This window comes from Heterodontus francisci, chromosome 1 (assembly GCF_036365525.1).
Source record: "Heterodontus francisci isolate sHetFra1 chromosome 1, sHetFra1.hap1, whole genome shotgun sequence".
In the NCBI taxonomy this organism is placed as follows: domain Eukaryota; kingdom Metazoa; phylum Chordata; class Chondrichthyes; order Heterodontiformes; family Heterodontidae; genus Heterodontus; species Heterodontus francisci.
In genome coordinates, this window is record NC_090371.1 from 247,324,599 (window position 1) to 247,396,687 (window position 72,089).

The following is a 72,089-nucleotide window of genomic DNA, read 5'->3' on the forward strand; positions in this document are numbered from 1 at the left end:
TTATGGAGGGAGTGCCAGGATTTTGAACTAGATACAATGAAGGAAGAGCAATATATTTCCAAGTCAAGATGGTGCGTTGAAGGGGAACTTGCAGATAGTCGTGTTCCCATACACCTCCTGCCATTGCCCTTCTAGGTGGTAGAGGTTTGAAAGATTCTGTTGAAAAAGCCTTGGTAAATTGCTGCATTGTATCTAGTTCAAAATCCTGGAACTCCCTCCATAACAGCACTGTGGGAGTAACTACACCATCTGAACTGCAGCAGTTCAAGAAGGTGGTTCACCACTACCTTCTCAAAAACAATTAGGGATGAGCAATAAATGTTGGCCCTGCCAGTGACGCCCACATCCAATGAACAAATAAAACAAAGAGGATAGTAAATCTATAGAACAAGTTGCCAGCTTATACATTGAGTGCTGATTCACTATTTACCTTCAACAGAGGCTGAACCTGTTGCTGGCTGGGTGGAGATACAAGAGTTGGGTTCCAAACAATATAAGTCATGATCAATGCGGTCTCCTGGACTTATAGATGTGTGACGCTACCGCCATGCTAAATGGAATAGATGCAGAACTGATCTAGCAGCTCAAAACTTGACATCAATGAGGCACTGTGGGCCATCAGCAGCAGCAATAGAACTGCATTCAACTACAATCTATAACCTAAAATAAAAGCAAAATACTGCGGATGCTGGAAATCTGAAATAAAAACAAGAAATGCTGGAACCACTCAGCAGGTCTGGCAGCATCTGTGGAAAGAGAAGCAGAGTTAACGTTTCGGGTCAGTGACCCTTCTTCAGAACCCAATCTATAACCTCATGGCCCGGCATATCCCTCACTCAACCATTACCATCAAACAAGGGGATCAACCCTGGTTCAATAAGGCCTGTAGGAGAGCACGCCAGGAGCAGCATCAGGCATACCAAAAAATGAGTTGCCAACCTGGTGAAGCTACAACATAGGATTACAAACGTGCTATACAGTGGAAGCAGCATGCGATAGACAGAGCAAAGCAATCCCATAAACAATGGATCAGATCAAAGCTCTGCAGTCCTGCCACATCCAGTTGTGAATGGTGGTTGACAATTAAATAACTAACCGCAAGAGGAGGCTCCACAAACATTCCCATCCTCATTGATGGCAGAGCGTAACACATCAGTGCAAAAGACAAGGCTGAAGCATTTGCAAACACCTTCAACCAGAAGTGCCAAGTGGATGATACATCTCGGCCTCCTATGAGGTCCCCAGCATCACATTTTCCAATTTTCAGTCAGTTCAATTCACTCCACATGGTATCAGGAAATGGCTGAAGGCACTAGATACAGCAAAGGCTATGGGCCCTAACAACATCCCAGCAGAGTACTGAAGACTTGTGCTTCAGAACTAGCCGCACCCCTAGCCGAGCTGTTCCAGTACAGCTACAACACTTGTATCTACCCGACATTGTGGAAAATTGTTCAGGTATTTCCTGTCCACGAAAAGCAGGACAAATCCGATCCGGCCAATTACCACCCATCAGTCTACTCACAATTTTTCGCAAAGTGATGGAAGGTGTCATTGATAGTGCTGCCAAGCGACACTTACACAGCAACAACCTGCTCACTGATGGTCAGTTTCAGTTCTGCCAGGGTTACTCAGCTCCAGACCTCATTACAGCCTTGGTCCAAACATGGACAAAAGAGCTGAATTCCAGTGGTAAGGTGAGAGTGACATAAAGGCAGCATTTGACCAAGTGTGGCATCAAGGAGCCCTAGTAAAATCGAAGTCAATGAGAATAAGGGGGAAATCTCTCCACAGGTTGGAGTCATACCTAACACAAAGGAAGATGTTTGTGGTTGTTGGAGGCCAATCATCTCAGCCCCAGGACATTGCTGCAGGAGTTCCTCAGGGTAGTGTCTAGGCCCAACCATCTTCAGCTGCTTTATCAAAGACCTTACTTCCATCATAAGGTCAGAAGGGGAATGTTTGCTGATGATTGTACAGTTTTCAGTCCCATTAGTAACTCCTCAGATACTGAAGCAAAATCTGGACAATATTCAAGCTTGGCTGATGAATGGCACAAATGTTACTTGCCACTCAAATGCCAGGTAATGCCCATCTCCAATAAGAGAAAATCTAACCATCTTCCCTTGATGTTCAACAGCATTAACATTGCTAAATTCCCCAACATGAACGTTGTGGAGGTTACCATTAACCAGAAACTTAAATGGACCTGTCATAGAAATACCGTGGCTACAAGAGCAGGTCAGAGGCTAGGAATTCTGTGGGGAGTAACTCACACCCCCAAATCCTGTCCACCATCTACAAGGCACAAGTCAAGAGTGAGATGGAATACTCTCCACTTGCCTAGATGAATGCAGCTCTAACAACACTCAAGAAGCTTGACACCATCCAAGACAAAGCTGACTGCTTGATTGGCACTCCTTGGACACTACCCTGAGGAACTCCTGCAGCAATGTCCTGGGGCTGAGATGTTTGGCCTCAATCAAGCACAACCATCTTCCTTTGGGCTAGGTATGACTCCAACCAGTGGAGAGTTTTCCCCTGATTCCCATTTACTTCAATTTTACTAGGGCTTCTTGATGTCACACTCGTCAAATGCTGCCTAGATGTCAAGAGCAGTCACTCTCACCTCACATCTGGAATTTAACACTTTTGTCCATGTTTGCACCAATGCTGTAATAAGGTCTGATCCTGGTGGAACCCATATTTAGCATCAGTGAGCGGGTTATTCATGAATAAGTGCCACTTGATAAATAGCACTGCCAATGACACCTTCCATCATTAAGCTGATTGGAAGAAGACTGATGGAGTGGTAATTGGCCAGATTGGATTTGTCCTCCTTTTTGTGGACAGGGCATACCCGGACAATTTTCCACATTGTTGGGTAGATGCCAGGGTTGTAACTGCACTGGAACAGCTTGACTGGACGCGCTACTAGTTCTGGAGCACAAGTCTGTAACGTCACAGCCAGAATGTTGTCAGGGCCCAAAGCCTTTGTTGTATGCATTGCGCTTAGCTGTTTCTTGATATCACATGGTGTAAATCCAATCTGTGAACTGAAGAACTGCATAACATCTAACCTATTTCTTCCCTTGTGTAATTTATATGCCCCTAGTCCTCCCCAATGAATTTAATTTGAAGTAATTTGTCAGTGTTCATGCAGTCTAATCCTTTCAATATTTTATAGACCTCAATCAAATCATCCTTGAGTCTATACTTCTCTAATGTATATAGGCCCAGCTCTTTAAACCTATGTGGGTAGCTAAGGTGTTTTAAAACTGGGAATCATTCTTGTGATTTACCACAGACTGTAGATAAACCTGGAATCTTTCAACTCTGTTTAGTTCAGCTACTCATTGCTATGACCAGATGAACAAATGGGGAAAGGCTAGCCAACCCCGTTTCTAGTTGTTGATCTCTGTGTGTGTGCTTTTTATATTGTAGACCATAAAAACTGAAATGAACAATTGCACTCTGAAAGTGGCTGGACTGGGAACAGAGAGTAGATATAGGCCCCAATCCAGAATGAATTCACTGAAATATGCTGTTTGGTGCCCAATTTACTGGATATGTTCAAAGGAGGTCAAGGTAATATCAAATGGTTACATATTCTCAAAAATGATTGATTGCAGGACTTCCACTGATGATATTAATACATTCTCCCAAATGGTTACTCATTGGAAAGAAATGCACCCATTTTACCTTACTGGCCAACTTAAAGGACAGATAGATAAAAGAAAGCTAACTCAGAGCCAACCAAAATTCCTATCCTTGGCAGGCAAAAGGTTCCAATTATTGTACATCTGGGAGTTATCATTATGCATGTCTGTTATAAGATGAATATTAGCAAAATGCTTTGGCCCTATGCTTTCTAGTGTTGTAATGATAATTAATAAAAAGTTAGCAAGTGCAATAGAGAGAGAGTTCTGTACAATGTATAGCCGTTCTTATATTTTTACGAGTAAAATTCCTGGGTACAGCGAAGGTAGAGGTTAGGATTTTCAGGTCCAGGATTTCCTGACAGCACTAATTTATGTTGGAATCCTCCTGGAGAAACACCTTGGCAGAAATTATATTCAGTTTCACAGACGTGAAAGAAGCACCTACCCTTCCATTGGCCGCCATGTGCAAAATACAGAGTACGGCAGGGTCATGTCACCAGTCCTAAATTCCAAGACATCTGCCTTCCCATCTGCCTTTAAGAATGTGCACCACAGTTTGAAAGGTGCAGCAGGAGGCAATAAAGGAAGTTAGACTAATCAAGCAAGACCAGAGGTGAGCTAGACTAACCCAACACTACCAATACATGTATAGACCCAAGCACACTTTCTGAAAATTTTCCCAGGAGCTCTGTTTGAGGAGACTATGCTTCATTTGTGAAGCTTTGAAGGATCTCTGCTCATTGCTGCAGCCAGATCTGCAACCAAAGCCAACCTGACTGTGGTAGAGAAAGTGACCACATGCTCAACATTTATGCCACAGGCACATTCCTGGGAGCCACAGGGAACTTGTTCCAGTTCAGTTAATTTGCTATGCAACTCACTATAAGGCAAGGCGTCAGTGCTCTCTTCACCAGGGCAGCTCAATTTATACAAACAGTACTCCTATATAGATGACTGAGAGGGCCATCAAATTTGTCAGAACTGCCAGGCTCCCCAGGGTTATGGGGACTGTTATTTATAGCTATGTGCCCCAAATACAAACCCCAATATTTATATCAAATACAAAGGCTTCAATTCCATAATTACATGGCTCATTTGTAATAATAGGCCCAACCTCCTGCATGTGAATTCATAATATGCTAGGAGCAATCATGATCGGAATGTAGGAACAGGGGTAGGCCATTCATCTCCTCGAGCCTGTCCTGTTATTGGCTGACCTGTATCTTAACTCCATCTACCCACCTTGGTTCTGTAACCCTAAATACTCTTGCCTAACATAATGGCAGCTGGGTGACAAGGGATACCTGCTCTTCTCATGGCTCATGACACCTCTTTGTAGGAGCACTAGTAGTATAGAAGAGCATCATATTCAAACACACATGAAGACAATGATGAGAACTAAGCAAGCTATTTGGGTGCTCAAAGAAGAGTCTTTTATCTGGATAGACTCGAAAGTGCCTTGCAGTATGCATCCAGCACTATCTCACAAATTGTAATAGAATGTTGTGTGCTTCAGAAATTTGCAATCAGAAAAGTATTGATGGTAGATGTTCCAGCAGATGCCAGAGAGCTGGATGATAATACTGCTGATACTGCAGACACAGCCCTGAGGAACAGAATGCAGAAGCAGTGGCATTGGCTGCTAGACAGCTGAGAGACCAACTCATTCGGCTCACCTTCACTGATGAGAGCGTTATTTTTTGGCGGCCTCTGCCTCCTCTTCAAATGCCATGGTCTCTCTAAAATCAATGTTCCACACAGCTAGGCATCACATTACAATCCTGAGTCCCAATGTTAGCACATTACCTCTTTTCAATTATCATGCAAGAGAGCCAAACACCAAATAGATCTAATATCAGATATTCCACTGATTTATTATAACCATTAACAAAAGCATCATTTGGTTTTGTCACCTTACAAACCTCTTGTGACCACAAATTTTTCACTGCCCTTTTCTAACATTTTTATCTGCTGTCTGAGCTCTGAGATGTAGAGGGCTTCTGTAAATTATTATGACACCCTTGGGTTGGAGGTAGCCCTCTGTTCAGATCACCAAATTCTGAGATGAATGCAGGATAGGTTGATCTAGATTAAGTTAGATGTAAGTTAACTTAAATGTTTTACTTAACTCTTTCTTCTTCTTCTTCTTTGGCCTCCTTATCTCGAGAGACAATGGGTAAGCGCCTGGAGGTGGTCAGTGGTGTGTGGAGCAGCGCCTGGAGTGGCTATAAAGGCCAATTCTAGAGTGACAGGCTCTTCTTTACTTCTCTTTACTTAACTCTTATTATCTATATATCTCACATTTTAATTGAATTAATAATTGGAACCCTTTAATGTTACTATCCCTTTTTAGTCATCTTAAATTTATCCCCCAGATCTGATTAATTAGTTAACATTTATCACAATTAAATGATAAATTATAAAATGTATAAAATAATATATCAAAGTTTATGCATTTAATAAAATTTGCTTAATTTGTTTTTAAACTAATTAATTGATCTAGTTTACATTATAGATAATTTAAATTAAATATATACCTATAGACCTAACCCCATGCGCCTCCTTGTGCTGTGCTGTAACTATATGATTTTTTTTTTCCTGCGCCATTCACTGACTCGCCATTCTGGTCGCCACACTATCAGAAGGACATGGAGGCTTTGGAGAGGGTACAGAAGAGGTTTACCAGGATGTTGCCTGGTCTGGAGGGCATTAGCTATGAGGAGAGGTTGGATAAACTCGGATTGTTTTCACTGGAACGACGGAGGTGGAGGGGCGACATGATAGAGGTTTACAAAGTTATAAGCGGCATGGACAGAGTTATAAGCGGCATGGACAGAGTGGATAGTCAGAAGCTTTTTCCCAGGGTGGAAGAGTCAGTTACTAGGGAACATAGGTTTAAGGTGAGAGGGGCAAAGTTTAGAGGGGATGTGCGAGGCAAGTTCTTTATACAGAGAGTGATGAGTGCCTGGAACTTGTTGCCGGGGGAGGTGGTGGAAGCAGGTACCATAGAGACGTTTAAGAGGCATCTTGACAAATACATGAATAGGATGGGAATAGAGGGATACGGAACCCGGAAGTGCAGAAGGTTTCAGTTTCGGCAGGCATCAAGATCGGTGCAGCCTTGGAGGGCTGAATGGCCTGTTCCTGTGCTGTACTGTTCTTTGTTCTTTGACTCACAGAAACCACACTTCACTCTTGGCCTCACCCTAGTTGACCCCTCTCCACAGATGCTGCATGACCTGCTGAATATTTCCAGCATTTCCTGTTTTTTGTTTCAGATTTCCAGCATCCATGGTTTTTTGTTCTCTAATGTTGAAAGACTCATTTTGAAGCATACTCAGAGCCTCTCCTGATCTATGAAAGCACAAAAAAACTACCCGTCAGAACCCAGATAATCCTCTCAATAACCACTCTATTTGAAGGATGTGCCTCAGTGTACCCATTTCTCCTGGAGAGGAAGGCACTTGAAAGGCATTTGTCCTTGGAAGCAAGGGTATGCTTTGTTACTGAAAAGTCATCCTGACACTTGACTATCTGCCCTGAATAGAGCTGGGAGGTTGGACTGCCTCATGACAAAAGTGATGTGGTAACTGTCTGCAAATTTGACATTGATATGGAGAATTCATTGCTGCTGGTCACAAGCAGTTTGAACATTCAGAGAGTGGAATCTTTTTCTCTTCAGGAAATTTAATGGGTGCCTGCAGTGCAGTGTGGGCTCGATCAATTGTCCCTAAACCTGGGGGGAATAAAGCAACATGGTAAAACTGATGCTGTTGCATTGGAGCCATGCCAATGTGAACAAAATCTACAGTTCTCCTAAAATTTGTATCACTAACCAGACAAATACAGGACGAGAAAACACCCTAATAAAAAATTACAGAAGTCCACCATTGCATCCTGGAATGAGCCAGTGGTATTAAAGTTGAGAACTGCACTCAGTTTGACAGCAACAGACAGACCTTTTCCAGTGCTTGAAATGGGCACAGCTCATCATTCCTCCCTCATGTGATAGTCTGGGGCTACAGATTCGTTGTGAGTTGACGTTATCCTTCTTTGATGCTGCTACACATTCCTTTGCTTCCCTTTTAGGTCTTCACATCTACCAAGATTGCATTTGGAGAATTTCCTCATACGGAATTCCAAGCTACTCTTTAGATCCCTTTACTGTGGGTGATAGCCATATATTGTGAGTGAATAGAGAGGCCATTGGTTTAAAATTTAACTCAGTAGTTTTAGTAGATAAAAATTAAAATTCCTCAAATATTTAGACAAACCTGAGGTGTGTACATCATGGAAATGGCAGCATAACCTAATACCTCTGAGTTCCCATTATCACTGCCCCCATTGGAAGTGTAATAACAGATAAATGAGATGCAATGGATTGCCAGGACCAGCTGATATTGACTGACATGGTGCATTTAAAGGTGCTCGCTGACTGAACATCCTTTGTCCAGGTCGAGACATTCCTCTGCTGCAGGAAGCCTGGATTCAATAGCCGTCTATAGAAGGAAACTCATTAATGAGCCAAAGCACTTCAAACAATCTTTTCAGATGTTTATAGCATCCTGCATGGTGTGGTGTAGACTGCCACTGACATCCTTGCACCACTGTATGAGCAATTTGGAAACCTACAGTCCATCATGGAGCAAATGGCAATTCACCACACTTATGCAGAGGGAGACCCCAGAGACAGTGATCTTAAGCTAGATGTCCCTCCTGCTACCAGTGGAGGGTGTCACACTCACATAAGGAGAAAATATGAGCTATAAAATGAACTGATGAATTGAACTCAAAACGGATACCTTTTGCTGCAAAACAAGATGCAGTAAGAGGTTAGGTGACCTCCCCTGTACTACCAATACACCTGGGAATGGTTGGAACCCTGAACAAATTGTTATGTCTGGTCAATTGTTGAAGAAAGCATTAGAAATGCAAATTGCCCAATCATGGTTAATGGCTAACAATGACTTTGTAGACAGAGACTCCAGACTCAAACTCAGGAAAATGGTGTGAAAAACACCACTTTATCAAGAATGCATAGAAATGAGCAACATCCAAAACCCCATTGTTTAACAATGGCCACATCAGCAAACACCATTTATGAAAACACAATGGAAGAGAAACTTTTGCCATCTGACAGAAGCCAAGTCTCTGATAAGGAATTTTAATCAGAAACATTTTGCGGTGCAGAAAGCCAGAAACCAGAAAGAAGAGAGAGCCATCCCAGCAAGAAGAAGAACCCTGCCAAAATACCATCTTTAAACCTAGAGACAGAGTCAAAAGATGACCTTGAAACTCCCTAACAGCAATTGTAACAGGATTTCTGTCATTGAATTGTGACTGAGATTTAACCAAAGAAGTCTGCAGCAAAGCATTTGCCTACCTGAAACTTTCCAAGGTTTGATGTCAGTGAACAAGGACTAAGGAAAAACAGGTCTTCATAGAGTCATAGAGTGATACAGCACAGAAACAGGCCCTTTGGCCCACTGTGTCCATGCGGCCATCAAGCCTATCTATTCTAATCCCATTTTCCAGCAGTTGGCCCGTAGCCTTGTATGCTGTGGCGTTTCAAGTGCTCATCTAAATACTTCCTAAATGTTGTGAGGGTTCCTGCCTCTACCACCTTCAGGCAGTGTGTTCCAGATTCCAACCAACCTGTGGGTGAAAATTTTTTTCCTCAAATCCCCTCTAAACCTCCTGCCCCTTACCTTAAATCTATGCCCCCTGGTTATTGACACCTCTGCTAAGGGAAAAAGTTGCTTCCTATCTACCCATCTATGCCCCTCATAATTTTGCATACCTCAATCATGTCCCCCCTCAGCCTTCTCTGCTCTAAGGAAAACAACCCTAGCCTTTTCAGTCTCTCTTCATTGCTGAAATGCACCAGCCCAGGCAACATCCTGGTGAATCTCCTCTGCACCCTCTCCAGTGCAATCATATCCTTCCTATAGTGTCGACCAGACTGTACACAGTACTCCAGCTATGGCCTAATTAGCGTTTTATACAGCTCCATCATAACCTCCCTGCTCTTATATTCTATGCCTCGGCTAATGAAGGCAGGTATCCCATATGCCTTCCTAACCATCCCTACCTGTGCTGCTGCCTTCAGTGATCTATGGACAAGTACACCAAGGTCCCTCTGACCCTCTGTACTTCCTAGGGTCCTACCATCCATTGTATATTCCCTTGCCTTGTTAGTCCTCCCAAAATGCATCACCTCGCACTTCTCAGGATTAAATTCCACGAGCCACTGCTCCGCCCATCTTACCAGCCCATCTATATCGTCCTGTAATCGAAGGCTTTCCTCCTCACTATTTACGACACCACCGATTTTTGTGTCATCTGCGAACTTACTGATCATACCTCCTATATTCATGTCTAAATTATTATTGTACACTACAAATAGCAAGGGTCCCAGCACTGATCCCTGCGATACACCACTGATCACAGGCTTCTAATCGTAAAAACAACCCTTGACCATCACCCTCTGTCTCCTGCCACTAAGCCAATTTTGGATCTAATTTGCCAAATTGCCCTCGATCCCATGGGCTCTTACCTTCTTGACCAATCTCCCATGCGGGACCTTATCAAAAGCCTCACTGAAATCCATGTAGACTACATCAACTGCTCTACCCTCATCCACACACCTAGTCACCTCCTTGAAAAATTTAATCAAATTTGTTGGACATGATCTCCCCCTGACAAAGCCATGCTGACTATCATTTTGATTAATCCCTTCCTCTCCAAGTGGAGATTAATCCTGTCCCTCAGAATTTTTTCCAATAGTTTGCCTACCACTGATGTTAGACTCACTGGCCTAGAATTACCTGGTTTATCCCTGCTACCCTTCTTGAATAATGGTACCACATTCGCTGTCCTCCAGCCCTCCTGTCCTCTGGCACCTCTCCTGTGGCCAGAGAGGATTTGGAAATTTGTGTCAGAGCTCCTGCAATCTCATCCCTTGTCTCACATAGCAGCCTGGGATACATCTCATCTGGCCTGGGGATTTATCCACTTTTAAGCCCACTAAAACTGCAAATACCTCTTCCCTTTCAATGCTAGTATATCACAATTCCCCTCCCTGATCTCTACACTTACATCATCCTTCTCCATAGTGAACACAGATGAAAAGTAATCATTTAAAACCTCACCTACGTCCTCTGGCTCCACACACAGATTGCCACTTTGGTCCCCAATGGGCCCTACTCTTTCCCTGGTTATCCTCTTGCCCTTAATATACTGATAAAACGCCTTGGGATTTTCCTTTATCTTGCCCACCAGTGTTTTTTTATGCTCCCTCTTAGTTCTCCTAATTACTTTTTTAAGTACCCCCCCTAAACTTTCTGTACTCCTCTAGGGCCTCCGCTGTTTTCAGTCCTCTGAATCTGCCATAAGCCTCCTTTTTTTTCCTTATCCAATCAAAGAACAAAACAGTACAGCACAGGAACAGGCCATTCAGCCCTAAGCCTGCGCCGATCATGATGCCTGTCTAAACTAAAACCTTCTGCACTTCCGGGGTCCGTATCCCTCTATTCCCATCCTATTCATGTATTTGTCAAGATGCCGCTTAAATGTCGCTATCATAACTGCTTCCACCACCTCCCCCGGCAGCAAGTTCCAGGCACTCACCACCCTCTGTGTAAGTTTTGCACCTTAAACCTATGTCCCCTGAACTTATTGGTCCTACCCTTCACCTTTACGGGAACATGTTGGCCCTGAACTTTCACTATTTTTAAATGCACCATTTTTAAATCTTCCTCCCAGGGAAACAAACAAGATTTCACAACAAAATCTTTGTTCTCACCATCAGACATAAATGCATTCTATCTTCTAAGTTCTATCTTTAGTGTGTGTGTGAGAGTGGATGATGTTGCAAATATTTTCTGGTATTATTTAATAAACATTTATCTTTCTTAAATCTATGAGAAAACCTGTCATTTGTCTGTTTATTGACCATTAAACGCTCAAGGGTTAAAATGCATTTCTAATAAAACACAATGGGCTGGATTTTAACAAGCCCTTGACATTGTGATCCATGGTGGGGGAAGGGGGTGGGGGTGGGGGTTGGTGGTAAGGCCTGAAGATGGCTCCGGATAAGGCCCACCACGGACCTCTATGTCGGCAGGGCCTGGCCCAATCCTCCCAGCGGCGGCGAAGCGTTGTGGCGGGTCCCCCACAATTTAAATATGCAAATCAATAAAATTAATAAATTTAAATATACTTAACTCCAATCTTGAGGGCTCGCTGCAATCTTTGGCGCAGCAGCCAGCATTCCCGCACCGTCAGATCACTGTCTGGGGAAACACGGCGCCACACCGGTGGGGAGGAGGAGGAAGTAAGTTTTTCTGTGAGGGGATGGGGGAACAGGACCAAATACAAGTAATGGGTGTAGGGGATGGTGGGAAGGGTTGAACTTTAAACTTTGTGCAGTTTTGTGGGGGAGGAAGGTCAGATGTAAAAGCTAAGTGTTTTGTAGGGGAGGGTAAATAGTTATTGTAATTGATTTTGGTGGGGGGGGGGATCATTACACTTGAGATCACGGCGGTTCTTTGGCGTGCAGTCCGTGTGGCAGGCCACCAATTTTTGAGCTCACTGCCGAGGTCGGTGGCAGGCTCTTAAAATCCAGCCCACTGTCTTCGGTCAGTTGAGAAGTGAAAAGTGGAAAGCATCCCTATCATTTCCCACCTGTCAGTAACAAGGGTCAGGACAGGACTTTCACCTATCATCCCAATCTCACCATTACACTGATCTAATTTATTAAGTCGAGAATAATTTCCTCTGTAGGATGGACTCTGGTAGGGTCTCCATCACATGGGTGGAGACATTTCAATATTTTACATTTAAGCCCTTGGACTGAAACAAGGACTTTATAGAGTGAGTGTTTAAGGCCAGAAGAGAGAGGGGGAGGTGTTCCCTGCTAGGACTTCTTTCCCCCTCCAACTTTGGCTACAGTAGGCTGACCATCGTTAACTCAGGGTTTACCGACACCCGTTCCTTGGCAGCCTCTAGGGTCAGCAATAGCACAGGCAGGAGGCAGGGACCCCAGCTGTTATTTTAATGTGGTGAGCTGAACAAGGGCTGTGCAGCAGAGATCCTGCAGTGGGGAGCAGATAGAAATTTACCACACTGTTGGCAAGGGCAGGAATGTGGGATGCAATGATAGCCATTGCGCCCCACCCCCAATGCCTGATATCCCTTCCTTTGCTATAATTTTTCTGGTTGCACTTTATTTTAATATAGTTCTGAATGCTCTTTGAAGAAGGGCTATATTGAGATAGCAGATGAAGGGTTGCACCAAAAACGCCTGAAGTACCAAACCCTATCCAAAATTGGAGTTAATGAAAAAATCGTCCATTAGTTGTAGTCATACCTGACTCACAGGAAGATAGTTGTCAGAGATTACTGCTGCAGTTCCTCAATGTTATGTCCTTGGCTGCTTCATGAATAGCTTTCTCCCAGTCAAAAAGTCAGGAGTTGGGTGCTTGCTGAGGATTCCATAATGTTCAGTTCCACTCAGAGCTCCTCCAATAATAAAGCAACCCATGCCATCCTACAGCTGAACCCAGATAACATCCAGGGTTGGGTTGATAAGTGGAAAGCAACATTTGTGCCATTATATGTCAGACAATGAGTTTTCTCCAACAAGAACGGGTCCAAGCACCTCCTTCTGACCTTCAATAGTACCATCATTGCATAATCCTCTACCATCAACATCCAGGTGTTGACCATTGATTGGAAGCTAAACTGGGTAACCGTGGTTGCAAAAACAGGACAGAGACAGGATATTCTGCAATAAATGTCTCACTTCTTGACCCCTAAAAGTTTCTCCATCATATGCACAGCTCAAGTCATGAGCACATTGGAATATTCATCTCACCTGGATTTGTGCAACCACAAAACACACAAGAGGCTCAACATTATCCAGGACAGAGCACAGCACTTGATCAATACATTTGCAGCTGAATTCAATCTCCGTCTCCTCCACCAAGCTCCTTCATTGTCACCGGATTAAAATCCTGGAATTCCTTATTTAACGTGATCAGAGGAGCATTGTGCTCACAACAACAAAATTATGTATTTTTTTTAGAACTTTTAATATGGCAAAACTTTCCAAGGGTCCTCACAGGTGTGAGAGTGAAGTGTAGAGGCTGAGAGAAAGGTTAAGACAAGTAATTCCAGAACTTAGAGCTTGGACTGCTGAAAGCACAGCCTGTAATGGTGGAGTGATGGAAATTGGGAATGCACAAGAGGACAGAATTAGAGGAGCACAGAGTTCTCAGGAGGGATGTAGGACTGGAGGAGGCTACAGAGATATGGATGGGGAGGCAATGGACGGATTTAAATACAAAGTTAAGATATGTAAGGTTTTGCCGGACCAGGAGCCAAAGTAGGTCAGTGAATCCAGGGGTGATGAGTAATGGGTGAACTGGACTTGGTGCGAATTTTTTTTTTAATTCATTCATGGGTTATGGGCATCGCTAGCTAGGCCAGCATTTATTGCCCATCCCTAATTGCCCTTGAGAAGGTGGTGGTGAGCTGCCTTCTTGAACCGCTGCAGTCCATGTGAGGTAGGGACACCCACTGTGCTGTTAGGGAGTTCCAGTATTTTGACCCAGCGACAGTGAAGGAACGGTGATATAGTTCCAAGTCAGGATGGTGTGTGACTTGGAGGGGAACTTGCAGGTGGTGGTGTTCCCATGCATCTGCTGCCCTTGTCCTTCTAGTTGGTAGAGGTCGCAGGTTTGGAAGGTGCTGTCTAAGTGCATGGCTGCAGTGCATCTTGTAGATGGTACACACTGCTGTCACTGTGCGTCGGTGGTGGAGGGAGTGAATGTTTGTGAATGGGGTGTCAATCAAGTGGGCTGCTTTGTCCTGGATGGTGTCGAGTTTCTTGAGTGTTGTTGGAGCTGCACCCATCCAAGCAAGTGGAGAGTATTCCATCACACTCCTGACTTGTGCCTTGTAGATAGTGGACAGGCTTTGGGGAGTCAGGAGGTGAGTTACTCGCCGCAGGATTCCTAGCCTCTGACCTGCTCTTGTAGCCACAGTATTTATTTGGCTATTCCAGCTCAGTTTCTGGTTAAGGGTACCCCCTAGGATGTTGATAGTGGAGGATTCAGCGATCGTAATGCCATTGAATGTCATGGGGAGATGGTTAGATTCTCTCTTGTTGGAGTTAGTTATTGCCTGGCACTTGTGTGGTGCGAATGTTATTTGCCACTTATCATCCCAAGCCTGGATATTGTCTAGCTCTTGCTGCATTTCTACACGGACTGCTTCAGTATCTGAGTCGTCGCAAATGGTGCTGAACATTATGCAATCATCAGCGAACATGCCCACTTCTGACCTTATGATTGAAGGAAGGTCATTGATGAAACAGCTGATTTTGGTTGGGCCTAGGACACTACCCTGAGGAACTCTGCAGTGATATCCTAGAGCTCAGATGATTGACCTCCAACAACCACAATCATCTTCCTTTGCACTAGGTATGACTCCGAACAGCAGAGAGATTTCCCCCGATTTCCATTGACTTCAGTCTTGTTAGGGCTCCTTGATGCCATCGTCGGTCAAATGCTGCCTTGATATCAAGGGCAGTAACTCTCACCGCACCTCTTGAGTTCAGCTCTTTTGTCCATGTTTGATCCAAGGCTGTAATGAGGTCAGGAGCTGAGTGGCCCTGGTGGAACCCAAACTGAGTGCCACTGAGCAGGTTATTGCTTTGCAAGTGCTGCTTGACAGCACTGTCGACGACACCTTCCATCACTTTACTGATGATTGGGAGTAGACTGATGGGGTGATAATTGGCCAGGTTGGACTTGTCCTACTTTTTGGGTACAGGACATACCTGGGCAATTTTCCACATTGCCAGGTAGATGCCAGTGTTGTAGCTGTACTGGAACAGCTTGGCCAGAGGTGCGGCAAGTTCTGGAGCACAGGTCTTCAGTACTATTGCCGGAATATTGTCAGGGCCCATAGCCTTTGCAGTATCCAGTGCCTTCAGTCGTTTCTTGATATCATGCGGAGTGAATCGAATTGGCTGAAGTCTGGCATCTGTTATGCTGGGGATTTCAGGAGGAGGCCGAGATGGATTATCAACACGGCACTTCTGGCTGAAGATTGTTGCAAATGCTTCAGCCTGATCTTTCATTCTGATACGCTGGGCTCCCCCATCATTGAGGATGGGGTGATTTGTGTAGCCACCTCCTCCATTTGGTTATTTAATTATCCACCACCATTCACGGCTGGATGTGGCAGGATGGCAGTATACATGTAGCTGAGTTTTGAATGAATTTAAGTTTATGCACACAACTGTAGTTGTTCCAGGAGGAAGTCCATCACCAACTTCTTAGGGAAACTAAGAATGAGCAACAAGTATGTCCATGCCAGTGTTGTGCAAAATCCAAAAAAAAGAAACAAAGCTATCCAAACAAACTGAAATATAGCTGCCTTAGGTGTAATTGCAGTCAAGTACACTTTTCAGAAAGAAATTCCAAAAGGCTAGAGCAGAAAAATCACAAAAGAGAGTGGCAGTGAGGGGAGGAGAGAGTAAGACCGAAACAGTTAGAGAGGAGCTGGAGAGATGAATTAGTAGAAGACAGAAATGGTGAGGGTGGTGTGACAACAGTGAGGGGAAGGAGAAGAGAGGGAAAGAATGAGGGAAGGAGAAGAAATGGTGAATATCAAAGCGGTAAAGGGATAAAGAAGTTTATGGCGAGGGAAAAAAGCCAGGAAAGGGAATGGGACAAGAAGTAAAGAGAAAGGAGGGGTTATGAGAAGTAAGAGGTGGCAGGTATTGAGAACACTGATGGTAAAATATGCATCAAGGAATTAACGCAAAAGGGAGAGAAAACAGCATGGCCCAGACAGACCAGTGAGGGGATAGGAATGGGACAGTGTGACCAGTGAGGGTGTCGGGATGGAATGGAGTGATCAATGGGAAGGTGGGAATGGGATAGAGTGACCAGTTAGGGATGTAGGCAAATCAAGAATGACAGGTGAGAGGATAGTACACAACAATGGTGATGGGCTGCCATTAGTTTATAAAGGAGCAGATGAAATAACAAAATGAGAAGCGAAGGGAAAGTCAAAGCCAGTAACAAGCCAATGTCCTGGATGGGCAAGGCAAGAAATATAACCAATCACTGACCATAAAGAGAGATCAAATCGGCTTAAAATTCCTGGAACTGGAGACAGTGGAAATCCTGATCGGCATTCCAATCCAGCGCATTTGCACAGGTGCAGTAGTCCTCAGCAATTTGGGGTCCATAGTGTTAAAGAAATATTTAGCACTTAGACTTTCTGCTGGTTTGGGAATCTTACCTAATTTGGGGGAGATGAAGGAAAACTTGGTCGAATTTTGTCAGAGACAAGTTCAGACAAAGGGAGAGAGAGACAATTTCAGACATGGGGGAGGAAGAGAGACAAGTTCAGACAGAAGGGAGGAAGAGAGAGAGAGACAAGCTCAGAGATGAAAGTCAGAGAGAGTCAAGTTCAGACATGAAAGGGAGAGAGAGACAGGTTCAGACCTGGGGGGGAAGAGAAAGACAAGTTCAGACATGGCAGGGAGAGAGAGACAATTTCAGACATGGGAGGGAGAGAGAGAGAAGTTCTGACATGGAAGGGAGAGAGAGACAAGTTCACACAGTGGGGAGGGAGTGAAACAATTTCAGACATGGGGAGGGAGTGAAACAAGTTCAGACATGGGGAGGAAGAGAGACAAGTTCAGACCATTGGGAGGGAGAGAGAGACAAGTGCAGACATGGGGAGGGAGTGAAACAAGTTCAGACATGGGGGAGAGAGAGAGAGACAAGCTCAGACATGGGGGAGAGAGAGAGAGACAAGTTCAGACATGGGGGAGAGAGAGAGAGACAAGTTCAGACATGGCAGGGAGAGAGAGAGAAGTTCTGACATGGAAGGGAGAGAGAGACAAGTTCACACAGTGGGGAGGGAGTGAAACAAGTTCAGACATGGGGAGGAAGAGAGACAATTTCAGACAATTGGGAGGGAGAGATGCTGCCAGACCTGCTGAGTGATTCCAGCATTTCTTGTTTTTGTTTCAGATTTCCAGCATCCGCAGTATTTTGCTTTTATGCAGACATGAAAGGGAGTTGATAAGTTCAGACATGGGGAGGGAGAGAGAGACAAGTTCAGACATGAAAGGGAGAGAGAGACAAGTTCAGACATGAAAGGGAGAGAGAGACAAGTTCAGACATGAAAGGGAGAGAGAAACAAGTTCAGACATGAAAGGGAGAGAGTGACAAGTTCAGACATGGGGAGGGAGAGCGAGAGAGAGACAAGTTCAGACACGGAAGGGATATAGAGACATGTTCAGACATGGGGAACAAAGAGAGACAAGTTCAGACATGGGGAGGAAGAGAGGGACAAGTTCAGACATGGGGAGGAAGAGAGACAAGTTCAGACATGGGGAGGAAGAGAGGGACAATTTCAGTCATGGGGAGGGAGACAGAGACAATTTCAGATGGGTGGGGGGAGAAAGAGAGAGATGTTCAGACATGGGGGAGAGAGAGAGACAAGTTCAGACCATTGGGAGGGAGAGAGAGACAATTTCAGACATGGGAGGGAGAGAGAGAGAAGTTCTGACATGGAAGGGAGAGAGAGACAAGTTCACACAGTGGGGAGGGAGTGAAACAATTTCAGACATGGGGAGGGAGTGAAACAAGTTCAGACATGGGGAGGAAGAGAGACAAGTTCAGACCATTGGGAGGGAGTGAAACAAGTTCAGACATGGGGGAGAGAGAGACAAGTTCAGATATGGGGGAGGGAGAGAGAGACAAGTTCAGACGGGGGGGGGGAGGTGAGGAAGAGAGAGACAATTTCAGATGGGGGCAGGAAGAGAGTCAAGTTCAGACATGGAGAGGAAGAGGGAGACAAGTTCAGACATTGGGAGGAAGAGAGAGACAAGTTCAGACATGGAAGGGAGAGAGAGACAAGGTCAGACATGGGAGAGGAAGAGAGAGACAATTTCAGACATGGGGAGGGAGAGAGACAAGTTCAGACATGGGGAGGGCGGGAGACAAGTTCAGACATGGGGAGGAAGAGAGACAATTTCAGATGGTGGGGAGGAAGAGAGACAAGTTCAGACATGGGGAGGAAGAGAGACAATTTCAGATGGTGGGGAGGAAGAGAGACAAGTTCAGACATGGGGAGGAAGAGAGACAAGTTCAGACATGGGGAGGGAGAGAGAAACAAGTTCAGATATGGGGAGGAAGAGAGACAGGTTCAGACATGGGGAGATGGAGAGACAATTTCAGATGGTGGGGAGGAAGAGAGACAAGTTCAGACATGGGGAGGAAGAGAGAGACAATTTCAGACATGGGGAGGGAGAGTGGGACAATTTCAGACATGGGGAGGGAGAGAGAGACAATTTCAGATGGGCGGGGGGAGAAAGAGAGACAAATTCAGACATGGGGAGCGAGCGAGACAATTTCAGACATGGGGAGGAAGAGAGAGACAATTTCAGACAGGGGGGGAGGAAGAGAGAGACAATTTCAGATGGGGGCAGGAAGAGAGTCAAGTTCAGACATGGAGAGGAGGAGAGAGACATGTTTAGACATGGGGGAGAGAGAGAGAGAGAAGTTCAGACATGGGGGAGAGAGAGAGAGACAAGTTCAGACCTGGGAGGGAAGAGAAAGACAAGTTCAGACATGGCAGGGAGAGAGAGACAAGTTCACACAGTGGGGAGGGAGTGAAACAAGTTCAGACATGGGGAGGAAGAGAGACAAGTTCAGACCATTGGGAGGGAGAGAGAGACAATTTCAGACATGGGAGGGAGAGAGAGAGAAGTTCTGACATGGAAGGGAGAGAGAGACAAGTTCACACAGTGGGGAGGGAGTGAAACAATTTCAGACATGGGGAGGGAGTGAAACAAGTTCAGACATGGGGAGGAAGAGAGACAAGTTCAGACCATTGGGAGGGAGAGAGAGACAAGTGCAGACATGGGGAGGGAGTGAAACAAGTTCAGACATGGGGGGGAGAGAGAGAGACAAGTTCAGACATGGGGGAGAGAGAGAGAGACAAGTTCAGATATGGGGGAGAGAGAGAGAGACAAGTTCACACAATGGGGAGGGAGTGAAACAAGTTCAGACATGGGGAGGAAGAGAGACAAGTTCAGACCATTGGGAGGGAGAGAGAGACAATTTCAGACATGGGGAGGGAGAGAGAGACAAGTTCAGACATGAAAGGGAGATTGAGACAAGTTCAGACATGGGGAGGAAGAGAGACAAGTTCAGACATGGGAAGGGAGAGAGACAATTTCAGATGGTGGGCAGGAAGAGAGACAAGTTCAGACATGGGGAGGAAGAGAGAGACAATTTCAGACATGGGGAGGGAGAGAGAGATAATTTCAGACATGGGGAGGGAGAGAGACACAATTTCAGATGGGTGGGGGGGAGAAAGAGAGACAAGTTCAGACATGGGGAGCGAGAGAGACAATTTCCGACATGGGGAGGGAGGGAGAGACAATTTCAGATGTGGGCAGGAAGAAAGTCAAGTTCAGACATGGAGAGGAGGAGAGAGACAAGTTCAGACATGGAAGGGATAGAGAGACATGTTCAGACATGGGGAACGAAGAGAGAGACAAGTTCAGACATGGGGGAGAGAGAGAGAGACAAGTTCAGACCTGGGGGGGAAGAAAAAGACAAGTTCAGACATGGAAGGGAGAGAGAGACAAGTTCACACAGTGGGGAGGGAGTGAAACAATTTCAGACATGGGGAGGGAGTGAAACAAGTTCAGACATGGGGAGGAAGAGAGACAAGTTCAGACATGGGGAGGGAGTGAAACAAGTTCAGACAAGGGGAAGAGAGAGAGAGAGAGACAAGTTCAGATATGGGGGAGAGAGAGAGAGACAAGTTCAGACATGGGGGGGGAGAGAGAGAGACAAGTTCAGACATGGGGGAGAGAGAGAGAGACAAGTTCAGACATGGGGGAGAGAGAGAGAGACAAGTTCCGACCTGGGGGGGGGGGGGGCGGGAAGAGAAAGACAAGTTCAGACATGGCAGGGAGAGAGAGAGAAGTTCTGACATGGAAGGGAGAGAGAGACAAGTTCACACAGTGGGGAGGGAGTGAAACAAGTTTAGACATGGGGAGGAAGAGAGACAAGTTCAGACCATTGGGAGGGAGAGAGAGACAATTTCAGACATGGGGAGGAAGAGAGAGACAAGTTCAAACATGAAAGGGAGATTGAGACAAGTTCAGACATGGGGAGGAAGAGAGAGACAAGTTCAGACATGAAAGGGAGATTGAGACAAGTTCAGACATGGGGAGGAACAGAGAGACAAGTTCAGACATGAAAGGGAGAGAGAAACAAGTTCAGACATGGGGAGGGAGAGAGAGACAAGTTCAGTCATGAAAGGGAGAGAGCGACAAGATCAGGCATGGGGAGGGAGAGAGAGAGAGAGAGACAAGTTCAGACACGGAAGGGATATAGAGACATGTTCAGACATGGGGGACGAAGAAAGTCAAGTTCAGACATGGAGAGGAGGAGAGAGACAAGTTCAGACATGGAAGGGATAGAGAGACATGTTCAGACATGGGGAACGAAGAGAGAGACAAGTTCAGACATGGGGGAGAGAGAGAGAGACAAGTTCAGACCTGGGGGGGAAGAAAAAGACAAGTTCAGACATGGAAGGGAGAGAGAGACAAGTTCACACAGTGGGGAGGGAGTGAAACAATTTCAGACATGGGGAGGGAGTGAAACAAGTTCAGACATGGGGAGGAAGAGAGACAAGTTCAGACATGGGGAGGGAGTGAAACAAGTTCAGACAAGGGGAAGAGAGAGAGAGAGAGACAAGTTCAGATATGGGGGAGAGAGAGAGAGACAAGTTCAGACATGGGGGGGGAGAGAGAGAGACAAGTTCAGACATGGGGGAGAGAGAGAGAGACAAGTTCAGACATGGGGGAGAGAGAGAGAGACAAGTTCCGACCTGGGGGGGGGGGGGGAGCGGGAAGAGAAAGACAAGTTCAGACATGGCAGGGAGAGAGAGAGAAGTTCTGACATGGAAGGGAGAGAGAGACAAGTTCACACAGTGGGGAGGGAGTGAAACAAGTTTAGACATGGGGAGGAAGAGAGACAAGTTCAGACCATTGGGAGGGAGAGAGAGACAATTTCAGACATGGGGAGGAAGAGAGAGACAAGTTCAAACATGAAAGGGAGATTGAGACAAGTTCAGACATGGGGAGGAAGAGAGAGACAAGTTCAGACATGAAAGGGAGATTGAGACAAGTTCAGACATGGGGAGGAACAGAGAGACAAGTTCAGACATGAAAGGGAGAGAGAAACAAGTTCAGACATGGGGAGGGAGAGAGAGACAAGTTCAGTCATGAAAGGGAGAGAGCGACAAGATCAGGCATGGGGAGGGAGAGAGAGAGAGAGAGACAAGTTCAGACACGGAAGGGATATAGAGACATGTTCAGACATGGGGGACGAAGAGAGACAAGTTCAGACATGGGGAGGAAGAGAGACAAGTTCAGACATGAAAGGGAGTGACAGACAAGTTCAGACATGGGGAGGAAGAGAAACAAGTTCAGACATGGGGAGGAAGAGAGAGAGAGAGACAAGTTCAGAGATGAAAGGGAGAGAGAAACAATTTCAGACATGGGGAGGGAGAGAGAGACAATTTCAGATTGGGGGGCGGAAGAGAGACAAGTTCAGACATGGGGAGGAAGAGATACAAGTTCAGACATGGGGAGGGAGAGAGAGACAATTTCAGACATGGGAAGGGAGAGAGAGACAATTTCAGACATGGGGAGGGAGAGAGAGACAATTTCAGATGGGGGCAGGAAGAGAGTCAAGTTCAGACATGGAGAGGAGGAGAGAGACAAGTTCAGACATGGGGAGGAAGAGGGAGACAAGTTCAGCCTTTGGGAGGAAGAGAGAGACAAGTTCAGAAATGGGGAAGAAGAGAGAGACAATTTCAGACATGGGAAGGGAGAGAGAGACAATTTCAGACATGGGGAGGAAGAGGGAGACAAGTTCAGACATTGGGAGGAAGAGAGAGACAAGTTCAGAAATGAAAGGGAGAGAGAGAGAAGTTCAGACATGGAAGGGAGAGAGAGACAAGGTCAGACATGGAAGGGAGAGAGAGACAAGGTCAGACATGGGAGAGGAAGAGAGAGACAAGTTCAGACATGGGGAGGGAGAGAGAGACAATTTCAGACATGGGGAGGGAGAGAGAGACAAGTTCAGACATGGGGAGAGAGAGAGAGACAAGTTCAGACATGGAGAGGGAGAGGGAGACAATTTCAGACATGGGGAGGGAGAGAGAGTCAAGTTCAGACATGAAAGGGATAGAGAGACATGTTTAGACATGGGGGACGAAGAGAGACAAGTTCAGACATGGGGAGGAAGAGAGAGAGAGACAAGTTCAGACATGAAAGGGAGTGAGAGACAAGTTCAGACATGGGGAGGAAGAGAGACAAGTTCAGACATGGGGAGGAAGAGAGAGAGAGACAAGTTCAGACATGGGGAGGAAGAGAGAGAGCGACAAGTTCAGACATGAAAGGGAGAGAGAGACAAGTTCAGACAGTGGTGAGGAAGAGAGACAAGTTCAGACATGGGGAGGGAGGGAGAGACAATTTCAGATGGAGGGGAGGAAGAGAGACAAGTTCAGACATGGGGAGGAAGAGAGACAAGTTCAGACATGGGGAGGGAGAGAGAAACAAGTTCAGACATGGGGAGGGAGAGAGACAATTTCAGATGGTGGGGCGGAAGAGAGACAAGTTCAGACATGGGGAAGAAGAGAGAGACAATTTCAGACATGGGGAGGGAGAGAGAGACAATTTCAGACATGGGGAGTGAGGGAGAGACAATTTCAGACATGGGGAGGAAGAGAGAGACAATTTCAGATGGGGGCAGGAAGAGAGTCAAGTTCAGACATGGAGAGGAGGAGAGAGACAAGTTCAGACATGGTGAGGAAGAGAGAGACAAGTTCAGACGTGAAAGGGAGAGAGAGACAAGGTCAGACATGGGAGAGGAAGAGAGAGACAATTTCAGACATGGGGAGGAAGAGAAAGACAATTTCAGACATAGGGAGGGAGAGAGAGACAAGTTCAGACATGGGGAGGGAGAGAGAGACAATTTCAGACATGGGGAGGGAGAGAGAGTCAATTTCAGACATGAAAGGGAGAGAGAGATAAGTTTAGACATGGGGAGGAAGAGAGACAAGTTCAAACATGGAGAGGAGGAGAGAGACAAGTTCAGACATGGGGAGGAAGAGGGAGACAAGTTCAGACATTGGGAGGAAGAGAGAGACAAGTTCAGAAATGAAAGGGAGAGAGAGAGAAGTTCAGAAATGGAAGGGAGAGAGAGACAAGGTCAGACATGGGAGAGGGAGAGAGAGACAAGGTCAGACATGGGAGAGGAAGAGAGAGACAAGTTCAGACATGGGGAGGGAGAGAGAGACAATTTCAGACATGGGGAGGGAGAGAGAGACAAGTTCAGACATGGGGAGAGAGAGAGAGACAAGTTCAGACATGGAGAGGGAGAGAGAGACAATTTCAGACATGGGGAGGGAGAGAGAGTCAAGTTCAGACATGAAAGGGATAGAGAGACATGTTTAGACATGGGGGACGAAGAGAGACAAGTTCAGACATGGGGAGGAAGAGAGAGAGAGACAAGTTCAGACATGAAAGGGAGTGAGAGACAAGTTCAGACATGGGGAGGAAGAGAGACAAGTTCAGACATGGGGAGGAAGAGAGAGAGCGACAGGTTCAGACATGAAAGGGAGAGAGAGACAAGTTCAGACAGTGGTGAGGAAGAGAGACAAGTTCAGACATGGGGAGGGAGGGAGAGACAATTTCAGATGGAGGGGAGGAAGAGAGACAAGTTCAGACATGGGGAGGAAGAGAGACAAGTTCAGACATGGGGAGGGAGAGAGAAACAAGTTCAGACATGGGGAGGGAGAGAGACAATTTCAGATGGTGGGGCGGAAGAGAGACAAGTTCAGACATGGGGAAGAAGAGAGAGACAATTTCAGACATGGGGAGGGAGAGAGAGACAATTTCAGACATGGGGAGGGAGGGAGAGACAATTTCAGACATGGGGAGGAAGAGAGAGACAATTTCAGACGTGAAAGGGAGAGAGAGACAAGTTCAGACATGGGGAGGGAATGAAACATGTTCAGACATGGGGAGGGAGAGAGAGACAAGTTCAGACATGAAAGGGAGAGAGAGACAAGTTCAGACATGGAAGGGATATGGAGACATGTTCAGACATGGAGAACAAAGAGAGACAAGTTCAGACATGGGGAGGAAGAGAGACAATTTCAGACATGGGGAGGAAGAGAGAGAAGTTCAGACATGAGAGGGAGAGAGAGACAAGTTCAGACCTGGGGGAGGATGAGAGAGAAGTTCAGACATGAGAGGGAGAGAGAGTGAATTTCAGACATGGAAGTGATAGAGAGACATGTTCAGACATGGGGACGAAGAGAGACACGTTCAGACAGTGGGGAGAAAGAGAGACAAGTTCAGACATGGGGAGGAAGAGAGAAAGAGACAAGTTCAGACATGAAAGGGAGAGAGAGACAAGTTCAGACATGGGGAGCAAGAGAGACAATTTCAGACATGGGGAGGAAGAGAGAGAAGTTTAGACATGAGAGGGAGAGAGAGTGACAAGTTCAGACATGGAAGGGATAGAGAGACATGTTCAGACATGGGGGACGAAAAGAGACAAGTTCAGACATGGGGAGGAAGTGAGAGAGAGACAAGTTTAGACATGAAAGGGAGAGACAGACAAGTTCAGACATGAAAGGTAGAGAGAGAGAAGTTCAGACATGGAAGGGAGAGAGAAACATGTTCAGACATGGGGGACGAAGAGAGACAAGTTCAGACATGGGGAGGAAATGAGTCAAGGTCAGACATGTGGAGGAAGGGAGAGAGAGACAAGTTCAGACATGGGGAGGGAGAAAGAGATAGTTTCAAACATGGGGAGGGAGTGAAACAAGTTCAGACATGGGGAGGAAGAGAGACAATTCAGACATGGGGCGGAAGAGAAACAAGTTCAGACATGGGGAGGAAGAGAGAGAGAGACAAGTTCAGACATGGGGGAGAGTGAGAGAGTCAATTTCAGACATGAAAGGGAGAGAGAGATAAGTTTAGACATGGGGAGGAAGAGAGACAAGTTCAAACATGGAGAGGAGGAGAGAGACAAGTTCAGACATGGGGAGGAAGAGGGAGACAAGTTCAGACATTGGGAGGAAGAGAGAGACAAGTTCAGAAATGAAAGGGAGAGAGAGAGAAGTTCAGAAATGGAAGGGAGAGAGAGACAAGGTCAGACATGGGAGAGGGAGAGAGAGACAAGGTCAGACATGGGAGAGGAAGAGAGAGACAAGTTCAGACATGGGGAGGGAGAGAGAGACAATTTCAGACATGGGGAGGGAGAGAGAGACAAGTTCAGACATGGGGAGAGAGAGAGAGACAAGTTCAGACATGGAGAGGGAGAGAGAGACAATTTCAGACATGGGGAGGGAGAGAGAGTCAAGTTCAGACATGAAAGGGATAGAGAGACATGTTTAGACATGGGGGACGAAGAGAGACAAGTTCAGACATGGGGAGGAAGAGAGAGAGAGACAAGTTCAGACATGAAAGGGAGTGAGAGACAAGTTCAGACATGGGGAGGAAGAGAGACAAGTTCAGACATGGGGAGGAAGAGAGAGAGCGACAGGTTCAGACATGAAAGGGAGAGAGAGACAAGTTCAGACAGTGGTGAGGAAGAGAGACAAGTTCAGACATGGGGAGGGAGGGAGAGACAATTTCAGATGGAGGGGAGGAAGAGAGACAAGTTCAGACATGGGGAGGAAGAGAGACAAGTTCAGACATGGGGAGGGAGAGAGAAACAAGTTCAGACATGGGGAGGGAGAGAGACAATTTCAGATGGTGGGGCGGAAGAGAGACAAGTTCAGACATGGGGAAGAAGAGAGAGACAATTTCAGACATGGGGAGGGAGAGAGAGACAATTTCAGACATGGGGAGGGAGGGAGAGACAATTTCAGACATGGGGAGGAAGAGAGAGACAATTTCAGACGTGAAAGGGAGAGAGAGACAAGTTCAGACATGGGGAGGGAATGAAACATGTTCAGACATGGGGAGGGAGAGAGAGACAAGTTCAGACATGAAAGGGAGAGAGAGACAAGTTCAGACATGGAAGGGATATGGAGACATGTTCAGACATGGAGAACAAAGAGAGACAAGTTCAGACATGGGGAGGAAGAGAGACAATTTCAGACATGGGGAGGAAGAGAGAGAAGTTCAGACATGAGAGGGAGAGAGAGACAAGTTCAGACCTGGGGGAGGATGAGAGAGAAGTTCAGACATGAGAGGGAGAGAGAGTGAATTTCAGACATGGAAGTGATAGAGAGACATGTTCAGACATGGGGACGAAGAGAGACACGTTCAGACAGTGGGGAGAAAGAGAGACAAGTTCAGACATGGGGAGGAAGAGAGAAAGAGACAAGTTCAGACATGAAAGGGAGAGAGAGACAAGTTCAGACATGGGGAGCAAGAGAGACAATTTCAGACATGGGGAGGAAGAGAGAGAAGTTTAGACATGAGAGGGAGAGAGAGTGACAAGTTCAGACATGGAAGGGATAGAGAGACATGTTCAGACATGGGGGACGAAAAGAGACAAGTTCAGACATGGGGAGGAAGTGAGAGAGAGACAAGTTTAGACATGAAAGGGAGAGACAGACAAGTTCAGACATGAAAGGTAGAGAGAGAGAAGTTCAGACATGGAAGGGAGAGAGAAACATGTTCAGACATGGGGGACGAAGAGAGACAAGTTCAGACATGGGGAGGAAATGAGTCAAGGTCAGACATGTGGAGGAAGGGAGAGAGAGACAAGTTCAGACATGGGGAGGGAGAAAGAGATAGTTTCAAACATGGGGAGGGAGTGAAACAAGTTCAGACATGGGGAGGAAGAGAGACAATTCAGACATGGGGCGGAAGAGAAACAAGTTCAGACATGGGGAGGAAGAGAGAGAGAGACAAGTTCAGACATGGGGGAGAGTGAGAGAGAGAGACAAGTTCAGACCTGGGGGGGAAGAGAAAGACAAGTTCAGACATGGGAGGGAGAGAGAGAGAAGTTCAGACATGGGGGACTAAGAGAGACAAGTTCAGACATGGGGAGGAAGAGAGACAATTTCAGACATGGGGAGGAAGAGAGAGAAGTTCAGACATGAGAGGGAGAGAGAGTGAAGTTCAGACATGGAAGGGATAGAGAGACATGTTCAGACATGGGGGACGAAAAGGTACAAGTTCAGACATGGGGAGGAAGAGAGACAAGTTCAGACATGGGGAGGAAGAGAGACAATTTCAGACATGGGAAGGAAGAGAGAGAAGTTCAGACATGAGAGGGAGAGAGAGTGAAGTTCAGACATGGAAGGGATAGAGAGACATGTTCAGACATGGGGGACGAAAAGAGACAAGTTCAGACATGGGGAGGAAGAGAGAGAGAGACAAGTTCAGACATGAAACGGAGAGAGAGACCAATTCAGACAGTGGGGAGGAAGAGAAACAATTTCAGACATGGGAGGGAGAGAGAGAGAAGTTCAGATGTGGGGAGGGAGAGAGAGACAATTTCAGATGTGGGGGAGGAAGAGAGACAAGTTCAGACATGTGGAGGGAGAGAGAAACAAGTTCAGACATGGGGAGGGAATGAAACATGTTCAGACATGGGGAGGGAGAGAGAGACAAGTTCAGACATGAAAGGGAGAGAGAGACAAGTTCAGACATGGAAGGGATATGGAGACATGTTCAGACATGGAGAACAAAGAGAGACAAGTTCAGACATGGGGAGGAAGAGAGACAATTTCAGACATGGGGAGGAAGAGAGAGAAGTTCAGACATGAGAGGGAGAGAGAGACAAGTTCAGACCTGGGGGAGGATGAGAGAGAAGTTCAGACATGAGAGGGAGAGAGAGTGAATTTCAGACATGGAAGTGATAGAGAGACATGTTCAGACATGGGGGACGAAGAGAGACACGTTGAGACAGTGGGGAGAAAGAGATACAAGTTCAGACATGGGGAGGAAGAGAGAAAGAGACAAGTTCAGACATGAAAGGGAGAGAGAGACAAGTTCAGAATGGGGAGCAAGAGAGACAAGTTCAGACATGGGTAGGAAGAGAGAGAGAGACAAGTTCAGACATGAAAGGGAGAGAGAGACAAGTTCAGACAGTGGGGAGGAAGAGAGACATGTTCACACATGTGGAGGAAGAGAGAGAGTGACAAGTTCAGATATGAAAGGGAGAGAGAGACAAGTTCAGACCTGGGGGACTAAGAGAGACAAGTTCAGACATGAGAGGGAGAGAGACAATTTCAGACATGGGGAGGAAGAGAGAGAAGTTCAGACATGAGAGGGAGAGAGAGTGAAGTTCAGACATGGAAGGGATAGAGAGACATGTTCAGACATGGGGGACGAAAAGAGACAAGATCAGCCATGGGGAGGAAGTGAGAGAGAGACAAGTTTAGACATGAAAGGGAGAGAGAGACAAGTTCAGACATGAAAGGTAGAGAGAGAGAAGTTCAGACATGGAAGGGATAGAGAAACATGTTCAGACATGGGGGACGAAGAGAGACAAGTTCAGACATGGGGAGGAAATGAGTCAAGTTCAGACATGGGGAGGAAGAGAGAGAGAGACAAGTTCAGACCTGGGGGGGAAGAGAAAGACAATTTCAGACATGGGAGGGAGAGAGAGAGAAGTTCAGATGTGGGGAGGGAGAGAGAGACAATTTCAGATGTGGGGGAGGAAGAGAGACAAGTTCAGACATGTGGAGGGAGACAGAAACAAGTTCAGACATGGGGAGGGAATGACACATGTTCAGACATGGGGAGGGAGAGAGAGACAAGTTCAGACGTGAAAGGGAGAGAGAGACAAGTTCAGACATGGGGAGGGAGAGAGAGAGAGAGACAAGTTCAGACATGGAAGGGATATGGAGACATGTTCGGATATGGAGACATGTTCAGACATGGAGAACAAAGAGATACAAGTTCAGACTTGGGGAGGAAGAGAGACAATTTCAGACATGGGGAGGAAGAGAGACAAGTTCAGACATGGGGAGGGAGAGAGAGAGAGAGACAAGTTCAGACATGGAAGGGATATGGAGACATGTTCAGACATGGAGAACAAAGAGATACAAGTTCAGACATGGGGAGGAAGAGAGACAATTTCAGACATGGGGAGGCAGAGAGAGAAGTTCAGACATGAGAGGGAGAGAGAGTGTATTTCAGACATGGAAGTGATAGAGAGACATGTTCAGACATGGGGGACGAAGAGAGACACGTTCAGACAGTGGGGAGAAAGAAAGACAAGTTCAGACATGGGGAGGAAGAGAGAGAAGTTCAGACATGAGAGGGAGAGAGACAATTTCAGACATGGGGAGGAAGAGAGAGAAGTTCAGACATGAGAGGGAGAGAGAGTGAAGTTCAGATATGGAAGGGATAGAGAGACATGTTCAGACATGGGGGACGAAAAGAGACAAGTTCAGACATGGGGAGGAAGAGAGAGAGAGACATGTTCAGACATGAAAGGGAGAGAGAGACCAATTCAGACAGTGGGGAGGAAGAGAAACATGTTCAGACATGGGGAGGAAGAGAGAAAGAAACAAGTTCAGACATGAAAGGGAGAGAGAGACAAGTTCAGACATGGGGAGGAAGAGAGAGAGAGACAAGTTCAGACATGAAAGGGAGAGAGAGACCAATTCAGACAGTGGGGAGGAAGAGAAACATGTTCAGACATGGGGAGGAAGAGAGAGAGAGACAAGTTCAGACATGAAAGGGAGAGAGAGAGAAGTTCAGACATGGAAGGGATAGAGAAACATGTTCAGACATGGGGAGGAAGTGAGAGAGAGACAAGTTCAGACATGAAAGGGAGAGAGAGACAAGTTCAGACATGACAGGGAGAGAGAGAGAAGTTCAGACATGGAAGGGATAGAGAAAAATGTTCAGACATGGGGGACGAAGAGAGACAAGTTCAGACATGGGGAGGAAATGAGACAAGTTCACACATGGGGAGGAAATGAGTCAAGTTCAGACATGGGGAGGAAGAGAGACAGAGACAAGTTCAGACCTGGGGGGGAAGAGAAAGACAATTTCAGACATGGGAGGGAGAGAGAGAGAAGTTCAGACCTGGGGGAGGATGAGAGAGAAGTTCAGACATGAGAGGGAGAGAGAGTGAATTTCAGACATGGAAGGGATCGAGAGACATGTTCAGACATGGGGGACGAAGAGAGACACGTTCAGACAGTGGGGAGAAAGAGAGACAAGTTCAGACATGGGGAGGAGAGAGAGCGAGACAAGTTCAGACATGAAAGGGAGAGAGAGACAAGTTCAGACATGGGGAGGAAGAGAGACAAGTTCAGACATGGGTAGGAAGAGAGAGAGAGGGACAAGTTCAGACATGAAAGGGAGAGAGAGACAAGTTCAGACCTGGGGGAGGATGAGGGAGACAAGTACAGACATGAGAGGGAGAGAGACAATTTCAGACATGGGGAGGAAGAGAGAGAAGTTCAGACATTAGAAGGAGAGAGAGTGAAGTTCAGACATGGAAGGGATAGAGAGACATGTTCAGACATGGGGGACGAAAAGAGACAAGTTCAGACATGGGGAGGAAGAGAGAGAGAGACAAGTTCAGACATGAAAGGGAGAGAGAGACCAATTCAGACAGTGGGGAGGAAGAGAAACATGTGCAGACATGGGGAGGAAGAGAGACAGAGACAAGTTCAGACATGAAAGGGAGAGAGAGAGAAGTTCAGACATGGAAGGGGTAGAGAAACATGTTCAGACATGGGGGACAAAGAGAGACAAGTTCAGACATGGGGAGGGAGAGAGAAACAAGTTCAGACATGAAAGGGAGAGAGAGACAAGTTCAGACATGGGGAGGGAGAGAGAGAGTCACACAAGTTCAGACATGGAAGGCAAATGGAGACATGTTCAGACATGGAGGACAAAGAGAGACAAGTTCAGACATGGGGAGGAAGAGAGACAATTTCAGACATGGGGAGGAAGAGAGAGAAGTTCAGACATGAGAGGGAGAGAGAGACAAGTTCAGACCGGGGGGAGGATGAGAGAGAAGTTCAGACATGAGAGGGAGAGAGAGTGAATTTCAGACATGGAAGTGATAGAGAAACATGTTCAGACATAGGGGACGAAGAGAGACAAGTTCAGACATGGGGAGGAAATGAGACAAGTTCACACATGGGGAGGAAATGATTCAAGTTCAGACATGGGGAGGAAGAGAGACAGAGACAAGTTCAGACCTGGGGGGGAAGAGAAAGACAATTTCATACATGGGAGGGAGAGAGAGAGAAGTTCAGACCTGGCGGAGGATGAGAGAGAGGTTCAGACATGAGAGGGAGAGAGAGTGAATTTCAGACATGGAAGGGATAGAGAGACATGTTCAGACATGGGGGACGAAGAGAGACACGTTCAGACAGTGGGGAGAAAGAGAGACAAGTTCAGACATGGGGAGGAAGAGAGAGAGAGACAAGTTCAGACCTGAAAGGGAGAGAGAGACAAGTTCAGACATGGGGAGGAAGAGAGACAAGTTCAGACATGGGTAGCAAGAGAGAGAGAGACAAGTTCAGACATGAAAGGGAGAGAGAGACAAGTTCAGACCTGGGGGAGGATGAGAGAGACAAGTTCAGACATGAGAGGGAGAGAGAGTGAAGTTCAGACATGGAAGGGATAGAGAGACATGTTCAGACATGGGGGACGAAAAGAGACAAGTTCAGACATGGGGAGGAAGAGAGACAATTTCAGACATGGGGAGGAAGAGAGAGAAGTTCAGACATGAGAGGGAGAGAGAGTGAAGTTCAGACATGGAAGGGATAGAGAGACATGTTCAGACATGGGGGACGAAAAGAGACAAGTTCAGACATGGGGAGGAAGAGAGACAGAGACAAGTTCAGACATGAAAGGGGGAGAGAGACCAATTCAGACAGCAGGGAGGAAGAGAAACAATTTCAGACATGGGAGGGAGAGAGAGAGAAGTTCAGATGTGGGGAGGGAGAGAGAGACAATTTCAGATGTGGGGGAGGAAGAGAGACAATTTCAGACATGGGGAGGAAGAGAGAGAAGTTCAGACATGAGAGGGAGAGAGAGACAAGTTCAGACCTGGGGGAGGATGAGAGAGAAGTTCAGACATGAGAGGGAGAGAGAGTGAATTTCAGACATGGAAGTGATAGAGAGACATGTTCAGACATTGGGGACGAAGAGAGACACGTTCAGACAGTGGGGAGAAAGAGAGACGAGTTCAGACATGGGGAGGAAGAGAGACAGAGACAAGTTCAGACATGTAAGGGAGAGAGAGACAAGTTCAGACATGGGGAGCAAGAGAGACAAGTTCAGACATGGGTAGGAAGAGAGAGAGAGACAAGTTCAGACATGAAAGGGAGAGAGAGACAAGTTCAGACAGTGGGGAGGAAGAGAGACATGTTCACACATGGGGAGGAAGAGAGAGAGTGACAAGTTCAGATATGAAAGGCAGAGAGAGACATGTTCAGACATGGGGGACAAAAAGAGACAAGTTCAGACATGGGGAGGAAGTGAGAGAGAGACAAGTTTAGACATGAAAGGGAGAGAGAGACAAGTTCAGACATGAAAGGTAGAGAGAGAGAAGTTCAGACATGGAAGGGATAGAGAAACATGTTCAAACATGGGGGACGAAGAGAGACAAGTTCAGACATGGGGAGGAAATGAGTCAAGTTCAGACCTGGGGGGGAAGAGAAAGACAATTTCAGACATGGGAGGGAGAGAGAGAGAAGTTCAGATGTGGGGAGGGAGAGAGAGACAATTTCAGATGTGGGGGAGGAAGAGAGACAAGTTCAGACATGGGGAGGAAGAGAGACAATTTCAGACATGGGGAGGAAGAGAGCGAAGTTCAGACATGAGAGGGAGAGAGAGTGAAGTTCAGACATGGAAGGGATAGAGAGACATGTTCAGACATGGGGGACGAAAAGAGACAAGTTCAGACATGGGGAGGAAGAGAGACAGAGACAAGTTCAGACATGAAAGGGAGAGAGAGACCAATTCAGACAGTGGGGAGGAAGAGAAACAATTTCAGACATGGGAGGGAGAGAGAGAGAAGTTCAGATGTGGGGAGGGAGAGAGAGACAATTTCAGATGTGGGGGAGGAAGAGAGACAAGTTCAGACATGTGGAGGGAGAGAGAAACAAGTTCAGACATGGGGAGAGAATGAAACATGTTCAGACATGGGGAGGGAGAGAGAGACAAGTTCAGACATGAAAGGGAGAGAGAGACAAGTTCAGACATGGAAGGGATATGGAGACATGTTCAGACATGGAGAACAAAGAGAGACAAGTTCAGACATGAGAGGGAGAGAGAGACAAGTTCAGACCTGGGGGAGGATGAGAGAGAAGTTCAGACATGAGAGGGAGAGAGAGTGAATTTCAGACATGGAAGTGATAGAGAGACATGTTCAGACATGGGGGACGAAGAGAGACACGTTCAGACAGTGGGGAGAAAGAGAGACAAGTTCAGACATGGGGAGGAAGAGAGAAAGAGACAAGTTCAGACATGTAAGGGAGAGAGAGACAAGTTCAGACATGGGGAGCAAGAGAGACAAGTTCAGACATGGGTAGGAAAAGAGAGAGAGAGACAAGTTCAGACATGAAAGGGAGAGAGAGACAAGTTCAGACAGTGGGGAGGAAGAGAGACATGTTCACACATGGGGAGGAAGAGAGAGAGTGACAAGTTCAGATATGAAAGGCAGAGAGAGACATGTTCAGACATGGGGGACGAAAAGAGACAAGTTCAGACATGGGGAGGAAGTGAGAGAGAGACAAGTTTAGACATGAAAGGGAGAGAGAGACAAGTTCAGACATGAAAGGTAGAGAGAGAGAAGTTCAGACATGGAAGGGATAGAGAAACATGTTCAAACATGGGGGACGAAGAGAGACAAGTTCAGACATGGGGAGGAAATGAGTCAAGTTCAGACATGGGGAGGAAGAGGAAGACAATTTCAGACATGGGAGGGAGAGAGAGAGAAGTTCAGATGTGGGGAGGGAGAGAAAGACAATTTCAGATGTGGGGGAGGAAGAGAGACAAGTTCAGACATGTGGAGGGAGAGAGAAACAAGTTCAGACATGGGGAGGGAATGAAACATGTTCAGACATGGGGAGGGAGAGAGAGACAAGTTCAGACATGAAAGGGAGAGAGAGACAAGTTCAGACATGGAAGGGATATGGAGACATGTTCAGACATGGAGAACAAAGAGAGACAAGTTCAGACATGGGGAGGAAGAGAGACAATTTCAGACATGGGGAGGAAGAGAGAGAAGTTCAGACATGAGAGGGAGAGGGAGACAAGTTCAGACCTGGGGGAGGATGAGAGAGAAGTTCAGACATGAGAGGGAGAGAGAGTGAATTTCAGACATGGAAGTGATAGAGAGACATGTTCAGACATGGGGGACGAAGAGAGACACGTTCAGACAGTGGGGTGAAAGAGAGACAAGTTCAGACATGGGGAGGAAGAGAGAAAGAGACAAGTTCAGACATGTAAGGGAGAGAGAGACAAGTTCAGACATGGGGAGCAAGAGAGACAAGTTCAGACATGGGTAGGAAGGGAGAGAGAGACAAGTTCAGACATGAAAGGGAGAGAGAGACAAGTTCAGACAGTGGGGAGGAAGAGAGACATGTTCACACATGGGCAGGGAGAGAGAGAGTGACAAGTTCAGATATGAAAGGCAGAGAGAGACATGTTCAGACATTGGGGACGAAAAGAGACAAGTTCAGACATGGGGAGGAAGTGAGAGAGAGACAAGTTTAGACATGAAAGGGAGAGAGAGACAAGTTCAGACATGAAAGGTAGAGAGAGAGAAGTTCAGACATGGAAGGGATAGAGAAACATGTTCAAACATGGGGGACGAAGAGAGACAAGTTCAGACATGGGGAGGAAATGAGTCAAGTTCAGACATGGGGAGGAAGAGAAAGACAATTTCAGACATGGGAGGGAGAGAGAGAGAAGTTCAGATGTGGGGAGGGAGAGAGAGACAATTTCAGATGTGGGGGAGGTAGAGAGACAAGTTCAGACATGTGGAGGGAGAGAGAAACAAGTTCAGACATGGGGAGGGATTGAAACATGTTCAGACATGGGGAGGGAGAGAGAGACAAGTTCAGACATGAAAGGGAGAGAGAGACAAGTTCAGACATGGAAGGTATATGGAGACATGTTCAGACATGGAGAACAAAGAGAGACAAGTTCAGACATGGGGAGGAAGAGAGACAATTTCAGACATGGGGAGGAAGAGAGAGAAGTTCAGGCATGAGAGGGAGAGAGAGACAAGTTCAGACCTGGGGGAGGATGAGAGAGAAGTTCAGACATGAGAGGGAGAGAGAGTGAATTTCAGACATGGAAGTGATAGAGAGACATGTTCAGACATGGGGGACGAAGAGAGACACGTTCAGACAGTGGGGAGAAAGAGAGACAAGTTCAGACATGGGGAGGAAGAGAGAAAGAGACAAGTTCAGACATGTAAGGGAGAGAGAGACAAGTTCAGACATGGGGAGCAAGAGAGACAAGTTCAGACATCGGTAGGAAGAGAGAGAGAGACAAGTTCAGACATGAAAGGGAGAGAGAGACAAGTTCAGACAGTGGGGAGGAAGAGAGACATGTTCACACATGGGGAGGAAGAGAGAGAGTGACAAGTTCAGATATGAAAGGCAGAGAGAGACATGTTCAGACATGGGGGACGAAAAGAGACAAGTTCAGACATGGGGAGGAAGTGAGAGAGAGACAAGTTTAGACATGAAAGGGAGAGAGAGACAAGTTCAGACATGAAAGGTAGAGAGAGAGAAGTTCAGACATGGAAGGGATAGAGAAACATGTTCAAACATGGGGGACGAAGAGAGACAAGTTCAGACATGGGGAGGAAATGAGTCAAGTTCAGACATGGGGAGGAAGAGAAAGACAATTTCAGACATGGGAGGGAGAGAGAGAGAAGTTCAGATGTGGGGAGGGAGAGAGAGACAATTTCAGATGTGGGGGAGGAAGAGAGACAAGTTCAGACATGTGGAGGGAGAGAGAAACAAGTTCAGACATGGGGAGGGAATGAAACATGTTCAGACATGGGGAGGGAGAGAGAGAGAGACAAGTTCAGACGTGGAAGGGAGAGAGAGACCAATTCAGACATTGGGGCGGAAGAGAAACAATTTCAGACATGGGAGGGAGAGAGAGAGAAGTTCAGATGTGGGGAGGGAGAGAGAGACAATTTCAGATGTGGGGGAGGTAGAGAGACAAGTTCAGACGTGGAGGGAGAGAGAAACAAGTTCAGACATGGGGAGGGAATGAAACATGTTCAGACATGGGGAGGGAGAGAGAGACAAGTTCAGACATGAAAGGGAGAGAGAGACAAGTTCAGACATGGAAGGTATATGGAGACATGTTCAGACATGGAGAACAAAGAGAGACAAGTTCAGACATGGGGAGGAAGAGAGACAATTTCAGACATGGGGAGGAAGAGAGAGAAGTTCAGGCATGAGAGGGAGAGAGAGACAAGTTCAGACCTGGGGGAGGATGAGAGAGAAGTTCAGACATGAGAGAGAGAGAGAGTGAATTTCAGACATGGAAGTGATAGAGAGACATGTTCAGACATGGGGGACGAAGAGAGACACGTTCAGACAGTGGGGAGAAAGAGAGACAAGTTCAGACATGGGGAGGAAGAGAGAAAGAGACAAGTTCAGACATGTAAGGGAGAGAGAGACAAGTTCAGACATGGGGAGCAAGAGAGACAAGTTCAGACATGGGTAGGAAAAGAGAGAGAGAGACAAGTTCAGACATGAAAGGGAGAGAGAGACAAGTTCAGACAGTGGGGAGGAAGAGAGACATGTTCACACATGGGGAGGAAGAGAGAGAGTGACAAGTTCAGATATGAAAGGCAGAGAGAGACATGTTCAGACATGGGGGACGAAAAGAGACAAGTTCAGACATGGGGAGGAAGTGAGAGAGAGACAAGTTTAGACATGAAAGGGAGAGAGAGACAAGTTCAGACATGAAAGGTAGAGAGAGAGAAGTTCAGACATGGAAGGGATAGAGAAACATGTTCAAACATGGGGGACGAAGAGAGACAAGTTCAGACATGGGGAGGAAATGAGTCAAGTTCAGACATGGGGAGGAAGAGAAAGACAATTTCAGACATGGGAGGGAGAGAGAGAGAAGTTCAGATGTGGGGAGGGAGAGAGAGACAATTTCAGATGTGGGGGAGGAAGAGAGACAAGTTCAGACATGTGGAGGGAGAGAGAAACAAGTTCAGACATGGGGAGGGAATGAAACATGTTCAGACATGGGGAGGGAGAGAGAGAGAGACAAGTTCAGACGTGGAAGGGAGAGAGAGACCAATTCAGACATTGGGGCGGAAGAGAAACAATTTCAGACATGGGAGGGAGAGAGAGAGAAGTTCAGATGTGGGGAGGGAGAGAGAGACAATTTCAGATGTGGGGGAGGTAGAGAGACAAGTTCAGACATGTGGAGGGAGAGAGAAACAAGTTCAGACATGGGGAGGGAATGAAACATGTTCAGACATGGGGAGGGAGAGAGAGACAAGTTCAGACATGAAAGGGAGAGAGAGACAAGTTCAGACATGGAAGGTATATGGAGACATGTTCAGACATGGAGAACAAAGAGAGACAAGTTCAGACATGGGGAGGAAGAGAGACAATTTCAGACATGGGGAGGAAGAGAGAGAAGTTCAGGCATGAGAGGGAGAGAGAGACAAGTTCAGACCTGGGGGAGGATGAGAGAGAAGTTCAGACATGAGAGGGAGAGAGAGTGAATTTCAGACATGGAAGTGATAGAGAGACATGTTCAGACATGGGGGACGAAGAGAGACACGTTCAGACAGTGGGGAGAAAGAGAGACAAGTTCAGACATGGGGAGGAAGAGAGAAAGAGACAAGTTCAGACATGAAAGGGAGAGAGAGACAAGTTCAGACATGGGGAGCAAGAGAGACAAGTTCAGACATGGGTCGGAAGAGAGAGAGAGACAAGTTCAGACATGAAAGGGAGAGAGAGACAAGTTCAGACAGTGGGGAGGAAGAGAGACATGTTCACACATGGGGAGGAAGAGAGAGAGTGACAAGTTCAGATATAAAAGGGAGAGAGAGACAAGTTCAGACCTGGGGGACTAAGAGAGACAAGTTCAGACATGAGAGGGAGAGAGACAATTTCAGACATGGGGAGGAAGAGAGTGAAGTTCAGACATGAGAGGGAGAGAGAGTGAAGTTCAGACATGGAAGGGATAGAGAGACATGTTCAGACATGGGGGACGAAAAGAGACAAGTTCAGACATGGGGAGGATGAGAGAGAAGTTCAGACATGAGAGGGAGAGAGAGTGAATTTCAGACATGGAAGTGATAGAGAGACATGTTCAGACATGGGGGACGAAGAGAGACACGTTGAGACAGTGGGGAGAAAGAGAGACAAGTTCAGACATTGGGAGGAAGAGAGAAAGAGACAAGTTCAGACATGTAAGGGAGAGAGAGACAAGTTCAGACATGGGGAGCAAGAGAGACAAGTTCAGACATGGGTAGGAAGAGAGAGAGAGACAAGTTCAGACATGAAAGGGAGAGAGAGACAAGTTCAGACAGTGGGGAGGAAGAGAGACATGTTCACACATGGGGAGGAAGAGAGAGAGTGACAAGTTCAGATATGAAAGGCAGAGAGAGACAGGTTCAGACCTGGGGGACGAAGAGAGACAAGTTCAGACATGAGAGGGAGAGAGACAATTTCAGACATGGGGAGGAAGAGAGAGAAGTTCAGACATGAGAGGGAGAGAGAGTGAAGTTCAGACATGGAAGGGATAGAGAGACATGTTCAGACATGGGGGACGAAAAGAGACAAGTTCAGACATGGGGAGGAAGTGAGAGAGAGACAAGTTTAGACATGAAAGGGAGAGAGAGACAAGTTCAGAGATGAAAGGTAGAGAGAGAGAAGTTCAGACATGGAAGGGATAGAGAAACATGTTCAGACATGGGGGACGAAGAGAGACAAGTTCAGACATGGGGAGGAAATGAGTCAAGTTCAGACATGGGGAGGAAGAGAAAGACAATTTCAGACATGGGAGGGAGAGAGAGAGAAGTTCAGATGTGGGGAGGGAGAGGGAGACAATTTCAGATGTGGGGGAGGAAGAGAGACAATTTCAGACATGTGGAGGGAGAGAGAAACAAGTTCAGACATGGGGAGGGAATGAAACATGTTCAGACATGGGGAGGGGGAGGGAGAGAGAGAGAGACAAGTTCAGACATGGAAGGGAGAGAGAGACCAATTCAGACATTGGGGAGGAAGAGAAACAATTTCAGACATGGGAGGGAGAGAGAGAGAAGTTCAGATGTGGGGAGGGAGAGAGAGACAATTTCAGATGTGGGGGAGGTAGAGAGACAAGTTCAGACATGGGGAGGGAATGAAACATGTTCAGACATGGGGAGGGAGAGAGAGACAAGTTCAGACATGAAAGGGAGAGAGAGACAAGTTCAGACATGGAAGGTATATGGAGACATGTTCAGACATGGAGAACAAAGAGAGACAAGTTCAGACATGGGGAGGAAGAGAGACAATTTCAGACATGGGGAGGAAGAGAGAGAAGTTCAGGCATGAGAGGGAGAGAGAGACAAGTTCAGACCTGGGGGAGGATGAGAGAGAAGTTCAGACATGAGAGGGAGAGAGAGTGAATTTCAGACATGGAAGTGATAGAGAGACATGTTCAGACATGGGGGACGAAGAGAGACACGTTCAGACAGTAGGGAGAAAGAGAGACAAGTTCAGACATGGGGAGGAAGAGAGAAAGAGACAAGTTCAGACATGAAAGGGAGAGAGACACAAGTTCAGACAGTGGGGAGGAAGAGAGACATGTTCACACATGGGGAGGAAGAGAGAGAGTGACAAGTTCAGATATGAAAGGGAGAGAGAGACAAGTTCAGACCTGGGGGACTAAGAGAGACAAGTTCAGACATGAGAGGGAGAGAGACAATTTCAGACATGGGGAGGAAGAGAGAGAAGTTCAGACATGAGAGGGAGAGAGAGTGAAGTTCAGACGTGGAAGGGATAGAGAGACATGTTCAGACATGGGGGACGAAAAGAGACAAGTTCAGACATGGGGAGGAAGTGAGAGAGAGACAAGTTTAGACATGAAAGGGAGAGAGAGACAAGTTCAGACATGAAAGGTAGAGAGAGAGAAGTTCAGACATGGAAGGGATAGAGAAACATGTTCAGACATGGGGGACGAAGAGGGACAAGTTCAGACATGGGGAGGAAGAAAGAGAGAGACAAGTTCAGACCTGGGGGGGAAGAGAAAGACAATTTCAGACATGGGAGGGAGAGAGAGAGAAGTTCAGATGTGGGGAGGGAGAGAGAGACAATTTCAGATGTGGGGAAGGAAGAGAGACATGTTCAGACATGTGGAGGGAGAGAGAAACAAGTTCAGACATGGGGAGGGAATGAAACATGTTCAGACATGGGGAGGGAGAGAGAGACAAGTTCAGACGTGAAAGGGAGAGAGAGACAAGTTTAGACATGGGGAGGGAGAGAGAGAGAGAGACAAGTTCAGACATGGAAGGAATATGGAGACATGTTCAGACATGGAGAACAAAGAGAGACAAGTTCAGACATGGGGAGGAAGAGAGACAATTTCAGACATGGGGAGGAAGAGAGAGAAGTTCAGACATGAGAGGGAGAGAGAGACAAGTTCAGACCTGGGGGAGGATGAGAGAGAAGTTCAGACATGAGAGGGAGAGAGAGTGAATTTCAGACATGGAAGTGATAGAGAGACATGTTCAGACATGGGGGACGAACAGAGACACGTTCAGACAGTGGGGAGAAAGAAAGACAAGTTCAGACATGGGGAGAGACAGAGAAAGAGACAAGTTCAGACATGAAAGGGAGAGAGAGACAAGTTCAGACATGGGGAGCAAGAGAGACATGTTCACACATGGGGAGGAAGAGAGAGAGTGACAAGTTCAGATATGAAAGGGAGAGAGAGACAAGTTCAGACCTGGGGGAGGATGAGAGAGAAGTTCAGACATGAGAGGGAGAGAGACAAGTTCAGACATGGGGAGGAAGAGAGAGAAGTTCAGACATGAGAGGGAGAGAGAGTGAAGTTCAGACATGGAAGGGATAGAGAGACATGTTCAGACATGGGTGACGAAAAGAGACAAGTTCAGACATGGGGAGGAAGAGAGAGAGAGACAAGTTCAGACATGAAAGGGAGAGAGAGACCAATTCAGACATTGGGGAGGAAGAGAAACATGTTCAGACATGGGGAGGAAGAGAGAGAGAGACAAGTTCAGACATGAAAGGCAGAGAGAGAGAAGTTCAGATATGGAAGGGATAGAGAAACATGTTCAGACATGGGGGACAAACAGAGACAGGTTCAGACATGGGGAGGAAGTGAGAGAGAGACAAGTTCAGACATGAAAGGGAGAGAGAGACAAGTTCAGACATGAAAGGGAGAGAGAGAGAAGTTCAGACATGGAAGGGATAGAGAAACATGTTCAGACATGGGGGACTAAGAGAGACAAGTTCAGACATTTTGAGGAAATGAGTCAAGTTCAGACATAGGGAGGAAGAGAGAGAGAGACAAGTTCAGACCTGGGGGTGAAGAGAAAGATAATTTCATACATGGGAGGGAGAGAGAGAGAAGTTCAGACCTGGGGGAGGATGAGAGAGAAGGTCAGACATGAGAGGGAGAGAGAGTGAATTTCAGACATGGAAGGGACAGAGAGACATGTTCAGAAATGTGGGACGAAGAGAGACACGTTCAGACAGTGGGGAGAAAGAGAGACAAGTTCAGACATGGGGAGGAAGAGAGAGAGAGACAAGTTCAGACATGAAAGGGAGAGAGAGACAAGTTCAGACATGGGTAGGAAGAGAGAGAGAGACAAGTTCAGACATGAAAGGGAGAGAGAGACAAGTTCAGACAGTGGGGAGGAAGAGAGACATGTTCACACATGGGGAGGAAGAGAGAGAGTGACAAGTTCAGATATGAAAGGGAGAGAGAGACAAGTTCAGACCTGGGGGAGGATGAGAGAGAAGTTCAGACATGAGAGGGCGAGAGAGACAAGTTCAGACATGAAAAGGAGAGAGAGACAAGTTCAGACATGGGGAGGAAGAGAGACAATTTCGGACATGGGGAGGAAGAGAGAGAAGTTCAGACATGAGAGGGAGAGAGAGTGAAGTTCAGACATGGAAGGGATAGAGAAACATGTTCAGACATGGGGGACAAAGAGAGACAAGTTCAGACATGGGGAGGAAGTGGGAGAGAGACAAGTTCAGACATGAAAGGGAGAGAGAGACAAGTTCAGACATGACAGGGAGAGAGAGAGAAGTTCAGACATGGAAGGGATAGAGAAAAATGTTCAGACATCGGGAACGAAGAGAGACAAGTTCAGACATGGGGAGGAAATGAGACAAGTTCACACATGGGGAGGAAATGAGTCATGTTCAGACATGGGGAGGAAGAGAGACAGAGACAAGTTCAGACCTGGGGGGGGAAGAGAAAGACAATTTCAGACATGGGAGGGAGAGAGAGAGAAGTTCAGACCTGGGGGAGGATGAGAGAGAAGTTCAGACATGAGAGGGAGAGAGAGTGAATTTCAGACATGGAATCGATCGAGAGACATGTTCAGACATGGGAGACGAAGAGAGACACGTTCAGACAGTGGGGAGAAAGACAGACAAGTTCAGACATGGGGAGGAAGAGAGAGAGAGACAAGTTCAGACATGAAAGGGAGAGAGAGACAAGTTCAGACATGGGGAGGAAGAGAGACAAGTTCAGACATGGGTAGCAAGAGAGAGAGAGACAAGTTCAGACATGAAAGGGAGAGAGAGACATGTTCAGACATGGGGGACGAAAAGAGACAAGTTCAGACATGGGGAGGAAGAGAGAGAGAGACAAGTTCAGACATGAAAGGGAGAGAGAGACCAATTCAGACAGTAGGGAGGAAGAGAAACATGTTCAGACATGGGGAGGAAGAGAGACAGAGACAAGTTCAGACATGAATGGGAGAGAGAGAGAAGTTCAGACATGGAAGGGATAGAGAGACATGTTCAGACATGGAGGACGAAAAGAGACAAGTTCAGACATGGGGAGGAAGAGAGAGAGAGACAAGTTCAGACATGAAAGGGAGAGAGAGACCAATTCAGACAGTAGGGAGGAAGAGAAACATGTTCAGACATGGGGAGGAAGAGAGACAGAGACAAGTTCAGACATGAATGGGAGAGAGAGAGAAGTTCAGACATGGAAGGGATAGAGAAACATGTTCAGACATGGGGGACAAAGAGAGACAAGTTCAGACATGGGGAGGGAGAGAGAAACAAGTTCAGACATGGGGAGGGAGTGAAACATGTTCAGACATGGGGAGGGAGAGAGAGACAAGTTCAGACATGAAAGGGAGAGAGAGACAAGTTCAGACATGGGGAGGAAGAGAGAGAGAGACAAGTTCAGACATGAAAGGGAGAGAGAGACCAATTCAGACAGTGGGGAGGAAGAGAAACATGTTCAGACATGGGGAGGAAGAGAGACAGAGACAAGTTCAGACATGAAAGGGAGAGAGAGAGAAGTTCAGACATGGAAGGGATAGAGAAACATGTTCAGACATGGGGGACAAAGAGAGACAAGTTCAGACATGGGGAGGAAGTGAGAGAGAAACAAGTTCAGACATGAAAGGGAGAGAGAGACAAGTTCAGACATGGGGAGGGAGAGAGAGACAAGTTCAGACATGAAAGGGAGAGAGAGACAAGTTCAGACATGGGGAGGAAGAGAGAGAGAGACAAGTTCAGACATGAAAGGGAGAGAGAGACCAATTCAGACAGTGGGGAGGAAGAGAAACATGTTCAGACATGGGGAGGAAGAGAGACAGAGACAAGTTCAGACATGAAAGGGAGAGAGAGAGAAGTTCAGACATGGAAGGGATAGAGAAACATGTTCAGACATGGGGGACAAAGAGAGACAAGTTCAGACATGGGGAGGAAGTGAGAGAGAGACAAGTTCAGACATGAAAGGGAAAGAGAGACAAGTTCAGACATGAAAGGGAGAGAGAGAGAAGTTCAGACATGGAAGGGATAGAGAAACATATTCAGACATGGGGGACGAAGAGAGACAAGTTCAGACATGGGGAGGAAATGAGACAAGTTCAGACATGGGGAGGAAATGAGACAAGTTCAGACATGGGGAGGAAATGAGTCAAGTTCAGACATGGGGAGGAAGAGAGAGAGAGACAAGTTCAGACCTGGGGGGGAAGAGAAAGACAATTTCAGACATGGGAGGGAGAGAGAGAGAAGTTCAGACATGGGGGACAAAGAGAGACAAGTTCAGACATGGGGAGGGAGAGAGAGACAATTTCAGATGTGGGGGAGCAAGACAGACAAGTTCAGACATGGGGAGGGAGAGAGAAACAAGTTCAGACATGGGGAGGGAGTGAAACATGTTCAGACATGGGGAGGGAGAGAGAGACAAGTTCAGACATGAAAGGGAGAGAGGGACAAGTTCAGACATGGGGAGGGAGAGAGAGAGTCACACAAGTTCAGACATGGAAGGCATATGGAGACATGTTCAGACATGGAGGACAAAGAGAGACAAGTTCAGACATGGGGAGGAAGAGAGACAATTTCAGACATGGGGAGGAAGAGAGAGAAGTTCAGACATGAGAGGGAGAGAGAGACAAGTTCAGACATGGAAGTGATAGAGAAACATGTTCAGACATAGGGGACGAAGAGAGACAAGTTCAGACATGGGGAGGAAGAGAGAGAGAGACAAGTTCAGACATGAAAGGGAGAGAGAGACCAATTCAGACAGTGGGGAGGAAGAGAGACAATTTCAGACATGGGGAGGAAGAGAGAGAAGTTCAGACATGAGAGGGAGAGAGAGACAAGTTCAGACCTGGGGGAGGATGAGAGAGAAGTTCAGACATGAGAGGGAGAGAGAGTGAAGTTCAGACATGGAAGGGATAGAGAGACATGTTCAGACATGGGGGACGAATAGAGACAAGTTCAGACATGGGGAGGAAGAGAGAGAGAGACAAGTTCAGACATGAAAGGGAGAGAGAGACCAATTCAGACAGTGGGGAGGAAGAGAAACATGTTCAGACATGGGGAGGAAGAGAGACGGAGACAAGTTCAGACATGAAAGGGAGAGAGAGAGAAGTTCAGACATGGAAGGGATAGAGAAACATGTTCAGACATGGGGGACAAAGAGAGACAAGTTCAGACATGGGGAGGAAGTGAGAGAGAGACAAGTTCAGACATGAAAGGGAAAGAGAGACAAGTTCAGACATGAAAGGGAGAGAGAGAGAAGTTCAGACATGGGGAGGGAGTGAAACATGTTCAGACATGGGGAGGGAGAGAGAGACAAGTTCAGACATAAAAGGGAGAGAGAGACAAGTTCAGACATGGGGAGGGAGAGAGAGACAAGTTCAGACATGAAAGGGAGAGAGAGACAATTTCAGACATGGGGAGGAAGAGAGAGAAGTTCAGACATGAGAGGGAGAGCGAGACAAGTTCAGACCTGGGGGAGGATGAGAGAGAAGTTCAGACATGAGAGGGAGAGAGAGTGAATTTCAGACATGGAAGTGATAGAGAAACATGTTCAGACATAGGGGACGAAGAGAGACAAGTTCAGATATGGGGAGGAAATGAGACAAGTTCACACATGGGGAGGAAATGAGTCAAGTTCAGACATGGGGAGGAAGAGAGACAGAGACAAGTTCAGACCTGGGGGGGAAGAGAAAGACAATTTCAGACATGGGAGGGAGAGAGAGAGAAGTTCAGACCTGGGGGAGGATGAGAGAGAGGTTCAGACATGAGAGGGAGAGAGAGTGAATTTCAGACATGGAAAGGATAGAGAGACATGTTCAGACATGGGGGACGAAGAGAGACACGTTCAGACAGTGGGGAGGAAGAGAGAGAGAGACAAGTTCAGACATGAAAGGGAGAGAGAGACAAGTTCAGACATGGGGAGGAAGAGAGACAAGTTCAGACATGGGTAGCAAGAGAGAGAGAGACAAGTTCAGACATGAAAGGGAGAGAGAGACAAGTTCAGACCTGGGGGAGGATGAGAGAGACAAGTTCAGACATGAGAGGGAGAGAGACAATTTCAGACATGGGGAGGAAGAGAGAGAAGTTCAGACATGAGAGGGAGAGAGAGTGAAGTTCAGATATGGAAGGGATAGAGAGACATGTTCAGACATGGGGGACAAAAAGAGACAAGTTCAGACATGGGGAGGAAGAGAGAGAGAGACAAGTTCAGACATGAAAGGGAGAGAGAGACCAATTCAGACAGTGGGGAGGAAGAGAAACATGTTCAGACATGGGGAGGAAGAGAGACAGAGACAAGTTCAGACATGAAAGGGAGAGAGAGAGAAGTTCAGACATGGAAGGGATAGAGAAACATGTTCAGACATGGGGGACAAAGAGAGACAAGTTCAGACATGGGGAGGAAGTGAGAGAGAGACAAGTTCAGACATGAAAGGGAAAGAGAGACAAGTTCAGACATGAAAGGGAGAGAGAGAGAAGTTCAGACATGGAAGGGATAGAGAAACATATTCAGACATGGGGGACGAAGAGAGACAAGTTCAGACATGGGGAGGAAATGAGACAAGTTCAGACATGGGGAGGAAATGAGTCAAGTTCAGACATGGGGAGGAAGAGAGAGAGAGACAAGTTCAGACCTGGGGGGGAAGAGAAAGACAATTTCAGACATGGGAGGGAGAGAGAGAGAAGTTCAGACATGGGGGACAAAGAGAGACAAGTTCAGACATGGGGAGGGAGAGAGAGACAATTTCAGATGTGGGGGAGGAAGACAAACAAGTTCAGACATGGGGAGGGAGAGAGAAACAAGTTCAGACATGGGGAGGGAGTGAAACATGTTCAGACATGGGGAGGGAGAGAGAGACAAGTTCAGACATGAAAGGGAGAGAGGGACAAGTTCAGACATGGGGAGGGAGAGAGAGAGTCACACAAGTTCAGACATGGAAGGCATATGGAGACATGTTCAGACATGGAGGACAAAGAGAGACAAGTTCAGACATGGGGAGGAAGAGAGACAATTTCAGACATGGGGAGGAAGAGAGAGAAGTTCAGACATCAGAGGGAGAGAGAGACAAGTTCAGACCTGGGGGAGGATGAGAGGGAAGTTCAGACATGAGAGGGAGTGAGAGTGAATTTCAGACATGGAAGGGATGGAGAGTCATGTTCAGACATGGGGGACGAAGAGAGACACGTTCAGACAGTGGGGAGAAAGAGAGACAAGTTCAGACATGAGGAGGAAGAGAGAGAGAGACAAGTTCAGACATGAAAGGGAGAGAGAGACAAGTTCAGACATGGGGAGGAAGAGAGACAAGTTCAGACATGGGTAGGAAGAGAGAGAGAGACAAGTTCAGACATGAAAGGGAGAGAGAGACAAGTTCAGACAGTGGGGAGGAAGAGAGACATGTTCACACATGGGGAGGAAGAGAGAGAGTGACAAGTTCAGATATGAAAGAGAGAGAGAGACAAGTTCAGACCTGGGGGAGGATGAGAGAGAAGTTCAGACTTGAGAGGGCGAGAGAGACAAGTTCAGACATGAAAAGGAGAGAGAGACAAGTTCAGACATGGGGAGGAAGAGAGACAATTTCGGACATGGGGAGGAAGAGAGAGAAGTTCAGACATGAGAGGGAGAGAGAGTGAAGTTCAGACATGGAAGGGATAGAGAAACATGTTCAGACATGGGGGACAAAGAGAGACAAGTTCAGACATGGGGAGGAAGTGGGAGAGAGACAAGTTCAGACATGAAAGGGAGAGAGAGACAAGTTCAGACATGACAGGGAGAGAGAGAGAAGTTCAGACATGGAAGGGATAGAGAAAAATGTTCAGACATCGGGAACGAAGAGAGACAAGTTCAGACATGGGGAGGAAATGAGACAAGTTCACACATGGGGAGGAAATGAGTCATGTTCAGACATGGGGAGGAAGAGAGACAGAGACAAGTTCAGACCTGGGGGGGGAAGAGAAAGACAATTTCAGACATGGGAGGGAGAGAGAGAGAAGTTCAGACCTGGGGGAGGATGAGAGAGAAGTTCAGACATGAGAGGGAGAGAGAGTGAATTTCAGACATGGAATCGATCGAGAGACATGTTCAGACATGGGAGACGAAGAGAGACACGTTCAGACAGTGGGGAGAAAGACAGACAAGTTCAGACATGGGGAGGAAGAGAGAGAGAGACAAGTTCAGACATGAAAGGGAGAGAGAGACAAGTTCAGACATGGGGAGGAAGAGAGACAAGTTCAGACATGGGTAGCAAGAGAGAGAGAGACAAGTTCAGACATGAAAGGGAGAGAGAGACAAGTTCAGACCTGGGGGAGGATGAGAGAGACAAGTTCAGACATGAGAGGGAGAGAGAGTGAAGTTCAGACATGGAAGGGATAGAGAGACATGTTCAGACATGGGGGACGAAAAGAGACAAGTTCAGACATGGGGAGGAAGAGAGAGAGAGACAAGTTCAGACATGAAAGGGAGAGAGAGACCAATTCAGACAGTAGGGAGGAAGAGAAACATGTTCAGACATGGGGAGGAAGAGAGACAGAGACAAGTTCAGACATGAATGGGAGAGAGAGAGAAGTTCAGACATGGAAGGGATAGAGAAACATGTTCAGACATGGGGGACAAAGAGAGACAAGTTCAGACATGGGGAGGGAGAGAGAAACAAGTTCAGACATGGGGAGGGAGTGAAACATGTTCAGACATGGGGAGGGAGAGAGAGACAAGTTCAGACATGAAAGGGAGAGAGAGACAAGTTCAGACATGGGGAGGAAGAGAGAGAGAGACAAGTTCAGACATGAAAGGGAGAGAGAGACCAATTCAGACAGTGGGGAGGAAGAGAAACATGTTCAGACATGGGGAGGAAGAGAGACAGAGACAAGTTCAGACATGAAAGGGAGAGAGAGAGAAGTTCAGACATGGAAGGGATAGAGAAACATGTTCAGACATGGGGGACAAAGAGAGACAAGTTCAGACATGGGGAGGAAGTGAGAGAGAAACAAGTTCAGACATGAAAGGGAGAGAGAGACAAGTTCAGACATGGGGAGGGAGAGAGAGACAAGTTCAGACATGAAAGGGAGAGAGAGACAAGTTCAGACATGGGGAGGAAGAGAGAGAGAGACAAGTTCAGACATGAAAGGGAGAGAGAGACCAATTCAGACAGTGGGGAGGAAGAGAAACATGTTCAGACATGGGGAGGAAGAGAGACAGAGACAAGTTCAGACATGAAAGGGAGAGAGAGAGAAGTTCAGACATGGAAGGGATAGAGAAACATGTTCAGACATGGGGGACAAAGAGAGACAAGTTCAGACATGGGGAGGAAGTGAGAGAGAGACAAGTTCAGACATGAAAGGGAAAGAGAGACAAGTTCAGACATGAAAGGGAGAGAGAGAGAAGTTCAGACATGGAAGGGATAGAGAAACATATTCAGACATGGGGGACGAAGAGAGACAAGTTCAGACATGGGGAGGAAATGAGACAAGTTCAGACATGGGGAGGAAATGAGAGAGAGACAAGTTCAGACCTGGGGGGGAAGAGAAAGACAATTTCAGACATGGGAGGGAGAGAGAGAGAAGTTCAGACATGGGGGACAAAGAGAGACAAGTTCAGACATGGGGAGGGAGAGAGAGACAATTTCAGATGTGGGGGAGCAAGACAGACAAGTTCAGACATGGGGAGGGAGAGAGAAACAAGTTCAGACATGGGGAGGGAGTGAAACATGTTCAGACATGGGGAGGGAGAGAGAGACAAGTTCAGACATGAAAGGGAGAGAGGGACAAGTTCAGACATGGGGAGGGAGAGAGAGAGTCACACAAGTTCAGACATGGAAGGCATATGGAGACATGTTCAGACATGGAGGACAAAGAGAGACAAGTTCAGACATGGGGAGGAAGAGAGACAATTTCAGACATGGGGAGGAAGAGAGAGAAGTTCAGACATGAGAGGGAGAGAGAGACAAGTTCAGACATGGAAGTGATAGAGAAACATGTTCAGACATAGGGGACGAAGAGAGACAAGTTCAGACATGGGGAGGAAGAGAGAGAGAGACAAGTTCAGACATGAAAGGGAGAGAGAGACCAATTCAGACAGTGGGGAGGAAGAGAGACAATTTCAGACATGGGGAGGAAGAGAGAGAAGTTCAGACATGAGAGGGAGAGAGAGACAAGTTCAGACCTGGGGGAGGATGAGAGAGAAGTTCAGACATGAGAGGGAGAGAGAGTGAAGTTCAGACATGGAAGGGATAGAGAGACATGTTCAGACATGGGGGACGAATAGAGACAAGTTCAGACATGGGGAGGAAGAGAGAGAGAGACAAGTTCAGACATGAAAGGGAGAGAGAGACCAATTCAGACAGTGGGGAGGAAGAGAAACATGTTCAGACATGGGGAGGAAGAGAGACGGAGACAAGTTCAGACATGAAAGGGAGAGAGAGAGAAGTTCAGACATGGAAGGGATAGAGAAACATGTTCAGACATGGGGGACAAAGAGAGACAAGTTCAGACATGGGGAGGAAGTGAGAGAGAGACAAGTTCAGACATGAAAGGGAAAGAGAGACAAGTTCAGACATGAAAGGGAGAGAGAGAGAAGTTCAGACATGGGGAGGGAGTGAAACATGTTCAGACATGGGGAGGGAGAGAGAGACAAGTTCAGACATAAAAGGGAGAGAGAGACAAGTTCAGACATGGGGAGGGAGAGAGAGACAAGTTCAGACATGAAAGGGAGAGAGAGACAATTTCAGACATGGGGAGGAAGAGAGAGAAGTTCAGACATGAGAGGGAGAGCGAGACAAGTTCAGACCTGGGGGAGGATGAGAGAGAAGTTCAGACATGAGAGGGAGAGAGAGTGAATTTCAGACATGGAAGTGATAGAGAAACATGTTCAGACATAGGGGACGAAGAGAGACAAGTTCAGATATGGGGAGGAAATGAGACAAGTTCACACATGGGGAGGAAATGAGTCAAGTTCAGACATGGGGAGGAAGAGAGACAGAGACAAGTTCAGACCTGGGGGGGAAGAGAAAGACAATTTCAGACATGGGAGGGAGAGAGAGAGAAGTTCAGACCTGGGGGAGGATGAGAGAGAGGTTCAGACATGAGAGGGAGAGAGAGTGAATTTCAGACATGGAAAGGATAGAGAGACATGTTCAGACATGGGGGACGAAGAGAGACACGTTCAGACAGTGGGGAGGAAGAGAGAGAGAGACAAGTTCAGACATGAAAGGGAGAGAGAGACAAGTTCAGACATGGGGAGGAAGAGAGACAAGTTCAGACATGGGTAGCAAGAGAGAGAGAGACAAGTTCAGACATGAAAGGGAGAGAGAGACAAGTTCAGACCTGGGGGAGGATGAGAGAGACAAGTTCAGACATGAGAGGGAGAGAGACAATTTCAGACATGGGGAGGAAGAGAGAGAAGTTCAGACATGAGAGGGAGAGAGAGTGAAGTTCAGACATGGAAGGGATAGAGAGACATGTTCAGACATGGGGGACAAAAAGAGACAAGTTCAGACATGGGGAGGAAGAGAGAGAGAGACAAGTTCAGACATGAAAGGGAGAGAGAGACCAATTCAGACAGTGGGGAGGAAGAGAAACATGTTCAGACATGGGGAGGAAGAGAGACAGAGACAAGTTCAGACATGAAAGGGAGAGAGAGAGAAGTTCAGACATGGAAGGGATAGAGAAACATGTTCAGACATGGGGGACAAAGAGAGACAAGTTCAGACATGGGGAGGAAGTGAGAGAGAGACAAGTTCAGACATGAAAGGGAAAGAGAGACAAGTTCAGACATGAAAGGGAGAGAGAGAGAAGTTCAGACATGGAAGGGATAGAGAAACATATTCAGACATGGGGGACGAAGAGAGACAAGTTCAGACATGGGGAGGAAATGAGACAAGTTCAGACATGGGGAGGAAATGAGTCAAGTTCAGTCATGGGGAGGAAGAGAGAGAGAGACAAGTTCAGACCTGGGGGGGAAGAGAAAGACAATTTCAGACATGGGAGGGAGAGAGAGAGAAGTTCAGACATGGGGGACAAAGAGAGACAAGTTCAGACATGGGGAGGGAGAGAGAGACAATTTCAGATGTGGGGGAGGAAGACAAACAAGTTCAGACATGGGGAGGGAGAGAGAAACAAGTTCAGACATGGGGAGGGAGTGAAACATGTTCAGACATGGGGAGGGAGAGAGAGACAAGTTCAGACATGAAAGGGAGAGAGGGACAAGTTCAGACATGGGGAGGGAGAGAGAGAGTCACACAAGTTCAGACATGGAAGGCATATGGAGACATGTTCAGACATGGAGGACAAAGAGAGACAAGTTCAGACATGGGGAGGAAGAGAGACAATTTCAGACATGGGGAGGAAGAGAGAGAAGTTCAGACATCAGAGGGAGAGAGAGACAAGTTCAGACCTGGGGGAGGATGAGAGGGAAGTTCAGACATGAGAGGGAGTGAGAGTGAATTTCAGACATGGAAGGGATGGAGAGTCATGTTCAGACATGGGGGACGAAGAGAGACACGTTCAGACAGTGGGGAGAAAGAGAGACAAGTTCAGACATGAGGAGGAAGAGAGAGAGAGACAAGTTCAGACATGAAAGGGAGAGAGAGACAAGTTCAGACATGGGGAGGAAGAGAGACAAGTTCAGACATGGGTAGGAAGAGAGAGAGAGACAAGTTCAGACATGAAAGGGAGAGAGAGACAAGTTCAGACAGTGGGGAGGAAGAGAGACATGTTCACACATGGGGAGGAAGAGAGAGAGTGACAAGTTCAGATATGAAAGAGAGAGAGAGACAAGTTCAGACCTGGGGGAGGATGAGAGAGAAGTTCAGACATGAGAGAGAGAGAGACTGAAGTTCAGACATGGAAGGGATAGAGAGACATGTTCAGACATGGGGGACGAAGAGAGACAAGTTCAAACAGTGGGGAGAAAGAGAGACAAGTTCAGACATGGGGAGGAAGAGAGAGAGAGACAAGTTCAGACATGAAAGGGAGAGAGAGACAAGTTCAGACCTGGGGGAGGAACAGAGAGAAGTTCAGACATGAGAGGGAGAGAGAGAGAAGTTCAGACATGGGGAGGAAAAGAGACAAGTTCAGACATGGGGAAGAAGAGAGACAAGTTCAGACATGGGGAAGGAGAGAGAAACAATTTCAGACATGGGGAGGGAGAGTGAGACAATTTCAGATGGTGGGGGAGGAAGAGAGACAAGTTCAGACATGGGCAGGGAGAGAGAAACAAGTTCAGACATGGGGAGGAAGAGAGACAAGTTCAGACATGGGGAGGGAAAGAGACAATTTCAGATGGCTGGAGGAAGAGAGACAAGTTCAGACATGGGGAGGGAGAGAGACAAATTCAGCCATGGGGAGGGAGAGAGAGACAATTTCAGACAGGGGGGAGGAAGAGAGTGACAATTTCAGACAGGGGGGAGGCAGAGAGAGACAATTTCAGACATGGGGAGGGAGTCAGAGACAAGTTCAGACATGGGGAGGGAGAGAGAGACAATTTCAGATGGGGGCAGGAAGAGAGTCAAGTTCAGACATGGAGAGGAGGAGAGAGACAGGTTCAGACATGAAAGGGAGAGAGAGACAAGTTCAGACATGGGGAGGAGAGAGTGACAAGTTCAGACATGGAAGAGGAAGTGAGAGGCAAGTTCAGATATGTGGAGAGTGAGTGGGACATGTTCAAATATGGATTGGGAGGGAAAGGCAAGTTCAAAAATGGCAAAAAGGAGAGAAACAACTTCAGACAAAGGGAAGAGAGGAAAACTAGTTCAGACACTGGAGAGGGAGACCATTTTGGACACGAGAGGTAGGGGGAGACAGGTTCAGATATGGAAGGGAAAGGCAGAATCAATTTCAAATTTGAGTTAGGGAGCAACAGAGTTCCGACATGTGGACAGACTAAGGGAGACAAGTTTAGACATGGGGAGAAAATGCAGACAGAAGTTTAAAGGCATAAATCCAGGCGCTCAAGGGGAGACTGCTGCTTGGAGAGACAGAATTTCAGGCAAATGGGAAGGAGACAGAAGTTCAGACACAAAGTGTGTGAAACCATATTTTCTACACATAGAACCACAGAAATTTACAACATGGAAGGAGGCTATTCAATCCATCATGCCTGTGCCAGCTCTTTACTCGAGTATTTCAAAACAAATCTCCTGTCCTGTTCCTTCCCCATAATCATTTATCTTCCTCTGCTTAAAATATGAATCCAGTTTCCCTTAAAAGATGTAATGTGCTCTGCTTCACCACCCTATTGAAAAACATTCCATGCTTCAACAACTCTGTGAAGACATTTCTCCTGCCCTTTCTCCTCATTCTCTGTGACAAATGTAAATTGATGACCCCCTCATCACTGACTCCTCAATCAGCAGAAATAGTCTTTCATATTCACTCTATCACAGTCCGACATAAAAACTTTTATTAAATCACCATTTAGTCTTTTGTGCTCCAGAAGAACTTGTCTCAGTATCTCAGGTTCTTAAAACTATGTGAGTTAGTAGATTAGAAAGGGAGAGAATGTTCAGATTCACAAACTAAAGTGTCCTGGTACACTAATGGAGTGAGACATAGAGCAACTTCCATCTACAATGATATACATGGAACCATAAACATGCAGATAAAGAATAAAAAAACATACAGTATATGTACAGAGAGCACGGAAACTATAGTAGCACATCAAAGGGATTGGTTTAGGTTATTTATGGCCATGGAGAAACTTGTCCCATGAGGGGAGCCGCCCATGAGGTCATAAATAGAAACCATGAAAATGAAGTCATTTTCCCTGGAGCTTCAGGATTTTGCTCCAACGAAATGAGATCCACCCACCCTTAATAGAGAATTTTTATTACTGAATCCCTTGGGTTACAAATCAAAACAGAAAATACTGGCAATATTTAACAGATGAGGCAGAGAGATAAATAGAGTGAACTGGCAGAATCTTCACTGCCAAAGGCAGGTGGGTTTGAGTCCATGTGTTAAATCCCCTAAAAGTGATGCCAGTTCAGGATTCCAACATCATCCTGTCCACTTCTGGGTTTTACCCAGGCTGGTTTGCAAGCGAGCAGGGGAACACCTTTGTATCTGTCGGGTAAGTAATTGTAAGATGTAAATAGATAAATAACTCCTGTTTTAACCAATGATTTTGGCTTTAACAGCAAGCACACATATTTCCCAAACTGTCAGCAACTCACCAGGGTGGCAAGTGCACAGCGGGAAGAGCTTCTTCAGTGAAACTGACAGGCTGGGAATCCTTTGAACTGTGAAACTGAAGAGCTTCAGCCATGGCTAGGTGAGAGGCTGATGCTCACAGCATTCCTTCTGAGAGTGTGCTTTCACTGCTTGAGAGGTGATTTGCAACTTCTTGGAAGTCAGTTCACCTGTCTTGGACTTCATTCACCGTGATCTGCACTTCCCTGCTGTCAGCCTTCACTGCAGTATGGTATCACCTTTTGCAATTCTGCCTTGCATCTCTGATGAGTAACAAGAGGAACAGCAACACCAATAGCACCAAGGGCAGTAGGAGCAACACCAACAGCAGCATCAGCTGCCTTCTCAGCCAAATGCTGCTCCACAGGCCAGAGGGGATTGAGACAGAGATCCAGCTCAAAGTGGTGAGACCCCCAATACAGGGAGTATAGGGAGAGGATCAGCTCTCTTGACATATGTGAGCACCAGTGCCTCATGCCCAGGCTTTTCACGGCAGGGCACTGTTGACATCTGCAGCCTCCTGGAACAAAACATCCTTTCCAGTGGGCCACGTGAGCACGCATTGCCAGTGCCCATCAAGGTGGCTATCACTGGATCACCCCCGGGTCTCTGCATTTCCTTGAAGTTGTGCATTCTCTTCTCCTATAAGAGAGAAAGCAGAGAGGTATGACTGTTAGAAATGGATTGTGTGGACAGAAGGGAATGACAGCATTCATGGAGGGTGACTGAGAGGCATAGGTGAGAGATGGCACAAAGATAAGGGTGAGTGTCAGTGTTGGCTGTTCAGATGGAAATGTGAGGAGGGCCTGGAGAGAGAAGAATGAGGGGAGCTGCAAGGTGTGTTGGTGTGAGAATTGTTGTGCAGGAGAATACTAGGTAGGCCAATGTATGGGGCTTGGCACCTCAAAGTGTTATGCCACTTACCTTTGCTGCCCTCCTGAGGTCCTCGAACCTCTTGGAGAGCTGCCTCCAGGTTTGCGGGACTACACTCCTACAGCTGGGCTCCTTGGCCACTTCCATCCATGCCTGCTTGATTTGGGAGACCTATAAACAGCATAGAATCCCATTTTGAACAGTAAAGCAGCCTCTTGCCAGAAACAAGAGAATTTACAGCTCACCCATTTACCAGACCAGTGGAAAATTGCATCAAGTAGGCCTTAGATATCAGTGGGGCAGTTGAGATGCCCCCAGTAAAGGTGTGCAAAGGAAACCCGACCGAGTCCGAATGCCGGACCCGGAAGTCTGACCCAACCCGGCCTGAAACTGACACATGTCATCGGGACCCATCGGGTCGGGTAGGAGGCCTTTACCCATGTACTGATGTAAAGGCCTGCTACCCGACCCGACCCCAACGGGATCCGACAGCACTTGTCGGGTTCGGGCAGTTCATGTCGGGCTTCTGGGTCCAGCATTCGAACTGGGGTCATGTTTCCTTTGCACACCTTTAGCCCCCAGCAATTTTCAACTACCAGTTGCCAGTCACCTGTATTCCAGGCAAGAAACATAAGGCCAGCAATTGAGAATCATCTCCAGAATATCCGTGTTGAAACAAGAAGTTTCAAAAGGAAAAGTAGAAGAACCTTCTCTCTCCTTTATTATATTCAACCATCTTTATACTCCCTTTTAGGTACATCTGAAGTCGTATGTTACAAGGAGGCCAAAATTCTGATGGAACTGCTCTGCCAGTGCATGTATGGTGGAGCATAATTCCCTTACACTCAGCATGAAGGCCACAGGCCCAGTTCCATTTCCTGGGGATGGAGTCAGTTACATGGGCGGGATATGTAATGGTGCTTCAGAGGCACCCAACCTGAACCTCCGACAAATATTCAGGGACTCAGTGGTCCGTCCTTGAACTAAAGCAAAAACATTTCCTTTTACTCCTCAGCTCTTAAAGAAGCCAAAACACTTTCCTTCAAAAAACAATTATTGAATCCCCCCAGGATCAATAACTGTCAGTGGGATAAGATATGGGGCTTTTCCAACAGCCTAAATAGTAGTCAGACCAGCCCTTAATGTACTGGGTGGAATATCCAAGGAAGCCCAAGAACTATCCTAGACATGCTCCCTTCACGTAGCCAAAGAAAGCGGAACACTCACCTTCTCCACCAACCCACAATTCCTCACAGATCCTAAATGGTGGAATCCCAGATTCTACCGCAAGTTCCGACACCATCAGGTGTTCTGCCCAGCTCTGGATTGGAATGTTGGGGCCTGAGTCTAGATTGATACCGCATGGTTGCTGCACACAAAGCTTAATTTGGCAGGAAAAGAAATGATATTGTTGAAGACAATGATCTCCTTCCCATGGTTGTGATTATGGGGAACATTTTCCAAGACCCTGCATGCAGCAGGTGGTTTTTTGAATATCCTGGTTACAGAGCCCACAATATTTCATTTATAGATATGAGTGGCTCAGAAATAGTATGCAGGGCATTTGCAGTTTTCAGATAGCCCCCAGCTGAGTGTGAGGACCGACAGGAGGAGCAAGTTTGCCATTGATGACTATGCTCCCACAGTGGCTTCTCTGGTGGCTCAAAGGGTAATTACATAAAAGAATAAGAAATAGGAGCTAGAGTAGATCTTTTGGCCCTTCTCATTTTTTCCAGCCTCTACCTTGTCAAGCCCCTTAAGAATTTAATATGTTTTAATTAGATCACCACTCATTCCTCTAAACTTTCGAGAATATAGGCCCCTGTCTACTCAATCTCTCCTCATAGGACGATCCAGTCATCCCAGGAATCAGTCTAGTAAACTTTTATTGCACGCCCTCTAGGGCAAGTATGTCCTTCCTTAGATAAGGAGACCAAAGCTGCACACAATACTCCAGATGTAGCCTCAGCTGTGTAATTGTAATAAGACTTCTTTACTCTTGTACTCAAATCCCTTTGTAATAAAAGCTAATATACCATTTGCCTTCCTAATTGCTTGCTACATCTGCAAGTTAACTTTGTGATTCATTTACAAGGACACCCCCAGGTCCCTCTGAATGCAAACATTTCCCAGTCTCTCTCCATTCAAAAAATACGCTATTTAATTTTCCTATCAAAGTGGACCATGAAAACTGGATTCTCCACCTGCCACCCCCTGACCCGACTCCAAGTTCTTCTCCAGGCACAAGGAGATGTCTTTAATCCTGAAACCATGCAGGCAGGTTGTATTAGAGAATCTTAAGGGACTGAAAGTTGACAAATCCCCAGAACCGGATGGCTTACATCCTGTTGTTCTAAAAGAGATCAGTGTAGAGATAGTGGATGCACTGGTTATGATTTTCCAAAATTCCCTAGATTGTAGAACAGTCCCATTGGATTGAAAGTTAACAAATGTAACACTGCTATTCAAGAAAGGAGGGAGCGAAAACAGGGAATTACAGTTAACCTGACATCAGTCTTTGAGAAAATGCTGGAATCTATTATCAACCACAATTTGAATTTATATAACACCTTTAAAATAATAAAGCGTCCCAAGGTGCTTCACAGAGGCATTATAAAACAAAATATGAGACCAAATCATGTAAGGAGATATTGGGGCCAATAACAAAAAGCTTGGTTAAAGATGTAGGTTTTAAGGAGTGTCTTAAGGGAGGAAATTAATGTGGAGAGGTGGAGAGGTTTAGGGAGGGAATTCCAGAGCTTAGGGCTTAGGTAGTTGGAGGCACTGGCACCAGTGGTGGAGCGATTAAAATCAAGGATGCTCAAGAGGTTGGAATTAGAGGAGCACAGATATCTCAGAGGATTGTAGGACTGGAGAAGATTACAGAGATAAGGTGGGCCAAGACCATGGAGGAATTTGAAAACAAGGATGAGAATTTTAAAATTGAGATGTTGTTTAACCTGGAGTCTGTGTAGGTCAGGTCAGTGAGCACAGGGGTGATGGGTGAACGAGATTTGTTGCGAGTTAGGACACAGGCAGCAGAGTTTTGGACGACCTCAAGTTTACAGAGGGTAGAATAGGGCAGGTCAGCCAGGAGTGCATCAGATTATTTAGGTCTGGAGGTAACAAAGGCATAAATGAGGGTTTCAGCAGCAGAAGAGCTGAGGCAGGGTCAGAGAGGGGGCGTTACAGAGGTGGAAATATACTGTCTTAGTGACAACATGGATATATGGTGAAAGTTAATCTCGGGGTCAAATATAACACTGAAGTTGCGAACAGTCTGGTTCGGCCTCAGACAGTAGCCAGGGAGAGGGATGGAATCGGTGACAAGGGAGCAGAGGTTTTGGCGGAGACTGAAGACAATAGCTTCAGTCTTATCAATATTTAATTGGAGTAAATTTCTGCTTATCCACTACTGGATGCCAGATAAGCAACCTGAAAATTTTGAAACAGTGGAGAGGTGTTAAGATAGTTTTAACAATACGTTTAAAAAAATCATTGCATGACCAGACAGAGTCAACATGGTTTAATAAAAGGGAAATCATGTTTGAAAATTTATTAGAATTTTTGAGGATGTAACTAGTAGGGCAAATAAAGGGGGACCAGTAGATGTAGTATACTTGGATTTCCAAAAGGCATTAAATAAGGCCCTGCACAAAAGGTTAATAGGAAAGATAAGGGCTTATGGAGCGGGGGGTAATATATTAGTATGGGTATAAGATTGGTTAACGGGAATGTGAAGGCTTTAGAGTGGGTTTAGAAAAGATTTACGAAAATTGTTTCAGGGATGAGAGACTTGAGTTATGTGGATAGATTGGAGAAGCTGGGGCTGTTCTCCTTAAAGAACAGAAGGCTGAGAGGAGATTTGATTGAAGTGTTCAAAATTATGAGGGGTCCAGACAGAGCAGATAGAGAGAAACTGTTCCCATTGGCATAAAAGTCGAGAACCAGAGGACACCAATTTAAGACAATTGGCAAAAAAATTAAAGGCGACATGAGCGGCAATCTTTTCACACAGTGGGGTGAATTTTACACGCCCCCGACGTCGCAGGTGTTGGCAGGGGTGGGGGGGGGGGCCAGAAAATGCCTCCGGGAGAGACCCACCACAGGCCTCAATGCCAGGAAGGCCCAGCCCCATATTGCCAATGACCATGAGGCCTCGAGACGGCCTCCACCCCCACCACCGCTCAAAATTTAAATATATTAATTTATTTAAAGTAGTGAATTAAATTCTTATCCACTTCTGCCATCGGTCCTGGTACGATATTCGTACCAGTGGCCGGCATTCTCGTGCCTTCGAGTCTCTGACCAGAGATCCGATGCGGGACACTGGTGGGGAGGGGGGAGCAGGTAAGTATTTCAGTGCTGGGGGGGGGTGAGGGGTGGTGGGAGCAGGGGAGTGGGGTCAAAGCAATCTGATTGGTTAAGGGGATGCTGGGAAGAGGTTGAAGTGAAAAGCTCATCCACTTTGGGGGTGGGGGTGGGGGTGGGGGGGGGGAAGGTCAGGTATGGAAGGCAAGTATTTTGTGGGGGGAGAGGGCAAGGAATGAACTGTATGGTCATTGGGGGGCAGGCGGTGGGAGAGGGGAGAGAAACATACATTAATTTTTTTCAATAATATGTAAAAGGCCTATAACTTTAAATATGTAAACAAAATTAAAGGGTTTGAACCCCTTTCAAAATGTTGTCGGCGCCTGCACAATGATGCCTGACGCGGTGCTGGGGATGAACTGCCCATCCCCTCCATGTCATCGGGGGGTGGGTGGGGGGGGGTGGTCCACCCCGCTCAGTTAATATCACAGCGGCTCTGCGGAGTAAAGCCTGTGCATGCAGGCTGCCACCTTTAAAGCTTGCCGTCAAGATCAGTGGCAAGCTTGTAAATGCAGCCCTTTGAGTGGTTAGCATTTGTAATGCACTACCTGAGAATATGGTGGAGGCAGGTTCAGTCATAGCTTTCAAAAGAAAATTGGATAAGCACAAGAAAGAGAAATTTTGCAGGACTATGGTGATAGGGTGGGGGAACAGAATTAATGGAGTTTCTCTTGCCGATGGAATGGTCTTCTTCTGTGCTGTAACCATCCTGTTTCTATGATTCTAAGCAAAAAATAGGGATAAATAGGGAAATGTTTAGGTCAGCAGGCTGTAACTAGTAGAGTGCCGCAAGGATCAATGCTGGAGCCTCAGCTATTTACAATCTATATGAATGACTTAAACACAGAGACCGAGAGTAATGTATCTAAGTTTACTAATGACATCCCTGCAGTTCCTCAGGGTAGTGTCCTAGGCCCAACCATCTTCAGCTGCTTCATCAATGATCTTCCTTCCATCACAAGGTCAGAAGTGCAGATGTTCAGTGATATGTGACACCATGTCCTGTACCATTCGCAACTCCTCAGGTACTGAAGCAGCCAGTGTCCAGATGCAGCAAGATCTGGACTACATGCAGGTTTGGGCTGATAAGTGGCAAGTAACATTCGCACCATACGAGTGCCAGGCAGCGCTTGCTCGCGATGCCCACATCCCATGAAAGAATAAAAAAAGAAAAAAAGAAGATAGGTGGGAATGTAAGCTGTGAGGAGCAGACAAAGAGGCTACAAAGAGATATAAAAAGGTTAAGTGAATGGACAAAAAAGGTGGCAGATGGAGTATAGTGGGGAAATGTGAGATTATTCACTTCGGTAGTAAGAATAGAAAAATAGAATATTTTTTAAAAAGCATTCAACTTCAAATGTTGATGTTCAGAGGAACTTGGGTGTATTCATACAAGGAACACAGAAAGTTAACATGCAGATACAGCAAGCAGTTACAAAGGCAATTGACGTGTTGGCCTTTATTCCAAGGGGATTGGAGTACATGAATAAGGAAGTCTTGATACAATTGTTTACGGCTTTGGTGAGATCACACCTAGAGTACTGTGTGGAGTTTTGGTCTCCATATCTAAAGAAGGATATACTTACCATGGAGGTGGTAAAGCGTTGGTCCACTAGATTGGCTCCTGGGATGAGAAGGTTATCCTATGATGAGAGGCTGAGTAAATTGGGCCTATACTGTCTAGAGTTTAGAAGTATGGGAAATGATCTCATTGAAACATACAAGATTCTGAAGGGGCTTGACTGGGTAGACACTGAGAGGTCTGTGGAATCTAGAACACAGGGGCACAGCCTCAGGATAAGGGGCCGATCATTTGGGACTGAGATGAACAGAAATTTCTTCACTCAGAAGGTTGTAGGTTGTGAATCTCTGGAATTGTCTACCCCAGAGAGTTGTGGATGCTCCATCATTGAGTATATTCAAGACTGAAATAGAGAGATTTTTGGTCTCTCAGGACATCAGGGGAGGTTGGGGGGGGAAAGTGCAGTTGAGGCAGACGATCAGCCACAATAACTGAATGGCGGAGCAGGCACAAGGGGCCATATGGCCTACTCCTGCTCCTATTTCTTATGTTCTTATGCAACACAATCTTCGGAACACCTGGTCGTGACTGCAGAGAACAGTATTTATTCCCCTGACTGTGCTGTACTCTATTACTCTCACATTGCTTTTCACTGCCCCCATTTGAATGGCCTCCTGCAATTCAGATGTAGTGGTGAAAGAGTCTCAGCTCTTGACTTTGACCAACAGGTACGATGTACTTCCTAACTGTGTGGATAGGAACATAGGACTTTGGAGCAGGAGAAGGCAATTCGGCCCTTCGAGCCTGCTCCGCCATTCAATATGGCTGATCTGGTTGTGGTCTCAACTCCACTTTACTGTCTGCCCCCCACAACCCTTGACTAGCTTGTCAATCAAAAATCTATCTGACTAAGCCTTGAATAAACTTAATCACGCAGCCTGTACTGCTTTTTGGGGAAGAGAACTCCACAGACTAATGCCCTTTGAGAAAAAAAATTCTCCTCATCTCCATCTTAAAAAGGAGACCTCTTATTCTTAAACTTTGTCCCCTATGTCCCTACTTTCTCTCCGGATCAGACTCTCTCTAAAGGAAAACACTCACCAGCTACTGGAGGGAAAAAAAATAAAACGCAGCACCACCTTCCCCCTCTGCAATAAAGTTACTGACTTGATTCTCAATCTGAGTACATTTAGTTGATCTCCATCACAGTCAGCAGTAGAGCATTATAATTGACCTGTTGCAAGTAGAAAAGTGAACCAAAATTTATGATCCTGATCACTATCAGCTGACGCATGCAGACAGTGCGTGATGATAGATTTGGGTTCATCTTGCTGACCCCTACAGTATTAATTAGCCAGCTGACATTGACTGTTAAGGTTCAGTTGGATAAGGTACAAAAGAGCTTCTGGCATGTGTGGAATCCTTTCCCAACTCGAGCTAGTGCCTTCAAGAGAAGAAGAAAGAAGTTGTACTTTGTTGCTATAAAAATCTGCAGGAACACAGATCCTTGCTTTTGCATGTTGCACGTTATGCTGGATAATGACACAGTCACGTAGTGTGCTCCTTGTTATAACATGCAAAGTGCTTGTTCCCAAAGGCTATAAGGGTGGAGTGGAGTTGGAAATACATTAACACTTTCAGTACTGGATTTCTATTTGCAGCAATCAATATTCATAAATATGCTATTATAGATCTTCTAAAAGAACATATTTGGGCATAAATTGGTTCACCTCTGCCCTGTTTATGGGTATAAATTAGATGACCTGCAGACTGCGCCCCATAAGAGGCTGCGCTGATGTCCATCCAAAATTGCTTCTTGGATCTCATCCTAATATTCTGGTTGAGCTACCACCACTTGTTTTACCACCAGAGGCAATTGCAGACTGGCAGTGGACCTTGGGAATGCTCCTGCTCCTCCTGGATCCACATCAAACTTAAAGAAACATTAACACTGCTTCTCTTTCCACAGATGCTGCCAGAGCTTCTGAGTATTTCCAACAATTTTGTTATTACTTCAAACTTTTTTACTTACCTACTTGGTGGCAGACATTTGCTAGGGTGCACACATGCCAGAGAAACCTGAGCAGAGCATGCCCAGTGCCCCTCCACTCAGGCCACTTTCCCAGAGGACTGATAAAATAGATAGTAGGTTCCTCAGCATATCTAAGGGGCTTAATGCCTATTTTAGGTGGGTACCTTGGATGCCTGAAAAATGGTCTGACCCAATATTGGGTCATACACTTTTCAGGCATCTTTGGAACACAGGAGGTTGGTCCCCAAAATGAGTCCCTACTGTATCTGTTTTGCACCTTTAAAATGGACTCAGCTTAGGTCCAATTTCTACCCCATTTCTGTTTGCCGCATGAAATGGAAAGAATTTATGGTATGGAGAGAGAAAATATTTTTCTGTATTTGAGTTATTTGACAAAACCCCAAGTTAACAAACAATCTTATTACAAATATCCAGTCACTGCAAATGCTTTATCCCGAGCTCAACCTGAAGCTCCATGAAATGCAGGAGTGAAACTAAGGCTTTTTACAAATTGAATGTCTGATGTGAATGATTACTTTGATGGTCTGTGTGTTACTAATAAACTATATAGTTGCAGGTTTGTTGTAAGGGTAACTATTTTACTGGTTGGAAAAATGCTCATATAATGAAGATTGGTCATGAAGCGTGTTCATTGGCTTTTCTGGATATAGAGAGAGGGTGGGAAATTAGAATATAGAATGTAATACTGCCGTGGTTAATAAAATGGGTCAAAAGTCCTATTCCTAGCCTTTGGCAGTAATTTTATGAATATGCATTGTCACAGGCACAGAGGTTCGTCCCGTAGAAGTATTGGGAATTGGATGCAGCCATCTTATGCGGATTCATAACATTACCCCTTGGGTTGAATTTTAAAGACCCCCACCCCCCCGACGTCAGGGGCCATGGCAGGGGTGGGGGCGGGGTGGTGGGCAGGAAAATGTCTCCGGGAGAGGCCCGGCGCGATATTACTGGCGGCGGTAAGGCCTCGTGGCGGCCCCCCTGCAGCTTGGCGATGGGACCACCATTTAAATGTTTAAATAAATTAAAATCAATGAATTAATTACACTTACTCTCCCGCCTCTGTCGCAGTTTGATTTTCATGCTGCTGTCTGGCACTCCCGGACCTGCAGATCCCCATCCGGGGAAAACGTGGCAGAACGCTTGTGGGTAACAGGGAGGAGGTATGTTTCTCAGTGCGGGGGAGGGGAGAATGAGGTCAAAGAAACATCATTGGTGTTGGGGATAGTGGGAAGGGTTTTAGGTTAAAGTTTATGCACTTTGTAGGGTTGGGGGTGGGGGGGAAGGTCAGGTGGTCAAGGTAAGTGTTTTGGGGGACAGGGCAAGTAATTAATTTTATGGTTATTGGGGGCGGTGGGAGAGGGGCAAGATAAAAGTATTTAAATTAAATTTTTTATTAAATGTTTCATTAAATATTTAAATTGAAGGGTAGGGCTTGAAGCCTTTTAAAAATGGCATTGGCGCCTGCGCACAGGCAGCTATTGTCATCGCTGGGGGTGGACAGCCTACCCCCTCCACATCGTCGGGGAGTGGGGGGGGGTAGTCTGCCCCAGCTATTTAAATGAGCTGCTGTTCTTAGGATTGCGGTAGCTCCGCGACGTGCGGCCCGCGCAGGTGGGCCGCCATTGTTTTCGGCGGCGGCAGGTATATAAATTTCAGCCCCACCTCTGCAAACCTCTCTGGCTCTATTGGCTGGATTTTAGCTTTGGAACTTTTTAAGCAGGCTTTGGGGCCCCAATGTCGGGACCAAATGGGGCAGTGAGCCCTCAGGTGTAATTTTCCCGAAGAGGGCCTTCTAATTGGCCGACTCCGTGTTCCTATTAAGATTGGAGGGCAGGCTTTCGATGCTGCCGGCTCAATCAGAGGGCTGGAAGCTCTGGAGCATCGGCAGCCCCAATAGGAGAGATGAGGCAGGTCGGGAACCATGAGGTTGCCTCAATGTGGAGGTGCCCTCGGAGGTGTTCATGAAGATCAAAAATGGTGAGGGCCAAAGCCAGTAGGCCCCTTGGAGTAGAGGGGAAAGATCTCCAGAGGAATCGTTTGGGCCTCGGGTGCGGCCTTTCCTGCTCGTGCCCCGTCATTGGGGCATGGAGCCCTCAGCTCTGATGGCTCCCCTGGCCTGTCACAGGGAGACTGCCTCCATTGAGCTGATGTTCTCCACACATGGCAGGGGACTGCTCTGTCAGTGGCAAAATGCTGATGATACTGCAAAATCACTATTAATTGGGATCATAATCATCTTACTTGGCCGCATGCTTCAGTGGTGCAGGCAGCTGATCCAGCTCCCTGGCCACCCTTGGAAAACTTTTCCAGCAGTGGGAATGTTTCAGGGAGCTGTCCTGATGAGGCTCTCCACTATTTTCCAGCCCCCCCATCTCCACCCCTGTCTCCATGGGGCTGGCAAAATCCAGCCCTTTGTCTCTCCTCACACCCTTTGCCAATTCAGATCTGCTTATTGTGGCTTTCACCTCCCGCCATTATACCATTGCTGACAGAAGCTTCAACCATTTTGTCCTCAGTACTCCCTTTCTAAACTCCATAACCTTGATCTATGTTTCCCCACCTTCAAAACTCAGCTTAACACACTCAGGCAATTCAAAAAGGAATGAAGTTAATTTAATACATGCATAGATGCATTTAAGAGGAAGCTAGATAAGTACATGAGGTAGAAAGAAATAGAAGGCTATGCTGACAGGGTGATTTGAATTGAATAGAGTAGGAGGAGGAGGTTTGTGTGGACCATAAATATCAGCACAGACTGGTTGAGCTGTTTCTGTGCTGCAATTTCTATGCAACGCATCCTTTTTTTTTACTGTATATCTAATCAGAGGATTTCTTAATTTTTATCAGTGAATACAATTATTCCCTTACATAAACCTGTTGCTAACACAGGTCTGTAATATTGGCCATTGCCTCACAGTTGATCTATGTTGGAAAAAGTGGGGTGGCAGAGCGGTTAGCACCGCAGCCTCCCAGCTCCAGGGACCCGGGTTCGATTCTGGGTACTGCCTGTGCGGAGTTTGCAAGTTCTCCCTGTGACCGCGTGGGTTTTCGCCGGGTGCTCCGGTTTCCTCCCACTGCCAAAGACTTGTAGGTGATAGGTAAATTGGCCGTTGTAAATTGCCCCTAGTGCAGGTAAGTGATAGGGATTATGGGATTACTGTAGGGTTAGTATAAATGGGTGGTTGTTGGTCGGCACAGACTTGGTGGGCCGAAGGGCCTGTTTCAGTGTTGTATCTCTAAATAAATAAAAGAACCCTCCCATCCCAATGAACTCCCAGAATCAGTCCCAATACATGGGAGCTTGCCTACATTATGTAAATGAAAATGAACCCACAAGGTCAGCCAGAGTCACTACACTAACCATCAGTCACATGCTATTAGTGCCCTATTCTTTCTGGTCTGCACTAACTTCTCCACAAGCTGTTAAACTGTGAGCAATTCAGACATGAAGTTAAAACTAGTGATAGGAAGAACTTGTTCATCTGGCTAGGGCAGTGAACCTCATATTCATTTCAGGTTATTTAATGGGGAAATGATAAATTATGTTTCCCTGGGTGTCTGAATTAAGGCAGGTCACCTGACTACTTTAACCCTATGATTGTGTGAATGAAATTCTATTCCTTGGCAAATGTCTGAACTCAGCAATTGCAAACTGAGACCATTGTTAGTTATTCCATGTCTTCGGAAAATAGCTTTTCTGCAATTTATTACTTAGTGCGTTGCGTACCGCTCCTGACAAACTGTGTTGTAGTTAGTAACATGCAACTTGTCCTTCCATGCATCATTCAATATGGTACTGAGAGCAATTGCAATGGCTTTACTTGTTTTTATTTGTCACCATGTTGAGCCATGGTTAAACTACATTCTCAGAACATTTTTCATAAAGCTATTTTTTCCCTATATTTGCTTTTAAACAGCTTAATTTGAGCTCAAGATCATGTTTACCAAGCTGTTAATTTGGCCAGAATTTTATTCCCCCCAGGAGCAAGGGTGCCGTGCCGATCCCCCTACCCACCCCCGCTCCTATTTCACCTGGAGCGCGGAGGTGATAAATGGCCCCCCTGCCCCAAGTCAATTGAGGCCCTTAAGTGGCTAATTAATTGCCACTCAAGGGCCTCCTCCCACCAACACTGGTGTATTACCAGCAGCAGACTTCTGCACCTGAGGAGGCTGTAGCATAAGGGTTTGAAAGAGTTAATGTCCGGGACAGTGTGCATAACACCTCGCACTATGATGATGTAAGAGATCATATGTGGAACAGACTTGAGAAGAGGAAGAAGCGTCATGACTATCACGGGAGTTAGACATGTTTAAGTAAAGTGTATATAGTTTCTTTAATGTAATAAACGGTTATGCTTCAACCTTACTGAAGACTCAGAAAACCCTGCGAGCTAAACTAACTCAAACATACAATATAGGCCGCCTGGTAATACCTGGCAGCCTGCTTGCGGGCTCAGGGTTGTGGGGGGAGGTCCCTTCTGATAGGGTATCTGTTGAAAGAGAAACGTTGTTAATATTTCAGGTCTGTGACAGCCAGTCACAGGCCTGAAGCATTAACTCTATTTTTCTCTCCACAGATACTACCTGGCCTGCTGAGTATTTCTGGCATTTTCTGTTTTTATTTCAGTCTACCAGCATCTGCAGTATTTTGCTTTTGTACCCCATCCTAGCTCAGTCCTGATCAGCTTCAGCTTCTGGTCAGATATTGTTTGATCCATAATGACCATGCCAAAATAAGCTTGAAATGCGTTATCTACTTTTTCACTGACTCTGGCATTCTGGTCCATTGATCTTGAAAGGCCAATGTGTGCATATAAATTTGCTTGATTATATATCACAGCTCTTACTTCCATAACCTAATAATCGTTTTTGTGTTTGAAAAGGGCAAACATTCACATACTTCATAAATCAAGCAATTAGCAGTTTGTGGTCTGTTTCAGTAACAGTACAACCATAACAAAGTAGTGAGGAGGAGAAATTTGATCATGTGGCACTGCTTCTCGTGACTTTCTTAATTTACATTATTGAAGAATCCCATGTGGGTCACGCAGATAGCAGCCCATCCTGCTGCCTGCCCTGGTGAACTGAGCTAGAAGTGGCAGCATGCAAACAAATTTCTCCCCAATAGACCTCTGGAGCAGGAGCAATATCAAAGGAAAACCATACCAGTCTGTGGCCAGAATTTTACGCCACCTCAGGGGTCGGATGGTGGCGTGGGGGTGGCGTAAAATTGAGCGGCAGGCTCCGGGAGGCCTACCCACCCCGATTCTGCCTCTGGACACTTAATGGCCACTTAAGGGCCCTCGCCCGCCTCCATGGGTATTTTACCCGTGCCAAGCGGGTGTGCTGGGGATGTAAAAGGCCGCCAAGCGATAGCTGGCGACCTTTCTGCGCCCCAGGGTGGGGAGGCCATGGCAGTCGGGCACAGGATGCCCCATTGAGGCCCACCCCCGCCTCCCAACCCAACCCCGGGACCCAAGACACCCCCTCCCCACAAAGGACCACTCCAGACTCACCAGGGAAGAACTGATCCCCCTGGTGAGGCATTTCCCTACTTACCTTCCCTCCTCGATCCATGGCGTCGGCTGAGATGCGGTCCCCGCTCCCAGTGGCGCTGCTGGGACTAAGAGCTGCCGGCCAATCAGTGGGCCGGCAGCTCACTGAGGTGGGACCTCCTCCCTCAAGCGGGTGCAAATCCCGCCTCGGGACAATTAAAGCCCGGGGATCCGTAAAATACGGGACGGATACCCAGGCTAGGTGGAAGCGGGTTCGCCGTCGACTTTCAAGTCGGAGTCCAGCTCCCATCCATCCACCGTAAAATTCCGGCCTGTATCTCCCATAAGGAGTATTGGACAAGTCTTCATTTCATTTTCTCCTTTGCAGTAAAGAATCTGAAGATGATTCTAATTTATTAAAATATTTTACATTGACAAACTGTGCCAACATTCTCTTATGTGTTGAATGTTTTAAATATTCTCTTTGAATTAGTTCTCCGTATCTAAAATTGATTTATAATTTGCTGTCTTTTTAATGAGTTCACCTATTCTTTCACCTATTTTCTTTGTGACCTCATAGTCATTCATTCTATCAAACTGCACTGTTAATTTTCCCTATGCTGCAAACAGTACTTCTCTGCATGGGTTGATTAGCCTGATTATGAATGCCAATCCCTGGAAACAACCTAATTCTTCAAATCCATCCCTTTATTCCATATAAGTGTCTCATACCTTTTGTCATTTTGAGCCTGCAAATACTGTTTTAGATTTAGTATTTCACAAACACTCACACTCAAAGCTGGCTGAACATCTTTTGGCACCAATGCAAATGACACCTTGTATACGCCCTTGTGTGTGACACTGTGAATCTGCCTTCTTTTTCACTGGTATGTCTGCTTTTGAGGTACCAAGCAGCCAGAAAAACGATTGATTTTATTCTGAAAGTTATTCTTTATTATTTATTAAACATGCACATTCTTCAGATATTTAATCAATATTGTATCAATGGAAACTTTAAGAATGAGGATCATTCATTTTGAGTTCACTGCTTAGCTTTCTGTGAGCAAGGTTTGGAAATAACATGGCTGGGTTTTTTTAGTTTTTTTTCTGTGACCAATTTTCTCAACTATATATGTCTTGCCAAGCCATCTTTTCCATATCCCTCACATCTTCCATTCCTGCTGTGTAAAATCCACACGTCAGAAGCAGAGAAAAATGTGTAAACTGTGTCAACTGGATTTGCATTTATACTCCAAGCAAACAGGAAGACTCCTTCCTAATAAGCAAAGGTGGAATATTGCGTGCTGCAAAAAAAAGTACACAATGGAATGAAGGTGTCTGTAATTCTCCAGGGCTAATTGAAACACAGCCAGATCTGCCTGGTGCTGCCACTTCAATAGGAAAGAAATCAGAAACCAGCAATTAGTCATACATAACCGCTGGGCAAGATCAGTGTGGAACATTAATAAAGGCAGTGTTTACATACAAGCAAATACAGGAAGGGACCTCGATCCAATAATGGAAAAGCTGTTCCTAGGGACAAGAGAAGACATGTATTTGCTGGAAATTGAAAGGGACACTGTTGATAGGTAGAAGAACCTAGAACAACCTACAGTGATCATTAATCATGTTCACAATGATAATGCCTGAAACAAAATAAAAAGCTTATGAGCACTGCATCAAATTTTGGAACAGGACATTAAACTAAACTTTGAGGGACCACCTATATCTGCGACATCATATTATACAGCAGAATTATACACAAGTCTTATGGCGTTATACTTGTTGGAATGAAAACAACAAACCTCTTGATTTCTGCGTGCATTTTATACAATGACTCATACTAAGCCCAAGTGGTTTTTCTTTGGGAAGGAACTTAGTGGTTATTC